The 66,201-nt window shown below is 54.4% G+C and overlaps 5 protein-coding genes across 14 annotated transcripts in view; 4 read left to right on the top strand and 1 right to left on the bottom strand.

The window, feature by feature from the left end:
* FES (FES proto-oncogene, tyrosine kinase) overlaps positions 1–11,201 on the top strand; it is an 11,495-nt gene extending 294 nt beyond the window's left edge. For both annotated transcript variants that reach the window (XM_043922238.1, XM_043922237.1), the window contains exons 2-19: positions 407–628; positions 811–984; positions 2,534–2,630; positions 2,760–2,943; positions 4,909–5,046; positions 5,121–5,240; positions 5,385–5,507; positions 5,635–5,821; positions 5,946–6,029; positions 6,506–6,715; positions 7,080–7,202; positions 7,828–7,881; positions 8,667–8,785; positions 9,105–9,199; positions 9,293–9,416; positions 9,644–9,801; positions 9,917–10,039; positions 10,836–11,201. In XM_043922238.1, the coding sequence (XP_043778173.1) occupies positions 416–628; positions 811–984; positions 2,534–2,630; positions 2,760–2,943; positions 4,909–5,046; positions 5,121–5,240; positions 5,385–5,507; positions 5,635–5,821; positions 5,946–6,029; positions 6,506–6,715; positions 7,080–7,202; positions 7,828–7,881; positions 8,667–8,785; positions 9,105–9,199; positions 9,293–9,416; positions 9,644–9,801; positions 9,917–10,039; positions 10,836–10,978 (2,469 nt within the window). In that variant the 5' untranslated portion in view covers positions 407–415 and the 3' untranslated portion in view covers positions 10,979–11,201. The remainder of the gene's footprint in view (positions 1–406; positions 629–810; positions 985–2,533; positions 2,631–2,759; positions 2,944–4,908; positions 5,047–5,120; positions 5,241–5,384; positions 5,508–5,634; positions 5,822–5,945; positions 6,030–6,505; positions 6,716–7,079; positions 7,203–7,827; positions 7,882–8,666; positions 8,786–9,104; positions 9,200–9,292; positions 9,417–9,643; positions 9,802–9,916; positions 10,040–10,835) is intronic.
* A 7,012-nt stretch (positions 11,202–18,213) lies between these two features.
* Positions 18,214–37,656, top strand: MAN2A2 (mannosidase alpha class 2A member 2). Of its 8 annotated transcripts, XM_043921399.1 has the most exons (25): positions 18,450–18,817; positions 19,103–19,307; positions 20,508–20,661; positions 21,201–21,458; positions 21,533–21,677; positions 23,677–23,848; positions 24,286–24,413; positions 24,628–24,801; positions 25,146–25,332; positions 27,546–27,723; positions 28,024–28,226; positions 28,417–28,599; positions 28,772–28,886; positions 29,116–29,183; positions 29,334–29,499; positions 29,992–30,228; positions 30,456–30,578; positions 30,872–30,986; positions 31,229–31,362; positions 31,534–31,675; positions 33,187–33,320; positions 33,627–33,701; positions 35,159–35,353; positions 35,585–35,695; positions 36,425–37,656. In XM_043921399.1, the coding sequence occupies exons 3-25, from the start codon at positions 20,530–20,532 to the stop codon at positions 36,575–36,577; spliced, it is 3,528 nt and encodes a 1,175-aa protein (XP_043777334.1). In that variant the 5' UTR covers positions 18,450–18,817; positions 19,103–19,307; positions 20,508–20,529; the 3' UTR covers positions 36,578–37,656. The 8 variants fall into 8 exon arrangements, with proteins under 8 accessions (XP_043777329.1, XP_043777334.1, XP_043777333.1 ...); XM_043921394.1 differs by lacking the exons at positions 18,450–18,817; positions 33,627–33,701 and adding an exon at positions 18,214–18,324; XM_043921396.1 differs by lacking the exon at positions 33,627–33,701 and having other exon boundaries at positions 18,452–18,817; positions 36,520–37,656.
* A 7,950-nt stretch (positions 37,657–45,606) lies between these two features.
* Positions 45,607–47,241, bottom strand: HDDC3 (HD domain containing 3). Its single transcript, XM_043921403.1, has 4 exons — positions 47,086–47,241; positions 46,717–46,772; positions 46,369–46,609; positions 45,607–46,067 (listed from the first exon to the last, which is right to left on the bottom strand). The coding sequence occupies exons 1-4, from the start codon at positions 47,195–47,197 to the stop codon at positions 45,937–45,939; spliced, it is 540 nt and encodes a 179-aa protein (XP_043777338.1). The 5' UTR covers positions 47,198–47,241; the 3' UTR covers positions 45,607–45,936.
* Positions 47,242–48,702: 1,461 nt separating this feature from the next.
* On the top strand, positions 48,703–50,163 carry LOC122706386 (protein shisa-like-1a). The gene is made up of 3 exons (XM_043921551.1): positions 48,703–48,805; positions 49,005–49,215; positions 49,968–50,163. The coding sequence occupies exons 1-3, from the start codon at positions 48,703–48,705 to the stop codon at positions 50,161–50,163; spliced, it is 510 nt and encodes a 169-aa protein (XP_043777486.1).
* Positions 50,164–50,238: 75 nt separating this feature from the next.
* On the top strand, positions 50,239–65,934 carry UNC45A (unc-45 myosin chaperone A). Of its 2 annotated transcripts, none has more exons than XM_043921402.1 (20): positions 50,239–50,372; positions 50,607–50,768; positions 50,955–50,991; positions 51,271–51,446; positions 54,383–54,475; positions 54,973–55,140; positions 56,285–56,453; positions 56,720–56,890; positions 57,964–58,135; positions 59,118–59,418; positions 60,621–60,715; positions 61,133–61,274; positions 61,632–61,772; positions 62,267–62,394; positions 62,568–62,634; positions 63,039–63,152; positions 63,356–63,471; positions 64,784–64,901; positions 65,008–65,163; positions 65,319–65,934. In XM_043921402.1, the coding sequence occupies exons 1-20, from the start codon at positions 50,367–50,369 to the stop codon at positions 65,574–65,576; spliced, it is 2,790 nt and encodes a 929-aa protein (XP_043777337.1). In that variant the 5' UTR covers positions 50,239–50,366; the 3' UTR covers positions 65,577–65,934. The 2 variants fall into 2 exon arrangements, with proteins under 2 accessions (XP_043777337.1, XP_043777335.1); XM_043921400.1 differs by having other exon boundaries at positions 50,301–50,417.
* Positions 65,935–66,201: the final 267 nt, after the last annotated feature.

Below are 66,201 nucleotides of genomic sequence, written 5' to 3'. Positions count from 1 at the left end.
ACAGGGTGGAGCAGGGGCGGCGGGAGGGTAGGGACTGGGGGTGGGGGTGGGGGGGTGGCTGCCTGGGGTGCCTGCAAGGGCAGCCTTGGCCCTGTTGAGGGCCCAGTGCACATCTTGCACCTGCAGCGGGAGCTGGGTGGAAGGATCCGGGGAGGGAGACTGGGAGGTTTCTGTTCCAGGCCTGGGGAGGAGACTGCCGGCATCAGGCCTCCACCTGGGACACGGGGAAGCACCGACGGCTCTCCCAGGCCAGGCGGTGTTTCGTACCCATCGCTGCGTTCCAGGGGGACAGGCGTCCACCTTCTGCCTATCTGTGGCTCTTCAGCCCCTCACCTCCCTGTCCCGCCCCTCCATCCATCTCCAGCTACTCGCCCCCAGTGGTGGCCTCTCCTCTCTCCATCCCCAGGACGACACTATGGGCTTCTCTTCGGAGCTGTGCAGCCCCCAGGGCCACGGGGCCGTGCAGCAGATGCAGGAGGCCGAGCTCCGGCTGCTGGAGGGCATGAGGAAGTGGATGGCCCAGCGGGTCAAGAGCGACAGGGAATATGCCGGGCTGCTTCACCACATGTCCCTGCAGGACAGCGGGGGCCAGAGCCGGGGCATCGGCGCCCACAGCCCCATCAGCCAGGTGGGACTCTAGACTCCCCCTACTCCCTGCCCTCCACCAGCAAATTCCCGTGGGTGCTTGGGTAGGTCCGCCTGCCCCTTCCATTTTCCGGAGCCCCCCCCGGGGAGGGCTGGAGATTTGGCAAACCCACCTCAGAAGCGAGGTTCCCCACTCCCTGCCTTGCCTGCCCCTCCCCACTGCAGTCCTGGACAGAGCTCACCAGCCAGACGGAGGGCCTCAGCCGGGTGCTGAGGCAGCACGCGGAGGACCTGAACTCAGGGCCCCTGAGCAAGCTGAGCCTGCTGATCCGGGAGCGCCAGCAACTGCGCAAAACCTACAACGAGCAGTGGCAGCAACTGCAGCAGGAGCTCACCAAGGTGGGTGGGCTTCTGTCCTCTCTGCCTACATTTTGAGCCTCAGAAAGCTGGTTTTGCAAGGAACCCCTGGATTCCCTGAAGAAGTGGAAGTGTCTGACCACAGGCTGGCCCCCAGAGCCGGCTCCAGCCTCTTTCCCTCCTTCCCGCCGCAGCTAGGACTGGCCTTTGGTGGGGGGCCCCTCTGTGCTTTTTTCTGTCACCCCACTGTGTGCCTGTGTGTGCCCATCTCCTGCACTGCACCAGCTGGCCCTTGAGAGAGAGGGAGAGAGGGATGGCGCATGGCCCAAGGCTCACTCCTCCCTGGGACCCAGAGACTCCACGAGGCAGCAGCGTGGTCCCCTGACTCTGAGGTTAAGGACTGGGGCTGTGAAGTGAGCCTGCCCACATTTGAATCCTGTCCAGCTCCTCGGTCTAGAGGCTGTTGGATAGGAGCTATTTACGTGGAGGCTTTAGCCTTCAATGTGCTGGGCAACCTTCTGTACCACACCCCTTCTCCCAGCGCAAACCTCAGCCTTGCAGCGGCCCCACAGCGGCCCCTGGTGGCCAGTCTTCACCCACTCGTCCCTCTCTCCGGGAGATCACCTAATTCAGGTGTCAGCCTGCTTTTGTAGGCAGTGTAAGCAGAACACAGACTTGCCCATATGTTTGTCATACTATGGCTACTGAAGAACTAGGGCTTCCCTGGTGGTTCAGTGGTAGAGAATCTGCCTGCCAATGCAGGAGACGCGGATGGGATCTCTGGGTGGGGAAGATCCCCTGGAGAAGGGAATGGCAACCCCCTCCAGTATTCTTGCCTGGAGAATCCCATGGACAGAAGGAGCCTGGCAGGTTACAGTCCATGGGAGTCACAGAAGAGTCGGACATGACTTAGCGACTAAACAACAACACTGAAGAGCTAAAATGGCAGAGCAGAGCAATTTTAACAGAGACTGCATGGCCTATAAGCCTAAAATGTTCCCGCTCTGGCCCTGAAGGAAAAGGCTGATCTAGTCTGTGCACTTCGCTCTGTGGCAGATGAGGAAGCTGAGGTTCAGAGGAGAGGGGAGGAGTTTGTTCTGAGTATCCCAGCGCATCAGCAGGGAACTGGGGTCTTCATCCAGTCTTGACCATCTGTTGTTCCTGCCACCAGGAACATAATTGGGGACCCAGTACAAAAGGAAAACACGGGGCTCCTTGTCAACAAATTATTAAGAATTTCAAGATGGCATCAATGGCGTTCAGCCAAGCACAGGTCCTTCTAAGTGTGGAGCTCTGCACAGCCCACACACACGCCTGCCACCTGATACCACCCACTCTAGGCCAAGGAGGGACAGTTGTCACCTGCCCAGTCCAGCTCTCTGCCACCCCCAGAGCTTCCCTGTCCTTAGCCCGGCTCCTCTGACCTTAACCTCAGCAACAACGGCTAAGTCCCAGGGGCCTCCAGGTCCTTCCGGAAGGATGGGCTTGGAGCACTTGCCCACCTGGACCACAGGCCCCGTCCAGGGCTACACCTTGAGTAGGAATCCTCCAGGGACCTGCTGAACCACACCGGTCCCTCCTCTCTCCTCAGAGTCACAGCCAGGACATTGAGAAGCTGAAGAGCCAGTACCGAGCCCTGGCACGGGACAGCGCCCAGGCCCGGCGCAAGTACCAGGAGGCCGGCAAAGGTCCGAGGCTTCCCTCCCTGACAAGCGTGGGGATTCCGCCCAGGCCCGTCCACAGGCATCACGGGGGTGGCGGGCGCCACCTAGGCCTCTGCTCTGGGTAACCCTCACCTCCTTCCCCCACTCTGGCAGACAAGGACCGTGACAAGGCCAAGGACAAGTATGTGCGCAGCCTGTGGAAGCTCTTTGCTCACCACAACCGCTATGTGCTGGGCGTGCGGGCGGCACAGCTGCATCACCAGCACCACCACCAGCTCATGCTGCCCAGCCTGCTTCAGTCCCTGCAAGACCTGCACCAGGAGATGGCCTGCATCCTGTGAGCCCACAGCCCCGCCCACCCCTGCTGCCACCGAGCCCGCCACAGCCCTAACGCCCAGAGGCGGGGCCCGGAACACCCCACCCTGTGAAACTGACCATCCTGTAGTCACGTGCGAATGAGCCCTGGGCAGGTCAATTGACATCCAAATTATATTATTCGGGGCTCTTATTGCAGGCTTCTCTTATGTGTATTGGCTCTTCCCTGGTGGCTCAGATGGTAAAGAATCTAACTGCGATGCGGGAGACCTGGGTTTAATCCCTGGGTCAGGAAGATTTCCCTGGAGAAGGGAATGGCAACCCACTCCAGTATTCGTGCCTGGAGAATTCCATGGACAGGCCCCTCTGTCCATGGGGTCGCAGAAGAGTCGGACACAACTCTTCTGAGTGATTAAGACTTTCACTTTCATTATATATATTGAACACCATTCTAGGCTCTCTTGGGTAATCCAGCAGAGAACAGAGACCAAAATTCTGTCCTCTAGGATCATTCATTTGTGGAAAAAGAAAAAGAAATCAGCAAGTAAAGTTGAAAGCCTGTTAGAGGTGATAAATGCTATGGAGAAAAATAAGAAAATGGGGATGCAGGGGGGCAAGGTAGGAGGTTATTGTTTTTTGGGTTTTTTTTAAATAAGATCGTTCTTTATGTGTATTTATTTTTTATTTTTACTTATTTATTTTTGGCTGCACTGGGTTTTCATTGTTGTGTAAAGGGCTTTCTCTAGTTGCAGCGATCAGGGGCTACTCTCTAGTTGTGCTGTGAGGGCTTTTCTCTTGTGGAGCATGGGCTCCAGAGCGTGAACTTTAGTAGTTGTAGCACACAGGAGTAGTCGCCCTGAGGCATGTGGGGTCTTTCCAGAGCAGGGATCGACCTGTGTCCCCTGCATTGGCAGACCTGCCCTGGACCACCAGGGAAGTCCAGGAGCTTACTGTTTTAAGGGGAATGGTCTGGGAAAGCCTCAGAAGTGCAAGGATGAGCCAGGCAGATGTTTGGAGAAGGGCCACACTAGAGAGAGGGAACTGCAGGCTCGAGGTGGGAGAATGCCTGAAATCAGGGAACAGCTAGGAAGCCAGCGTAGCCTGTGCAGAGCGTGGGAAGGACAGAGTCAGACAAGGGACTGCAGGAGGATAATAGAAGGTCCGGCAGACCATTGTGAGCACTCTGGCTCCGAGTGGACCAGAAGAGTGGCTGGATCTGAGCCGTCTTAATAAAGTCAGTCTGGCTGCTGAGTTAAGAACAGACTTCATCGGGCAAGACAGGATTAGACCAGACAGGAGCCACTGCAGTGAGCTGGACCACAGACTACGGCCACTAGACCCAGGCAGTAGCAATGGAGGGAGAAGTGGTCAGGTCTCGGAAGTACTTTGAAAGTGAAGCCAGTGGAATTTCCTCATGGACTGGAAGCAGGGTGTGGATAGAACAGTCAAGGAGGCTCCAGGGGCTTGGCCCGGAGCCCCTGGGAGGCAGAGGCCACATGGAGAAGGCAAGGGGAAACGCAGGTTCAGGGGACAGCCAGAGGAGTTCATTTTTCAGTTGGTGGAGTCTGAGTGTCTAAGGGATGTCCACCGGGACGTGTTGAGTAGGTGGATGGTTACATGGGACCACTGGAGCTCTGGGAGGTGTTGGGACGCAGGTATCAATATGGGGTCAGCACAGTGATGGCTTCGGGGGTTATCAGAGCCCCCAGAGCCCCACTGTGGGGCTGACTGCCCAGAGCAGACACATTTGTAGCTCACATTTCCCGAGCACTTCCTCACACCACACTCCACTCATACGCTGTCCCTGGGGCCTTGTTATGACTTCCGGGAGATGCTAAGTGACTTGCCTGTGGTCGTTTGACTGGTCAATGATGGGTGAGGGGGGAGTCTAACCCTACAGTGGGCCCAAATCCAGTGCCATGGGCCCCAAGCTTCTAGCCTTGTCCAGCCTGAGGCCTCCCTGACCCAGGGTCTGGTTTGGGGGCAGGAAGGAGACCCTACAGGAGTACCTGGAGATTAGCAGCCTGGTGCAAGACGAGGTGGTGACCATTCACCGGGAGATGGCCGCAGCGGTGGCCCGCATCCAGCCGGAGGCCGAGTACCAAGGCTTCCTGCAGCAGTACGGGTAAGCCCCTCCTCACGGGGGCCGGGCGCCCGGGCGGCTGGCCTGTCGGGCACTGACGGGCACTGTTGCCACAGGTCCGCCCCTGACATCCCACCCTGTGTCACCTTTGACGAGTCACTGCTGGAGGAGACTGAGCTACTGGAGCCTGGGGAACTGCAGCTGAACGAACTGACAGTGGAGAGCGTGCAGCACACGTGTGTGGGGGCTCGGCCGGGGGCTGGGGGCCGGGGGACAGACCCTGCCCATGCAGCGCTGCGGCCAAGCCGCTGGGCTTCCTCGGCTCGGCAGGGAGGCAGCCGAGGGGCGCGGCTCTCACTCTGCCCTTCCTCCGGACGCAGGCTGACCTCGGTGACAGATGACCTGGCCACGGCCACCCAGACCGTGCTCAGTCGGCAGGAGGCGGTCACTCAGCTGCAGCGAGAGCTCCGGAATGAGGAGCAGACCACCCACCCCCGGGAGCGGTGAGTGGGGCCCGCCGACAGCTGCCTCCTGGTCCTCCATGCCCTCCATCCGGCCTGCCTGGCTCACCCCTGGCCTTCAGCCGAGCCCCCCTCTCTCCCCTCCATCACTGCCTGCCCCTGCCTGCAGGGTGCAGCTGCTGGGCAAGAAGCAGGCGCTGCAGGAGGCGCTGCAGGGGCTGCAGGTCGCGCTGTGCGGGCAGGCCAAGCTGCAGGCCCAGCAGGAGCTGCTGCAGGCCAAGCTGGATCGGCTGGGCCCCGGCGAGCCCCCGCCCGTCTTGCTCCTGCAAGATGACCGCCACTCCACCTCGTCCTCGGTGAGCTGCCCCCGCGCCGCCAGCCCTGCCCGCCCCCAGGCCCCCGGGGGCTGCGCGCCTCATTTTCACCCTCCCCCTCCCTCCCCAAGCCCGGCCACCCGCTGACGTCTGTCCCTGGCCTCAGGAGCAGGAGCGAGAAGGGGGAAGGACGCCCACCCTGGAGATCCTCAAGAGCCACATCTCCGGAATCTTCCGTCCCAAGTTCTCGGTGAGTGGATTCACACCTCCACCCTTCCCTCAGGGGTGGGCTAGGCCAGGGCTCTCAGGGACATCTCCCTAGGCCACTCCTACTACCGGTCCTCGAGTTGAGTTACTTACTGGAGGCTTCTCCCAGGCCACTTTTACGGGGATGCCCCTCTCTTCCCTGGGACTCCAGATCCTGTCACCCCTGCCCACCCCTTTCTCTCCATCACCCACGTTGTGTGGCACGGTCACCCCAGGGCTCTCCCTGCTCCAGGAGTGGTCGCGGGCTGCGGCCTGGTGGACAAGGCAAAGCTTGGTTTGAGATCAGCCAGCCTGGGCAAGTTTATTGCTGGCTCCGAGGGTTGCAGGCGGCTCTGTGGCACTTCGGGGGCTTGTGAGGACAGAAGGCTTGTGAGAGGCAGACAGACAGAGACGCCTCCCCCCGCCACCAACCTGGCTGGCCTAGCGACCCCTCCTTGCTCCTCCTCCATGCCTTTCCAGCTCCCCCCGCCGCTGCAGCTCGTTCCAGAGGTGCAGAAACCCCTGCATGAGCAGGTGTGGTACCACGGGGCCATCCCGCGGGCAGAGGTGGCTGAGCTCTTGACACATTCGGGGGACTTCCTCGTCCGGGAGAGCCAGGGCAAGCAGGAGTACGTGCTGTCAGTGCTATGGGACGGCCAGCCCCGACACTTCATTATCCAGTCCGCTGATGTGAGTGGACCCCAGCCTCCCCTTCCCTTCCCTCTCCTCCCCTCCCCTCCCCTTCCCTTCAGCAGGAAATGACCTTGAGGCTGTAGAAAGGAGCTGCTATGTCTTAGACGCCTCCCCGGCAGAGCTGAAAGGGGCCGCAGAGACCACCCAATCCCTGCAAAAACCAACAGAGGTTAAGCCTTCAGCATGCATCCCCCCATAAGATGGGGGAGCAGGCTTGTCATGCACCCTCAGGTCTCTGCCTCTTGCCCCAGGCAGGCCCTTTCTCCCCACTGCTCTTCCTTCCTCTCCTCTCCCACGGCTCAGTGACCCCCCCACCCCCAGCAATGGAGGCCGTTGACCCCAGGTCCCCCCGCCCCTGCAGAACCTGTACCGACTGGAAGGAGATGGTTTTCCCAGCATCCCCCTGCTCGTCGACCACCTGCTGCGCTCCCAGCAGCCCCTCACCAAGAAGAGCGGCATCGTCCTGAACAGGGCTGTGCCCAAGGTGAGCCTGCGGCAGGGGCTGGGGCTGCGGGTTTAGGCCCACAGAGGATCCTAACATCGAGGGCTTTTCAGGTCCCCAGAAATACATATACATATGTGGGCTTGCCAGGTGGCGCTAGCTGGGAAGAACCCACCTGCCAGTTCAGGAGATGTGAGCATTGCAGGTTCAATCCCTGGATTGGGAAGATTTCCTGGTGAAGGAAACGGCAACCCACCCAGTATTCCTGCCTGGAAAATTCCATGCACAGAGGAGCCCAGTGTGGCTACCGTCCACAGAGTCGCAAAGAGTCAGACACAACTGTAAGCGACCTTAGCACACACATACAGGATACATATTAACACATACAGGGAGCCCAGCCAGCCTCCTGCTAGGCTTGAAACATCAAGATCACTCCCGTTTCCTGGGCCTCATACACCAGGCTGGTGCTCACCCACTTAGTGCCCCTGCCTGGTCCCCGAGTCATCTAGGTGTGATCTTGGGTCCAAACCCCGTTTTACAGACCAACATACCAAGATGCCAAGAAATGAAAGACACAGCGTTAGTGGGGGGTGTCCAGTCTGTCATAGGGCCCAGCATGTGCGCCTGCCACTGACTTCTGACCCCTCCAACCTCCTCCCTTCCTCAGGACAAGTGGGCACTCAGCCACGAGGACCTGGTGCTGGGCGAGCAGATTGGGCGGGTGAGTTGAGTGTGCTCTGCCAGCTCCTGGCCGCCTACCTTTCCGTCCCCCAGCATCGCTTCCGTCCATCCGAGTCACACCAGCACCCCCACCTCCAGAGCTCTTTGGCCTCCGTGCCTCAATCTGATTCCCAACTTGGACCCCTGCCCACTGTCCATCCACTGCCATATACCGTCCTGCCAGAAACCAAGGGGAAAGTGCCTGCCCTGACAACTCCCCAGAGACGCTTCTGCTGCCAGCTCCGCACCCTACTCCCCTCACATGCACGCACATCACGCCCACCCCCCCACCTCAAGGAGGCGAGACACACTCTATTCACGTGACCTGTAAAATACCAGCTTGTGGCCTGGCAGGCCAGTGGTGAAGACTCCATGCTCCCAAAGCAGGGGGCACGAGTTTGATTCCTATCGGGGAACTAAGATCCTGCCTGCTGTATGGCATGGCCAAAAATAAATAGATAAACAAATATAAATGAATATAAATACATGTAATAGGTTCTTAGGAAAGAAGGCACTGTCCTAAAACTCAGAATGCTTTTCCAGCCCAAGCAAAAGTGATTTTTGAACCCTCCATGTCACGTCTCAGTGACTGCAGTCAATCAGAGGTGACTTTCTCAGCCTGTCCCCCACGTCTGCTTGGCCCCCTGAACTGAGAGCCAGAATGAGCAGGACTGAGTGCGGGGGGCACTGAGTCAAGGGCGGGTCGGGATAGGGTGGGCTGTGCTCCTGGGTGCAGGAGAGGCCCACAGTCCAGGGAAGACAGTTGGGAACCCCAGACTGTTTCAGGGGAACTTTGGAGAAGTGTTCAGTGGACGCCTACGAGCAGACAATACCCTGGTGGCGGTGAAATCCTGTCGCGAGACCCTCCCCCCTGACCTCAAGGCCAAGTTTCTGCAGGAAGCGAGGTGGGTGATACAACACTCATCACTGTAGCTCCCCCGGACGACAGGTTCCCCGGCACGTGGCAGGACATTTGACCTCTGAAGGGCTTGACTTCTGTCGTATTGTTTAATCCTCTTGGCCCCCTGTAGCTTGGCGGGGTCCAGGCTCGGGGACCCACCTGAAGTCACACGGCCTGGTCAGCTGCTCTTGTCCCCTGCTGCCTGTCTCCTGTTCTCCCTTGGGCCACCTGGCCTTCTCTGGGGCTCCTGGGGCTGGGGAGGCGAATGTGTAAGACCCCTCCCACCCTTGCCCGAGGCCTAAGCAGCACCCCCAACCCCTCAGGATCCTGAAGCAGTACAGCCACCCCAACATCGTTCGTCTCATTGGCGTCTGCACCCAAAAACAGCCCATCTACATCGTCATGGAGCTTGTGCAGGGTGAGCAGAGGGGGCTGACCTCTGGGGGTGAGGCACTCAGCCGGGCTAGGTCTCTCCCATCTCGAACCTCCCACCAACACCGCCCACTCCCAGGGGGCGACTTCCTGACCTTCCTTCGGACGGAGGGAGCACGCCTGCGGGTGAAAACACTGCTGCAGATGGTAGGGGACGCGGCCGCGGGCATGGAGTACCTGGAGAGCAAGTGCTGCATTCACCGGTGAGGGGGTGACGGATGGGCGTAGCAGGCCATCCCAACACCCCTTCCCCACCCCTGCCCCTTCACCAGCAGGCACCAGCTCCAGAGGTGGGGTGTGCCTCAAAGGGACCAGGCATCATCTCAGGGGCAGCTCTGGCCCGTGGCTGTGTTGAGCGCGCCCTGGCCAGGCAGCTGGCAGGTGCCACACGGACGTTAGCCACATGAGCCCTGTGTCCTGCTTCGCCCAGGGACCTGGCTGCTCGGAACTGCCTGGTGACAGAGAAGAATGTCCTGAAGATCAGCGACTTCGGGATGTCCCGGGAGGAAGCCGATGGGATCTATGCGGCCTCAGGGGGTCTCAGACAAGTCCCCGTGAAGTGGACCGCACCGGAGGCCCTTAACTACGGTACCTGGGCCTGATCCACGCTGGCCGCAAGGCCCGAGGCCGGGCACGGGTGCCGCCACCGGCCCCTCTCTGGCCGGTGGGCGAGGCCCACTCACGCTGCCTCACCTCCTCGCAGGCCGCTACTCCTCCGAGAGTGATGTGTGGAGCTTTGGCATCTTGCTCTGGGAGACCTTCAGCCTGGGGGCCTCCCCCTACCCCAACCTCAGCAATCAGCAGACCCGGGAGTTCGTGGAAAAGGGTAAGGGAACCTGGTGGCCTGACAGCAGTCCCAGAGCCAGGCCCTCTTCCTGGCACTCCAGCTGGACTCTTCCAGGTCTCCTGTCTATCCTCCCCACTGGGGCACAGTAAGGACAATCCTTGAGGTACCATCCAGAGAACCCCTGTTATGTGCCAGGCTATACCTTTATTTCATTTACTCTTTTTAAAAAATTTTTATTTATTTAATTATTTTCAGCTGCTCTGGGTCTTCGCAGCTGTGTGGACTTTTCTCTAGTTGCAGCGAGCGGGAGCTACTCTGTAGTTGCAGTGCTGGGGCTTCTCATTGTGGTGGTTTCTCTTGTTGTGGAGCACAGGCTCTAGGCACGCAGGCTTCAGTAGCTACAGCTCCCAGGCTCTAGAGCACAGGCTCAGTAGTTGTGGCACATAGGCTTAGTTGCTCTTCAGCACGTGGGATCTTCCCAGACCAGGGATTGAACCCGTGTCTCCTGCATTGGCAGGTGGATTCTTTACCACTGAGCCACCAGGGAAGCCCTTCATTTACTCTTCATAACATGTGAGGTCAGGATTAAAAGATCCTTTTTACAGAAGGAAATTGAGATCTCACAGGAGTCACACCGCTAGCACACGGTGACTTGAGATTAGAATCTCTGTGTTTCTGGGAAAGAATAGGGGGCTCCTTAAAAATGCTGCAAAAAAAAAAAAAAGGAGAACTTTGCAGCTTAAGCAGCTCCCATTGCTCCTGGCATGTCCCCAGGGGCTGCCAGGGGCCCTCAGACCCCCTCCTTAAACCTGGTGCACTGTGCTTGTCCTCACAGGGGGCCGCCTGCCCTGCCCTGAGCTGTGCCCCGACGCTGTGTTCAGACTCATGGAGCACTGCTGGGCCTACGAGCCAGGGCAGCGGCCCACCTTCAGCATCATCTACCAGGAATTACAGAGCATCCGAAAGCGGCATCGGTGAGGCTGGGCCCCACTGCTCAAGCCAGCGGCCCCTGTGGGCAAGATCATACCTCCTCAACAGGGCTCCAGCTCACCCCGCTGGACAGCTCTTCATTGTCCTGGACTCCAGCCTCCGGATTCTATGCTGCCGTGCAGGGCTGCAGCTCCCGGCCTGCCCTGCATCCCTGCTCCTTCCAGGGCTTCCTCTTCCAGGCAGAAATAATAAACCCATTTATTTGTGCTCATCAGGTGCTCTCAGCATGTGCAGTCCTCTGGAGGGCAGGTCTCAGGAGGACCAGAGGGCCTGTACCGTGGCCATGGGGAAGGAGGAGGATGGGCAGCGTTCGCAGGGCGGAACTGATGCGGTGTGGTTGGTAGCTGTTGGATGTGAGACTTGGGGAAGAGGGAGAAAGACCAGGGCGATGTGCAGGCTTCAGACCAGATGGAGGTGTTATTTCTGAATTAGAAGCCTAGGCAGAGGATCAGAGCCGTGGGAAGGATGGCGAGTTAGGAGGAGCATTTGAGGGGCCTGTGGGGATCTAAGTGTGACATGTAAGTCTGGAAGCTCAGAGGGAAGTAAAGGCTGGCAGCTGAGGTTTGAAAGTGAAAGTGGAAGTTGCTCAGTCATGTCCGACTCTTTGCGAACCCATGGACTATGTAGTCCGTGGAATTCTCCAGGCCAGAATACTGGAGTGGGTAGCCTTTCCCTTCTCCAGGGGATCTTCCCAACCCAGGGATTGAACCCAAGTCTCCCACATTGCATGTGGATTCTTTACCAGCTGAGCCACAAGGGAAATCGTTAGCTTATAAATGTTTACAGACCCTGAGTCTGTGCCCCACAGTCACATGAGATACAGGAGGGAAGAGGAGAGTGTCGGGAAAGTTGGAGTTCCACCCAGAGCAGATGGAGTGGCCGGAGAGAAAGAAAATGCTTCGCATCTCTCAAGACAAGTTTACTGAGCAATGAGGGGCCCTCACTTCCTCTCTTAAGTCCCCCTGAAACCTAAAAGCTTATCTGAAACTTTTCTAGCAGCAACAGTGAAGGTCAAAAGGACAAAGAGGGACTTTCCTGGTGGTCCAGCAGTTAAGACTCTGTGCTTCTACTGAAGTGGGTTCAATCCCTGGTTGAGGAACTAAGATCCTGCATGTTGTGCGGTGCAACCAAAAAAAAGAGAAGAAGTATAAACAAGCTGAAAAACAGAAACTAGGAAGACTTTTAGCTCCAAAGGACAAAGCAGTAATAATTTTGAGGTAAAAATGGCCGTCTTTCAAGAAAGTTCAAGAAGCCGTTGATAGCTACTTTCAAAGAGATGAAAGGTGAAAGGCCTAATACTTGTTTAAACAAGAGGAAATCGAGTTAGAGTGTGACTAAGTGAAAATTCAAACTGTGTCTCCATTAGAAGTGGTGAAAAGTGGAACTGAAGAACTTCTGCTTCAGGGTAGGATGTGGTAGGTCCCCACAGCCCCCACACCCATTGCAACAATGAAGAGGAAACAGTCAGATGAAGGTAATAGTTTTTAAAGTCAATGGCAAGTAGTGTTAGGAAATAAAGAGCATATGAATTAAAATTTCAGGGAGGAGAAAGCCCCTCCAAGGTTAACTGATCATGCACAAGTATTCTCTTCCCTGAGATGTCCCTGAGATTTGGGACATCTCTGATGATCAGCATTAAGAGGTGCTGTTGGGGAGCAGGGGAAGAAATGGTGCTTACAGGGACTGTGCTATGGATTGGCACCTAGAGGAACCCCAAATGCAACGCCAGTTTCCCCCATGGAACATTCACTGAATTCTGGAGCAGTGTGGGCAACCAGGCAGGGGCTGGGCTGGAAAGGCAGAGGTTTAGAGGGAGGGGCGCTGAAACAAACAAACTGGTCTCTCCCTCAAGATACTGGCCAGGTTTTGAAACTCTGGGAGGCTAAAGAGCCAACTTTAAAATCTCTTTAGAGCAGAATTTGAAAGATTTGGAGAGACAGAGACTGGCCAGGCTTTCCCAGATCTGAGGTTTATCAGAACTATAACTCTGCCCCAACTCAGCTCAATGCTTGATCACATCAAGGTAACTAACTCCTCTGGGAACCCTTGGGGAGAAGTTGGGGAAAGGAATAACATAATATTTTACCCTTCTTTTATACCCAAAATGCAACATATGATAAACATTATAAAACATGAAAAAAGAAAGAAAAATGGCACCAATATACAAGAAAAAAAAATAAATAATAGAAGCAGACCCACAAATGATTCAGATATTGGAGCTGGCAGGTAAGGATTTCAAAATAACTATGCCTAATATGTTAAACAGAGAAAAAAGTGGACAAAATAGATGCAAATACAAAGAATTTCAACAGGGTTGGAATTTATTTTAAAAGAATCAAAGGAGCAGGTAGAACTGAAAAATGTCATCTCTGAAATTACAAATTCTAAAAATTCATAGAACTAAAGGATAAAGTCACATACAGACTAAACACACAGTCCCAGGATTTGTTCCCTAACCAAAAGACAGTTAGTGAGTGAAGTTAAAGTCAGATTTATAGCATCTAAACTAAAAAAGGGCTTCCCTGGTGGCTCAGACGGTAAAGAATCTGTCTGTAATGCAGGAGATGTGGGTTTGATCCCTGGGTCGGGAAGATTCCCTGGAGAAGGGAATGGCAACCCACTCTAGTATTCTTGCCTGGAGAATCCCATGGAGAGAGGAGCCTGGCGGGCTACAGTCCATGGGGTTGCCAAGAGTCAGACACGACTTAGCAACTAAACCACCACCACCAGTATTCGTACCTGGAAAATCCCATGGACAGAGAAGCCTGGAGTGCTACAGTCCGTGGGGTTGCAAAGAGTCCAACATAACTGAGCAACTAATAGTTTCACTTTTAAACTAAGACAGAGGGAAGAAGAAATAGAACAGAGCCTAAGAAACATGTGAGACTCCAAGGTAACTGAAGTTCCAGAAGGAGAGAGAGGAGCTAGAACCAGAGTAAACTGGAAATCACCCAAATGTCTATATAGCAATAAAAAAGAACAAACCATAAGTATATGCTCCAAACACTGATGAATCTCAAAGACAGGTTGAGTAAAGAAACTGTGTGAAGCAGAGCTTGTAATTCCATTTTAGGAAGTTCTAGCACAGGCAAAACCAAGCTATAGAGAAATGAAAACAGTGGTTGTCTGAGGGGCACCAACAGAAGTGGTCAGTGCATAGGGAAACAGCACTGCCTTGGTGTCCTTATAACCTTGCATCTCTACATTGACCACGTGGGCAAGGTTTGTGCATGGCGACTGGAGTCTTGACAGAATATACCACTATTATTCCCGGAGCAAGAGGACACAGCCTGGAGAGGAGCCTTCCTATATTGTGGGAGACCACTTTTCATCTATCTCTGTAGTTTCATTTGAGTGCAGGCTTCCCATCTGGCCCCCTCCCCTTGTGAAGTAAGGCCCGAGGCCCTACAACTGCTTGGCCATAGTTTAGAGTTGGCTCCGTAGCTGCAGAGTGGCCCACCACCATGCCTCCTGTCATCTGTCCCTTCAGTTCAGTGTCAGCCTACAGCACTAGGAGCACTAGACAGGACTTGACACCATGCTGGTCATGCTTTTGCTCTTGGTGTGAGTAATGAGCTGTCTCGATCCTTGCGCCAGAGTTCTAGCCCACACTTGACCTGACAGCCCACGGAGCCCTGTCTTTGCTCCAGAAAAGGGATGTGACCTTTTCGGCTCCACCCTGAGTGCCAACATGGCCAAGTAGTCATTTCCTTTTAGTCCGCTGTGACCTCAGTCTGGTTTCATTATGGAGACATGCATACCCAGATGATGAAATGTGTGTTCTTAGGTGCTCAATTGTGTCCAACTCTCAGTGACTCTTCGGACTGTAGACCACCAGGCTCCTCTGTCCATGGGGTTTTTCAGGCAAGAATATTGGAGTGGGTTGCCATGCCCTCCTCCAGGGGATCTTCCTGACTCAGGGATTGAACCTTAGTCTCCTGTGTCTCCTGCATTGCAGGCAGATTCTTTACCTGCTGATTCATCAGGAAAGCCCTAATCTTTTAGTACTACACATATTTTTGAAAGCTGTCTCAAATCTTTCAGGGAGTGAAGTTGTATACTCCTAAATACGTTATTTGGTTCCACAGAAACTCTTTTTGTATGGCAGATTTTCCTATCCATTAATGAAAAAAAACTGTGGTAAAATGTAGATGATGAAATTGCTACCCCAAATTCAGATTGAACGTTTGCTCAACCCTAGCAGCCCAAGGCTGAAACCAAATCTTCTCTTGCTCTTGGGGATGTCTCTGGGAAACTCTTCAGCTATGGTGCAATCATTTTCCCAGAATGGAAACCTCGGCAAAGGTCAAGATAACAGACTACAGGCCAGGGTAGGGAGAGAAACCTGCCATAAGGCCGTGTGTGTTTGGCTATTACACAAGGGATCCCCAAAGAGGAAAGTGGTAGTCTTTCCATGAAGACAAACTCTTTTGTTTTTTTGTTTTTGTTTTTGAATATTTAGTTATTCATTTGGCTGCAGCATGAGGGGTCTTAGTCTCTCCACAGCACAGCAAGGCAGATTCTCAACCCCTGGACCACCAGGACCTCCAAAAACTCTCTCTCGTTATTGGGCTCTGAGAGGACAGACCTGGCTAAATTCTTTTTAAACATTCCATTATACCCAAAGAATGAAAATCAGCTTGTCTTTATTGGCTTGGGTTACAATACACCTTTTCAGTGCTGTCACAGGTCTACCTGAATTCCCCTGTGATTTGCCACCAGTGGATACACCAAAATATGGAGTAGCCTGGAATCCCATTAGAAGCACCTTGGTATTATTCTATCGATGACATCCTAATTAGAAAAACTAACTAGTTCATACTGCCCTCGACAGGACGGCCCAATAGCTACCCCAAGGCAGGAAAATGTGGTGGCTTCTCCAGCTGCAGAACACGGGCTCTGGGATGTGCAGGCTACAGCAGTTGTGGGGCACAGGCTTAGTTGCCCTGCGGCATGTGGAATCTTCCCGGATCAGGGATGCAATGAGTGCCCCTGCACTGGCAGGCAGACTCTTAACCACTGGACCACCAGGGAAGTCCTAACTCTCTCTCCTGACTCACAAACAGGGAGGGTCTAAGGTTGATCCCCAGTAGCATCTGGGATACTGTGGTTTGGCTACAGATAAGGAGACTGGCTGTGGTCTAATCTGCAAGTGGGTCTGATCATCCTGCTGGGACACATAGCTGTGGTCACTCTCAACTTATGTTGCCTAAGATAGATAGGCAGCAAGTTCCTATTGGTGCAAGCTCCCACCAGTGCAATGAATCGGACTACCTCTTGGGGTGACTGATGCTCCTGAAAAGAATTCTTTGCTGGATACATGAAGGGTCAGGGTGGTGGAAGGTAGACTGTTTAGAAACGGCTCTGATACATTGCCCTGACGACTTGGCCATGGGAGGCAAGGCTTGATCACTGTCCAATTTGAGTCTTGTCAGAATACACTATGATTCCTCCTGAACAGGGGGAGAGAAGCAGCCTGGTGAAGAGCCACTTTCTTCTGGGAGATTCCACAAAGCCATTTCTCATCCTTTTGCCTAGTTTCAGTGAAGGGTAGGCCTCTCCACCTTGCCCCACCCTTCTCCCCCAACTTAGAGTGTAGCGGCAGGTCATAAAGTTGTCTGATAGCAGCTGAGTTATTAATAGTTGGCTTCTCAGCTGCAGAGAGACCTACCATCAAGCTCCCTGTCATCTGGTCCCTCCGGTTCAGTGTCATCCTATGGCTGGGGAAAGCTGGCACCAGGCTGGCCATGCTTTTGCTGTCTGTGTGGGTAATAGCAGTCTGGATCCATTGGGGCTTATCATCTCCTTACTAGCTGGATCTCATGGAAGTATGGTAGACATATCTTGCTAGGTGTATGCAGAGATTTGTGCACAATGATTTGTGGCCCTGTTAGCTACCATGCTGCTCTTAGGGAATGTTTGACCTTTTAAAAAAATTATTTATTTTTGGCTGCTCTGGGTCTTGGTTGCTGCACTTGGGATTTCTCTAGCTGCGGCAAGCAGGGCTTACTCTCTTGTTGCCAAACACAGGCTCTAGGTCCTTTGGGCTTCATTAGTTGCAGCTTATGGGTTCAGTAGTTGTGGCACACAGGCTTAGTTGCCCTGCAACATGTGCTCTGCGGAATCCTCTAGAACCGGGGACCGAATCCATGTCCCCTGCATTGGCAGGCAGCTTTTTTTTTTTTTTTTTTTGGCAGGCAGCTTTTTAATCACTGGACCTCCAGGGAAGTCCTTGACCTCTTGATAGAAGGGAACCTTTGGGAGCGATGAGAAAGTTCTGTGTTTTGATCTGAGTGATGATTAAACCTGTATATTCATTTATACCTGAGTTTTAAACTCATCAAACAGTATACTTAAGACTTGTGCCACATACTTAGTTGTGTCTCAGTTAAAAGAAAAAAAAAAAAAAGACTTACCAGAGAACCAGAAAGAGCTCTTGAAACTAAGCTTATGATTGCCAAAATGAAAAATTCAGTAGACAGGTTGGAAGATAAATTTCCCAGACCACAAGGACAAAGCACAGAAACACAGGATAAACACAGATTAGAAGTCTGGATGATGAACCCAGACTACCTCTAACACTTTAGTAACAGGCATGTTAGTTAGCAAATAAACCTAGAGAAATGTTTCTGATGGTAATAAATGAAATGGGAGTTAAAACAATGAAGTGGGTTTGAAAATCTGGCTAATCAACAAAAAAGTTGCTTAAGCAATTTTCAAGTTTGTAATTGATGGTGGAAGCTGGCACAACTCTTTTGGGGAGCAATAAAATGCCAAGTATCATCAGTCTTATCAGTCCTAATCTTTTGAGCAGGTAACCTCACAGCTGCAAATTTGTCCTAAGGTAATAATTCTAATTTTTAAAAATATTTATTTAGTTTTGGCTGCACTAGGTCTTAGTTGTGGTTCGTGGGCTCAGTAGTTGCCCTGTGGCATGTGGAATCTTATTTTCCCAACGAGGGATAGAATCTGAGTCCTCTGCACTGCAGGGAAGATTTTTAACCCCTGGACCACCAGGCACGTCCCAAGGTAATAATTTTAAAAGAAGACAAGTAGAGATGTTCACTGGTGTGGTTTAGTATGCTGCAAAATTATAAACCCTGATGTCCAGTAAAAGGGCAAGTGAGAAATGCATGTGTCTTATTCCTTAATTGCAAACTCAGGGAATTGTGATTAACGCACGGTACCACCAGGAGGCAGCACTCCTTTGTCCGAGGAGCGTAATTGCATCAAGGGAAGGATACCTACACCAGAGCTGAGAGGGGGCCGGAAAACGCACTCCACCCTTCGATTGGTGAAATGGAGGAGGACTGTTTCTGCTACTGGTAGTTCAGGTGCTGACATTTAGGAAGAGTCAGAGAACATCAAGTCACGCGCCCGTCCTCGCGGCTCCGCGGCGCGCCGAGGCCGGGGTCCGGGCTGCGGCTGCGCACTGCGGACCCTCTGCCGGCGCCGGGGGTCACGGCGTAGACCGCACCGGAAGCGTCCGGGCCGGCCGGCGGGAGCCGAGCGAGGACCGCGCGTGGCCCGACTGGCCCGGCTCGGCGGGGCGCACCACAGGCGGCGGCGGGGCTGGGGCGCGCAGGCGGGGCCGGGGCGGCGCGGGGGCTCGGCAAGGCTGTCCCCGCCCCGCACGCCGCTCGGCCCGGCGGCCGTGAGAGGGGAAGCCCGGGGCCCGGGCAGTCGGGCCCCTCTGGGAACGACCGGAGGGCAGACGCCCGCCTTCGCCTGCGTCGCTGCTTCCGCGCGGGCCGCTGGCCCCGGGGGTGTGAGGGCGCGCAGCGCGGCCGGCGGGGCCCAGGGCGGCGCGGAGGCCCACCGCGGACGGTAACGCGCTGGGCGGGCGCGGACGGGGCTCCGGCGGCGGCCCCGGCCGAGGTCGGCCGTGGGCGTCAGGAGTGCATACGGTGATGGTGCTTCGGTGTCGGAGGTGTCTCCGGCCTCCTCACCGGACAGTGGCCCTTGCGGTCCTGCGCCCGGCCGAGCCTCGGAGCGCCGTGGGCTGGGAGCGCCGGGAGGGGGCTGCGGGCGGCAGGCGGGCGGGCCGGCCAGTGGCCGAAGACCCGGCGGCAGGTGCCGGTCCCCCTCGGTGATCCCACTTTCTCTCCCCAGCTCTCCACCTCCTGTGGCCTGGACCCAGCCTACCAGGGCTAAAAATATTGCCCGGAGGCTCCTGAGCGGAATCAGATCGTGCTAAGTAGGGCACAACGCTGCCGAGGCGACAGAGCGTCTCAGCCCCAGGGTTGGAGGAAGGCTCTGGAGCGGCCGCTCCCGCCCCCGCTCGCCTGGCGGCTAGAGGTCTCTCTCAGCCCCGCAGGCAAGTGCGGGCCGCGGGCGGTGGTGGAGGGCGCTGATGCTCTCAAGTTGCCCCACAGCCCCGCAGCTGTGCCTAGCTTCTCCCCACCCAGGGGATCTTCGACATCCATCACCCCGGGCTTCCGAGGGGGTCCCCTCAATGCTCTGTAAGCAGAGGCTGAAAGTTGCCCACTGTCGCAATTAGAACAGGGAGAGGACTTTCTGTTAGAAACATAAGCCGTGGCTGCTGCTGCTTCTTTGTTTGGCTTTTTTTTTTTTTTTAATTCATTCTGTATTCCTGAATAAGAGAGGAGCTGTGCCAGGCAGTGTTTTTGGTGAGTACCAGTCTGATCCAAGCAGGCAGGGAGAAAGGCTTTCTTGTTAGTCTCTTGGAGCTTTGACTGTATCCTTTAAATCAAAATAGATACCAGTTTATTCCTCTGAAATTAGAGACTCATGGCCAGGGCGCCTGGACACCCGCCTCCTTTCACTGGCTGTGTCTTTCTTGTAGGAAAGCTCTGTGGGCGGCTGGTTATAACAAGAAGTTGTATGGCTAGCTCAGGAGTCACAGCTGGAAAGTTTTGTGATCCGGTTGCTTTTTAATGGCATCCACGTGGGAGAGAGTGTCACATCCACCCTGGGGACAGAGCTGCTACCATGACCAGGCAGGACTGGCCTCAAATGTGCTTAGTCTTACTAGTGCTTTCTGTATCAGCCCGGAGAATACAATCCAGGTTGGGTCCATAGCCAGTGTTAGGAGTCTGTGCTTAGAAGCTTTCTTTTCTCTTTTTAATGTATATCTCCCATATTTTAAAAAATTTTTAATTGAAGGATAATTGCTTTACAGTCTTGTTGATTTCTGCCATCACAGGAATTGTTCAGTCTCTAAGTTGTGTCCGACTCTTTGTGACCCTGTGGACTGCAGGATGGCAGGCTTCCCTGTCCTTCACTATTTCCAGGAGTTTGCTCAAACTCATGTCCATTGAGTCAGTGAGTCAACAGGAGTTAGCCATAAGTATACACATGTCACCTCCCTCTTGAACCTCCCTTCCAGCTACCTCCCCCTTCCGCCCTGCCAGGTTATCACAGAGCTCTAGAAGCTTTTGTGTCTTTGGAGTCAGGCAGATTGGTATTCCTCAGGAGCAGGAACTCATTGGGACATTTGGTGGAAAGACCACCAAGGGATTTTTGCTTGCCAGAGCTACATCTGATGTCCCTCCAGCCAGGTGTGTGTGGAAGCCAGTATGAAGCTGAAAAAGCAGGTGACTGTGTGTGGGGCTGCTATCTTCTGCGTGGCTGTCTTCTCGCTCTACCTCATGTTGGACCGAGTACAACATGATCCTGCTCGACACCAGAACGGTGGGAACTTCCCCCGGGTGAGTCAGTCCTGGCTGCTAATCTCTGCATGCGTAAATTATCCAGGATCAGGTTATTGCCCCAGCTGGAGAGTCATGGCAGCCCAGGTCAACAGGCAGATTTTTCTAGAAAGCTGTAGGCAATGATGGCAAAAAAGAAAGGAGAGAGGAAAAATGGCACTGGGTACTGCTGCTCTGTCCGCCTGAATTCTTGGCAGACATTGCTCGTGGGTTGCAGCTTTCCCTCCCACTAAGCCCCGGTGCAGTCCTTGTCAGCACGGTGCTCCAGGTAGGCAACACGATTGTCGAGAATAGGCATGGGAGGTGAAATCCTTGCCATCCATGAGCTAGAGTGAGGATACTCCCAGCCCAAGTGGGCTGCAGTCCTCAGTAGTGATTCGAACCACACCCATCACCTTCTGGCCCTTTAGGCTCCTGGTCCTGCCTTTGATTAGGGAAGGAAGGATCATAGTTAGGCCTCAGGCGGTGAGCCGCATGCAGTGATCTTCCTTGTAACATAGGGAGCCGGGGGTGACTGCTTTCTGCTTTTTTGGGGGCAGAGTCAGATATCTGTGCTGCAGAACCGCATTGAACAGCTGGAGCAGCTGTTGGAGGAGAACCATGAGATCATCAGCCACATCAAGGACTCTGTGCTAGAGCTGACAGCCAACGTGGAGGGCCCACCCGCCCTGGTGCCCTACTATGTGGCCAACGGCTCCTGGGTGGTGCCGCCAGAGCCCCGGCCCAGCTTCTTCTCCATCTCCCCTCAAGACTGCCAGTTTGCCTTGGGGGGCCGCGGCCAGAAGCCAGAGCTGCAGGTAAGAGTCAGAGCCGGCAGGGACCCCCAGTGGCTGTGGCCGGGGCCCTGAGCTGCTGTCCTCCTGCCTGGCAGATGCTGACTGTGTCAGAGGAGTTACCGTTTGACAACGTGGATGGCGGCGTGTGGAAGCAAGGCTTCGACATCTCTTACAGCCCCCGCGACTGGGACACCGAAAGCCTGCAGGTGTTCGTGGTCCCCCACTCTCACAATGACCCGGGTACGTGAGTGCCCGGCAGACCCCGGGACCAAGCAGAGAGCTTTTTCTTTTTTGTTAAATTTGTTTGTGTGGCTGCGCTGGGTCTTTGTTGCCAGGTGAGCTTTTCTCTAGGTGTGGCAAGCGTGGGCTACTGTCTAGTTGTGATGTGAGGGCTTCTCATTGTGGTGACTTCTCTTGTTGCAAAGCACAGGAGGCTCTAGAGCATCCGGGCTCAGTAGTTGCTGCTCCCACGCTCTAGGGCACAGGCTCAGGAGCTGTGGTACGTGGGCTTAGTTGTCCCGAGGCATGTGGGATCATCCTGGACCAGAGATTGAACCCATCTCTCCTGCATTGGCAGGCAGATTCTTTACCGCTGAGACACCAGAGAAGCCCTGTTTATTTTATTTTTTTAATTGGAATATAGTTGATTTACAATGTTCTGTTAGTTTCAGGTGTACCGCAAAGTGAACCATTTATACATATGTATACTCTTTCATAGATTCTTTTCTTTTATAGGTCATTTCAGAGTATTGAGTTCCCTATGCTATACAGTAGGTCCTTATTAGCTATCTATTTTATATATATAGTAGTGTGTTTATGTCAATTTATTCCTCTCCCCTCTTTCTCCTGGTAACCATAAGTTTGTTTTATATGCGTGTGGGTCTGTTTTCTGTTTTCTAAATAAATTCATTTGTACCATTTTTTTAGATTCCATATGTAAGCAGTATCATATGATATTTGTTTTTCTCAGTCTGACTTAACTTCACTCAGTATGACAGTCTTTAGGTCCATCCAAGTTGCTGCAAATGGTATTTCTTTCATTCTTTTTTATGACTAATATTCCACTGTATGTATACACCACATCCTTTTTATGCACTCCTCTGTCGACGGACATTTAGGTTGCTTCCATGTCTTGGTTAATGTAAATCGTGCTGCAGTGAACATTGGGGTGTGTGTGTCTTTTTGAATTCTGGTTTTCTCCAAGCATATGCCCAGGAGTGGGATTGCTGAATCATACAATAGTTCTATATTTAGTTTTTTTTAAGGAACTTCCGTGCTGCTCTCCATAATGGTTGTATGAGTTTATATTCCCACCAACAGTGTAGAAGGGCTCCCTTTCTCCACACCCTATCTAGCATTTGTAGACTTTTTGTTGATGGGAATTCTGACTGGTGTGAAGTGATAACTTCATTGTAGTTTTTATTTGCATTTCTTTACTAGTTAACAGTGTTGAGTACTTTTTCACATGCTTTTTGGCTGCTGTCTGTATATCTTTGGAGAAATGTCTATTGAGGTTTTCTGCCCCTTTTTTTTAATCAGGTTGTTTATTTTTTTGACATTGAGCTGCATGAGTTGTTTATTTTGGAGATTAATCCCTTGTTGGTTGATTCATTTGCAAATATTTTCTTCTGTTGGTTGTCTTTTTGTTTTGTGTATAGTTTCCTTTACTGTGCAAAAGCCTTTAAGTTTAATTAGGCCCCATTTGCTTATTTTTGTTTTTAGTTTCATTACTCTAAGAGGTGGATCAAAAAAGATGTGATTTATGTCAGAGAGTTCTGCCTACATTTTCCTCTAAGAGCTGTATATAGTATCTGGTCTTAGGTTTAGGTCTTTAATCCATTTTGAGTTTATTTTGTGTATGGTGTTAGCTAATGTTCTGATTTCATTCTTTTACATGTAGCTGTCCACTTTTCCCAGCACCACTTACTGAAGAGACTGTCTAGTCTCCATTGTATATTCTTACCCCGTTTGTCATAGGTTAGGTGACCATAGGTGTGTGGGTTTATCTGTGGGCTTTCTATCCTACTCTATTGATTTCTGGTTTTGTGCTCATACCATACTGTTTTGATTACTGTAGCTTTGTAGTGTAGTCTGACGTCAGGGAACCTGATTGCTCCAGTCCCATTTTTCTTTCTCAAGATTGCTTTGGCTTGGGTGGACTTTCTGGTGGCAAAGGTAAGGGAGGGACAGTTGGAGAAGATGGTGGCATCCTCAGGGGACCCTTTGTTGGCTCCCCCAGGCTGGCTCAAGACCTTTGACAAGTACTACACAGAACAGACCCAACACATCCTCAACAACATGGTGTCCAAGCTGCAGGAGGACCCCCGGCGGCGCTTCATCTGGGCAGAAGTCTCCTTCTTCGCCAAGTGGTGGGACAACATCAGTGCCCAAAAGAGAGCAGCAGTCCGAAGGCCAGTGCCCACTGGGGAGGCGGGAAGGCCCTCTGGGTCCTCAGATGGGTGTGAAGTCCTTTCCTGGAGCTGTGGGTGCCAGGGAGAGGCAGGAGGAGACAGAGCAGAGATGAGGTGTGATGGTAGCGGGACCAGGGACGAGGAGGCAGGAACGGATTCGAGGGTCACTAGTATTAGGAAAAATCGCAGTAGTGTGAGCCCAGGGAAGAGAAACTGTAGGGCCTGGCCCTGGAAGTGCAGACCGAGTCCAGGCAGGAACAGAGCCAGTACAGCTGGAGGTTGGCTGGGGGGAGGAGGGCGCGTGTCTATTCCCGTGGTTGGTCCTGGGTTCAGGTCAACTGGCTCAGTGAGGCCAGTGCATACAGGTCCCCTCCTCTGGTTGGCAGGACTGGGCAGAGGGTCTCTACCCCATGCTGAGTGTGCGCCCTTAACTGCAGGCTGGTGGGAAACGGGCAGCTGGAGATTGCAACAGGAGGCTGGGTGATGCCGGACGAGGCCAACTCCCACTATTTTGCATTGATTGACCAGCTCATCGAGGGCCACCAGTGGCTGGAGAAGAACCTGGGTGAGTCCGGGCTCAGGAGCCGGAGTCTGCCCCTGTCACTGGGCCAGAGGACAGCAGTGGGGCTATAAGGCCCGGGGTGGGCAGGGGATGCTTCCTTTCAAGGCTGATTGCACCAGCATGGTTGCAGGGTGATGGCAGGAGGGGCTGTGGGGCCAAGGACCCGGTGGCCAGGCCCTGGGGCATTCAGGCCTCTGACTTCTGTGCCCCTGCCCAGGTGCAACCCCGCGCTCAGGCTGGGCGGTGGACCCCTTTGGGTACAGCCCCACCATGCCTTACCTGCTGCGCCGTGCCAACCTGACCAGCATGCTGATTCAGAGGGTGCACTATGCCATCAAGAAGCACTTCGCCGCCAGCCACAGCCTGGAGTTCATGTGGAGGCAGACCTGGGGTAAGGCCAGGTAGGGTGGAGGGGGTCGCAGTGGTAGTTCTCCCGGGGGAAGGGCAGGGGTTTCAGAAATAAGATCCACCAGTCCTTCAGAGCATTGGGGTAGACCATCAGAAGTGCTAGCCTTTAGGTTAGGTGGGGGATCGCATTGATATCCCTGGCCGCTGCGGAGCCTGTCTGTCCCCTAGAGGAGCCATGGGCTCCCCTGCCCTCCCTGATCCTGACCCTGGCCAGCATGTTCTCGTAGCCTTGAGTGTAGTTCCCGCCTTTAGCTGGAGTAGTTACCTCCCCCGCCGGCTTCCCTGAGCCCAGCTCCAGGACCTGACTCTTTGGCGTGTCTTCTGTAGACTCGGACGCCAGCACAGACATCTTCTGCCACATGATGCCTTTCTACAGCTACGATGTCCCGCATACGTGTGGCCCGGATCCCAAAATCTGCTGCCAGTTTGATTTCAAGCGCTTGCCTGGTGGGCGTATCAGCTGCCCTTGGAAGGTGCCACCCCGGGCTATCACGGAGGCCAATGTGGCCGAGAGGTACTTGCTGCCAGCCCTGGACTGGGTGTGGTGGTGCCGTTCCCCCTCTGCAGACACGTCTGGGCTGTGCTGCAAGGCGGGGCTTCAGGTTCCACGTTCATCAAATGGGGGCAGGGTTGGCTGGTGAGTTCAGGCCCACAGCCCTTTCAGTGACAAATCTTTTAGTGCATTTTCCTGAAAAACCAGAGTGGCTGTAAGGAACCACCTTCTCCAGAAGGGCTTTATTTTCCCAAATGAGTGTGTTTTCCAGTGTCCTTATAAACTAATGTTGGAGCCAGTGGACTGCCTCAGAGGCAAATGATTCTCAAGTTAGTGCAGCGCCTTCCAGCCTTCAGCCTGCTGTGCCTTCATTAATCTCAGGCCTCCTGCCTTGGCTTGAAGTCCGCCAGGATCCTCAGGCTCCGTGCACCTGTAATCTCATTCAGATGCACATTCTGTCCTGCCCCACAGAAAACAAACCCATTCCCTTTGAGAAAATCCTTGGGGACCCCTAAAGGTATTGCTGAAATGGCTCCCCCAGGAAAAGGTGGGTTAAGAGAGACCTAAACAATGATTCAGCCAGAACTGGACTGGCCTTAAGAATGTAACAAGTTGAACTGGTTTTTGTGTTGCAATACTCCAGTTTCCTTGACGTCCAAGAGGTGAAACATGTGACCAAAAGCAAAAGAAAGTAGTCTTTTGTTTCTAGAATCCAAAAATCTAAATGCTGCTTTCAAGTAAAAACCTTGGGCTTTTAAGGCACACTTTTTCTTGGAGCCGCAGCTGTGATTTAAGGCCAGGCAAGGTTTACAGAGCAAGTCATGGGAGATAGTCTCATTTTCTCCTTTAAAAGCCTTACAGGGCTGATAAATTAGGGGAAGGTAGCATTTGAGGAGTCCTTAGATGGTAAAGCATCTGCCTGCAGTGTGGGAGACCCGGGTTTGATCCCTGGGTTAGGAAGATCCCCTGAAGAAGGAAATGGTAACCCACTCCAGTACTCTTGCCTGGAAAATTCCATGGATAGAGGAGCCTGGGCTACAGTCCATGGGGTCGCAAAGAGTCGGACATGACTGAGCAACTTCACTTCACTTCCTTGAGAACAAGATGGCAAAGAACAAACTGGACCAAGCACATTAGTGGCTGGTTGAACTGTGACACACACAACATGCCACTTACCAGACTTGTCTAAGAAGAGAGGCTTTAATGCGACAGGGCTCTGTTTTTCAATTGACTATATTAGTGATTGGGATGAAAAAGAAAATAACATGTTTGTATATAGTTACTACTATGTGCCAGGCACTATTTTAAGTGTTTAACAAATCTCACAATACTGTGATAGTGGGTACTGATGTCATCCTCATTTGATAGAAACTGAGGCCCAGAGAGGTTCAGTAAGTTGCCCAAGCTAGTGCATGCACAGCCGGCGTTGGTGTCACCCAGCCCGAGCCGGGGCTCTTCACTCCAGGGCCGTGCCGCATCACTGGCTGGTGCCAGAGTAAAGCTGGAGTGTCAGAGTCAGGATCCCAGAAGATCTCAAGAGGTTGAAATGTGGGCTGAATCCAACCAGATAAGATTTTTATTCGTATTAGATATAACTGTAAGGTTCAACCCTTAGCGTCCGTAAACAGGATAGGAAAGTTCAGGATGAGAAAAGGTCTGCTGGGCCGCATGCACAGAAAACATGATCCCTAACCTCAGCACCGTGGGGTGAGAGTAGGGGCTGCCCAACAGGCCTTTGTGAACACACGGCCACTCTGGCCATGCCGGGAGTGTGGCCTGCCTTCCCCTGGGCTTGCATGGTCAGTGCTGGGCCCTGCACTCTGGGATGTGGCTGATGGGCTCATCAGAGATCTGCCGGTGAGTGGGTTCCCAGCTGCTCTGTAGGAACCAGAGAGACGGAAGAGTGGGGATGGAAGAGCGGGGATTGCAGAGCCTGATGAGGAAGCCCAGGGGCACACTTGCACATCTTGATTGTCTGAGGGACCGACATGGGCATGGAGGACTTACTTGTTCTGTGCGGCGTGCAGGGTAGAACTGGGGCCAGGGAACTGAAGCCGTGCCTCGGGGAGAACTCACTAGTTGCCCAGAGAGCCCCAGGCTCCCTGGAGCTGGGTTTCCTACCCACCAGCCGAGTGAGTCCGTGACGGGTGTATGAGGGGGCGCCTCTCAGGCTGGCCCCCCTCAGGATCCGGTGATAAGGCTCCGTGTGATCCGGTTCCCCTGCCCACCCGCAGGGCAGGCCTGCTCCTGGACCAGTACAGAAAGAAGTCCCGGCTCTTCCGGAGCAACGTGCTCCTGGTGCCGCTGGGCGATGATTTCCGCTATGACAAGCCCCAGGAGTGGGACGCCCAGTTCTTCAACTACCAGCGGCTCTTCGACTTCCTCAACAGCAAGCCTGACCTCCACGTGCAGGTGTGAGGGGACACTGAGCTGGGAGGGGGCCTCGGCGGGGCTGCAGCCCAGCCGCTCCTGTGAGGTCTGCTGCTCCCCCATACCACTCCAGAGCAGGGGTGCATTCACAGTTCTTGGGTGTGTTTTTCCTTCTTTGTCACAATTCTTTCCCAGGCTCCCCAGCTTCTGTGAGGTCCAGGCTACACAGGGACTACCCTCTGCATAGACCAGATTGCTCCCCCTCACCCCCAGCTGTGGCGGGGAGCCAGAATTCCCAGAAGACTCTGGAGCTGATGGAAGGGGGTTTTGGGGTCCCCACAGGCCCAGTTTGGCACCCTCTCCGACTATTTTGACGCTCTCTACAAGAGGACAGGGGTGGAGCCGGGGGCTCGGCCTCCAGGTTTCCCCGTGCTGAGCGGGGATTTCTTCTCCTACGCTGACCGGGAGGACCACTACTGGACAGGCTATTACACCTCACGGCCTTTCTACAAGAACCTGGACCGCGTCCTGGAAGCGCATCTGCGGTGAGATGGCCCTGCTGCCAGGCTGGAGGGAGACGGGTTCAAGGAGGGGCTGGACTGGCTGAGCGGGGACACGAAGGGCATGGTGACCACGACACAGAGAAGGGGAGGAAGGGAGAGGCGTGGGGCTTGCAGAGCGAGGGTGGGCCCAGCGGAGCTGTGTGGCAGGAGGCCGACTTGTCTATCTGGGCAGGGGCGCAGAGATTCTGTACAGCCTGGCTGTGGCTCACGCCCGCCGCACTGGACTGGCCAGCCAGTTCCCGCTCTCGAACTTCGCCCTTCTGACGGATGCACGGCGCACGCTGGGGCTCTTCCAGCACCACGACGCCATCACGGGCACCGCCAAGGAGGCCGTTGTGGTGGACTATGGGGTCAGGTGGGAGCCCTCTCCTCTTCCCCATCTGCTCTATGCTGCTGCCCACCGTCCCCAATATGAGGATGCACCGAGTGGTCGGTGGGCTGGCCGGCTGGGGGCTCGCCCTGCAGGTGGGTGGACAGTCTCTCGGTGGTCACCTCTCCCCTGTTCACTCTCCTGCCTGCCCTCCCAGGCTTCTGCGCTCCCTTGTCAGCCTGAAGCAGGTCATCATTAACGCAGCTCACTACCTGGTGCTAGGGGACAAGAAGACCTACCACTTTGACCCAGAGGTGCCCTTCCTGCAGATGGTGAGCCCCGCTCCTGTGTCTGCCCGAGGGGACCTCTGGTGTGCGGGCCTGGGCCGAGAGCTGTGGTGCAAGGGCCTTGCTCTTCTTTTCCCTCCCTGTCCTGGGGTGAAAGATCCCTGCCCAGCACAGCTGCTGGTCCCCATCAGGACAGGTTAGGGTCTGGGGAGGCAAGTCTCTGAGTCAGGCTGAGCCATACAATGGTTCTTCCCTCCCCCTGACTTAATTCCAGGATGACACCCGCTTAAATCACGATGCCCTTCCAGAGCGCACAGTGATCCAGCTGGAATCCTCACCCAGGTGAGCCGGGCACAGAGGCAAAGCCCCTCCCTGGCTCTCCACCCCTCCCAGCTGCCACCACACCTCTGAGAGACTGCTGGCCTGGCCATGTTCCTGCTCCCGTTCCCCCAGAGCAGGGGCCTCCTGGGTGAGCCTGCCTTCCGCTCACAGGTACGTGGTGCTGTTCAACCCGCTGGAACAGGAGCGGCTCAGCATGGTGTCCCTGCTGGTGAGCTCACCCCGGGTGCGCGTGCTTTCAGAGGAGGGTCAGCCCCTGGCCGTGCAGGTCAGCGCGCACTGGAGCTCTGCCACCGACATGGTCCCTGACGTCTATCAGGTGAGGGGGGCTCGGCAAGTGTGGCCCCGCCACAGTCCTCTGTGCTGATCCTTGGCCTCTCCCTGGGGCCTCAGGCTGTCTCTCGACACTGGCTTCCCAACCTCCTGCTTGTAGCCTTCTTACTTCCCGTGTTGGGAACTGGCGTCTTGAGGAGAGGGGTTGCCCGGAGTTTGGTCACTCCTGGGGTTTGAGTATGTCCTTGAAAGGAAGGTGAAGTTTGCTGTAGTGTGACAGTAGGAAGGATGGCAGCTACATCGTTCCATTATTCATTAATTCAGCAGATTTTTCTTGAAATCTTATGTGTGGTTACCTTTTCATGGTTTTTCGAGTATCATTGGAGACTCATGAAAGTCTTGATGAGGGGCAGGTTGCCTCACCTGCCCTTTCAGAGGTGACAGGCGCCCCCCCGCCAGTGGGTGCAGGCTTTGCTCGGGCTCTTGGGCCAGAACCCCGGGCCCGTGTCCAAGGCCCGCACCCCTCCCGTGCCTGCAGGTGTCTCTGCCTGTCCGCCTGCCAGCACTGGGTCTTGGCGTCCTGCAGCTGCAGCAGGGCCTGGATGGGCCCCGCACGCTGCCCTCCTCCGTGCGCGTCTACCTACACGGGCGGCCGCTGTCCGTCAGCAGGAATGAGGCATTCCCTCTCCGGGTCATTGACTCGGGCACCAGTGACTTCGCCCTCAGCAACCGCTACATGCAGGTCTGGTTCTCAGGCCTTACCGGGCTCCTCAAGGTAAAGGGCCAGGGGCTGGGAGCCGGAGCGGGTCACGCGAGCTGCCTCCGGCCCGTGAGCGCTGCCACCTGACTGGCAGTGGACCTGGGAGTGGGCCGTGTCGGCCCCGAGCCGACAGCACAGGGAAGCAGGGCTGGGCTCCTTGGGGAAGTTCGTCCATGCCCTCCCAGGGGGCAGGCCTGATGTGCTGGTGTGGGGCCAGGGGTCAGGGCTGTGTTTCTTGGCAGAGTGTCCGAAGGGTGGATGAGGAGCAGGAACAGCGGGTGGACATGGAGTTCCTCGTCTATGGCACCCGCTCATCCAAAGACAAGAGCGGCGCCTACCTCTTCCTGCCCGACGGCGAGGCCAAGGTACCCTGAGGACACCCCACAAACCCCAGGGGGCCCTGGGAGGGTTCACGAGCGGCGGGCAGGAGGAGGGGCGCAGGCCTTTCTCCAGGGCATCCCCTGCCTGCCAGGGCGCCTCACCCACTGCCCCCGTCGGGGGTGGGGGTTCAAGGAGCTCCACCTGGGGCCTGGGCCCGGCTTGGCCGGGGTCTCAGCCCAGAGTCTGCTGGCAGCAAGTCCTGCTGCTTGACGGCGGCTGGCTCCTCCCTGTTTTGCTCACGTGCCGTGGATTCAGCTGCCCCCTGCTCTTTCCCCAGCCCTATGTTCCCAGGGACCCACCTGTGCTGCGTGTCACTGAAGGCCCTTTCTTCTCAGAGGTGGTTGCCTGCTACGAGCACGTTCACCAGGTGGTCCGGCTGTATAACCTGCCAGGTGAGCGCTGCAGATGGGGAGCACGGGGAGGAGGGTGTGGGCTCCGTGGGCTGTGGCACTCTCTTGCTCCTGCCTGCTGTCTGTGTCTGTTCACACATCTGTCCCCAGAAAGCATGTTGTTTGAGCAGGCATGTTGGTTAGCCTTTGTGGAGTTGAGCTTGGCCGGAAGTGCTGGGACTCACCTGGGGCACCCTCTCTGGCTGTGGCTCCCTCCACTCAGCCTCTCTCTGTCCTGCACCCAGGGGTGGAGGGGCTGTCCCTGGATGTGTCGTCCTTGGTGGACATCCGGGACTACGTCAATAAGGAGCTGGCCCTGCGCATTCGCACGGACATCGACAGCCAGGGCGCCTTCTTCACAGACCTCAATGGCTTTCAGGTGACGCCTCAGGCCCGGGGCCCAGAGACCCCGTGGAGCACAGGGCTTGACAGTTTACTGCCTGTATCACAGGCCTGGCGGTGATCTGCTCTGATAGAGGAGGAGGAATCGGAGACTGATGGGGGCCCAGAGGGGGCCGGGACGCCCCTGATCGGCCAGCCTTGCCCACAGGTGCAGCCCCGACGGTATCTGAAGAAGCTGCCCCTGCAGGCCAACTTCTACCCCATGCCCGTCATGGCCTACCTCCAGGACGCTCAGAACCGCCTCACGCTGCACACGGCCCAGGCCCTGGGCGTCTCCAGCCTGCACGATGGTGAGTGGGGAGCAGGCGCTGTGTGTGTGTGGTGGGGGAGGTGTAGAGGGCAAGCTTGAGAAGCCCATCCCTGCCCCCGAGGCCTGTCCCCTCGTGGGCCTCTCCCTCTCTGTCGGCCCCAGGCCCAGTGGGAGATGACAGGAAGGCTGCCGCCCGCTGTCGCCCCCTCTCCTTGGTGCCGGCAGCTGTGGGGGTGCCGGCAGCTGTGGGGGTGACGGGAGGGGGTGGCTTGTTGGATCCCCTCCAGAAACAGCGGGCATTGAGGGGGATCGGCAGCTGAGGTGGGTGTGCGCCTTCTCCTGGGAGGGACAGGGTAGGGACAGGCGGAACAGTGTCTTCAGGGTTAGGATGAATTATCCAGCAAAAGAGAAAAATACGTCCTGCCTTCCGTCATTAAAAGACAATGACCAAAAGAACAGAGAAGGACGGTCTTGAGAATCAAAAGGAGGGCCTGAGAGGACTGACCTGGAGCCGCCACACGGGGCCAGCCCACGTGGCTCCTATGTCCTCGGGGTGCAGTGAACAGTTGGCACTTGCTGCCTTCTGAGGCCGTCAGGCTGTCCGTCTTTGGGCGGGAACGCTTGTGCAGGGGCTGAGCCAAGGGTGCCCGATCCAGGCTCCGTGGGGCCAGCAGCGAGCACAGTGGGGACCTGACCACCCTGCTGGAAGGCCGGTGCCTCTGCTGCCTCTTTGCCCACGGTCACCCCGGCTGTAAGGCTCCTCACTCACCCGACTGTCCCACCTCGGTCCCGCTGCCCTTTCGGAAAACAGTGCGTTCATGGTGGCAGTTTACATGCAAGGGATCCGTTTTAGGATTGGGGGTGTCTTTCTGTGGTTGCTCAGGGTAAAAACCAAGGAGGTACAGAAATCAGGGTCTGGGCAAGGGATACGGGAGGGTGGGTAGAGCTCTCTGTATGGGCTCCCTTCGAGAGAGTCTTGAAAAAAAAGGTGCTGGAAAAAAATCCTCGTTCCAACATATGTACGCTTTGAGCCCCTCCCCCAGGCATATTTTTAAAGGAAAGGAGAGGTGATCACCTGCTGTTTGACTGTCCTCTCGCTCCCTCCTTTTGACGGATGTGGTGGGCAGAGTTGGCGTCTGTCCTGCATAGAACCACGGCAGGAGGCATGTGTTCTACTCACAGCAAAGTCTGCCCAATCTGACAAAGCCTGGCCTGGGTCAGGGCCTCTGCAGCAGCTTCCCATGGCGGTTGACAGGGTTTTGTGGTTGCTGCTTACTTTGTTGCATGTAGGCAGCCCAGAGACGGGTCCCTGCCTGGGCACCCAGACTTGCCCTGCTCCTGAGCCTTGGAACACACATGGGCAGTGAGCCTCCAGGTCACAGCCCTTCCCTCGGCCCCTTCCAGCGCCCAGTTTCTTGGCTGCTTTGTTCCCTGAGTGACTCGCCTTCCAGCTGGGCTTTCCCCTCGGGCCTTGGGTGGGCTGCTTCCAGAGGCTAGCATCTGTTTGGGGCCGAGGGAGGCAGGCTGGGGGCTCACAGTGAACTCCCCCAGGCCAGCTAGAGGTGATCTTGGACCGGAGACTGATGCAGGACGACAACCGGGGCCTCGGCCAGGGGCTCAAGGACAACAAGAGAACCTGCAACCACTTCCGCCTCCTGTTGGAACGGCGAACCCTGGGCAGGGAGGTGAGTTCTGGGCCTCCCCCCCGGGAGCCAGGTCAGGCTAGGCCCGCGGGTGGCCCTGGGTCCCAGCCCCAGCCTGGGAGCCTCCTCGCGGCGGGCAGGTGTAGCCAGAGTAGGGCCTGATCCCGGGGTGGTGGGAAGTGAGTCTGACGCTCTGCTGCTCCATCTCACGCAGCCCGGTGCCTCCCTCTCCACAGCTCGCTGTTGTCTGCCTTCTCATGCTCATCCCTTACTCCCCACCCGCCCTGTGTCCTCTTCCCCTCTCTGCTGCTGCCCCAGTCATCTCACGGCTTTCTTTGCCCCCACCAGCCTGGCTTTTTCTCCAAACTGGCAGCCATGTTTAGGGGCTTGATCTTTCACAGCAGCAGGAACAGGAACCGAGAGGTAAGGGCCAGTGACGGGTGTCAAACTAGCTTTAGTGATGTGTAGCTGGAGTTGGAGTCCCTGGTGGCAGAGCCTGCTGCCCGATCCCCCGTCTGGGGCTTGGTCACTCACTCGTCAAATAGCTGCTGGGTTCTCACTGTGCTGTGAGGGCTGAGAGGGCGGCAGATGCATACGATGCTGACTCTGCGCTCTAGGAATTGACTCGTGAGTAGGGGTGGGGGATGAGCTGTGTGTGCAAATTAAAAGTAGAAAATGGGTATGTCCACGGGTCCTGAGGAATGAGAGAACATAGTGGAATCTAGGACAGCTTTCTGGAGGAGGTGTCATCCATGAGCGTCTTTGATGAGCGGGGGTCTGCCCTACACATTTGAACCAAGGCACGGGGTGGGAGGCAAGAAAGAATGTGAAGGGTAAGAGCCGTGAATTCACTCAGTTGGACCAGAGCCACCTTTCCGGTGTGACAGCCACTAGCCATGTGTGACCATTTAGATGTATTTAAAACTAAATATAATAACAGGTTCAGTTCTTCTTTCAAACTAGTCATATTCCAAGTGGCTCAGTGGCCACAGATAGTTGGTAGCTGCTGTCCTAGTGCAGATGTAGTGTATTTCCACAATTTCAGAAAGTTCTAGTGGCCAGTGTGGGCTGCCAGGGAGGGTGGTTGGGGGCAGACAAAATGGGCCTGGAGTGCCTGGCGAAGACTTTGGACTTCCTCCTGGAGGCCAGTGAGGCACCTGAGCTGAAGGAATGCTGTTAGGACTCTGCTGTAGGCATATCACTCCCACAGAGGGGACCCGGTGGGTCTTCAGGGGTGACTGCTTCAAGGATGTTCAAGCAGGAAGCAGTGTTGGTGGCTTGAACTGAGCCCTGGGAGGGAGAAACTGGAGGTGGACATGGGGACCCTGCCAAGGGGAATGGAGATTGTCTCTGAGGGAAGGATGAGATTTGGACAACAGGGAGAAGATGCTAAGAACGTAAATCTAGAACGTGGAGGAGTAGCTGCCACGGAGGAAAGCTGAGCTCAGGCCTGTGAGTGTGACATCCCTGTCAGCTGACCAAGGGGTGCAGACTGCTGGGCTCAAGCATCAGGGCACGTCGAGCTTGAAACGGGTTGCCCCAGAGGCTTTCTCTGTCAGAGGCCCAGCCTCCGTGGTGAAGCGTCCATCTGTCTGTCTTCCCTTCTCCCTACTCTGAGAGTCTACATGGTAGGAGACATTGCTGACAGAAGCACGAGGAAGCAAAAAGCCCCCAGAGTTAGAGGTGCGGTGGCCTAGTGAGGTCACCTGTCCTAAGCTGTGTGAGGCAGGAAGTGACTGCACTTGAAGGGTTCTGGAGTCAGGCACCCCGTGTACCCGGACACGTCAGGGATGCTCTCTGCACAGGAGCCGACAGGCTGAGCTTCATCCTCCCGCTCCCCTGGTGCCACATCCTCAGCCAGACCTCGGCCCGTCTTGCAGGTCCGCGAAGGCCCCTCTACAAGCTACCCGTCCCTCCTCAGCCACCTGACGTCCATGTACCTGAACACCCCTGTGCTCGCCCTGCCCATGGCCAGGAGGCAGGCCCCTGGCCCCGCTTTGCGCTCTTTTCACCCTCTGGCCTCCTCACTGCCCTGTGACTTCCACCTGCTCAACCTGCGGACGCTCCAGGCCGAGGTGAGTGTCCGGTTCAGCGCTGGATCTCCTGAGCGGACCTTGCCTCTCCTCACCCAGACTCCTCTCCATCCAACCCTGCCTTCCTGGCAGTGATGCTGCCACACCTGTGAGCCCCGCAGAGCCCCATCCCCGCCCCCACACCCACACGTGCACACCCACACACGCGCACACACACACACGCGCGCGCGCACACACACACACACATGTGCTACCCTGTGTGTTTGTCTCCAGGAGGATGGCTTGCCCTCGGCAGAAACCGCGCTCCTCTTACACCGCAAGGGTTTTGACTGTGGCCTTGAGGCCAAGAACTTGGGTTTCAACTGCACCACAAGCCAAGGCAAGGTGAGTGGGGCCAGTGTGGGAGGGGAGCAGAGGGCAGGGAAACAGAGCACCAGGAATAGCGGGCAGAGAGCTTGGTGAGGCGGGCAGCCAGTGGGGAGGTGGGCAGGGTTACTCTAGGACTTCATGGAGAGAAGGGGAAGAAGCTGGTGATGTGTTTTCAAAGCCTCTGAGGCCTGGCAGGGGCCGGTTCCAGACGAGGTGTCCAGGTAGAGAACTTTGGTTCCACGTGTATGAGCCTGCGTTAAGCAAACAGAAAGACCAGGAGTTAAAAACCAAAAGCCATCATACTCTAGTCATTGTTTAAGCCAGCAAAGACTAGCACTGATCAATGTGTCTGTGTGCTGGTGCCAGTGACTCAGACGTAAATCAAGACATGGTCCCTGCTGGCAGTCCCCTGGCAGTCCAGTGGTTAGGTCTCAGCATTTTCCCTCTTGTGGGCCAGGTTCAACCCCTGGTTGGGAAACTAAGATCCTGCAAAGCCTCGCACGGTGTGGAAAGAAAAAGAAAAGATGGTCCCCGTTGTCAGAAACCTCCCGGCTCAGTGCAGCGGTTCCTGCCCTGAGTCCATAGAGGGGTTCCAGCGCTCCGCAGACGGACTGCGCGTGTAGGCGCTTGCTGTGTGTGGGGGCCCGTGCTGACGTGAGGTTCACCCAGGTCACGTAGAGGAGGAGCAGCAGCACATGGCGGGTCAGCACCCCGCACTGCCCTGTGCCTTCTCCCTCCGCACAGGTGGCCCTGGGGAGCCTCTTCCATGGCCTGGACGTGGTTTTCCTGCAGCCAACCTCCTTGACCCTGCTGTACCCTCTGGCCTCGCCCTCCAATAGCACTGACGTCTACGTGGAGCCCATGGAGATCGCCACCTTCCGCCTCCGCTTGGGCTAGATCTCCTTGTGGCCTGAAAGGAAGATTCATCCACGGAGACTGGCCTCTTCACACGAGATCGGGTTGGACAAGCCACACCCGGTATCCTGTCCCGATCTACCTCTCAGAACCATGACAGACTGGGCTCTGCCCTCATTTTCCCTTTATCGTTGCGTCTGTGCAGGGGGGCAGCCCACAGGCCCAGTGTTGGGTGGATAGGTAGGGCAGCGCCGTTGAGATGCAGCAGCGAAGGCCCTTGCTAAGAGGGGGCAGTGCTAGCCTCTGCTTTGGGGTGTGCGTGTCCACTTCATGGGGCACCGGCTCAGGCATCCACCCTGTTCCGCGAATGGGATGGAGGAGAAGCAGGGGAGGCTGAGTGGGCCACAGCCCGGCGTAGGGCTCACAGTGGGCGACAGCTGACTCTAGGGGAGTCCCGTAGTTGTGTAAGGACACATGTCCTGATGTGACAAGCAGGAGCAGAGCAACACCAGGAGGAGGGGGCTGGGTACCGAGGGTTAGCCGTGGGGTGGAGGAGTAGAAGGAATGGCTGTTTGTGTGACAGCTCCTTTCGGAAGTGCTCCCTGACCCGCATGCCCTGGCCAGGGGCTGCCGTGTGGCAGGAAGGACTCATGACTGCCGTGGCCGCAGGGCATAGGACACTTCAGGTACCAAAACCCCCGTCTCAGACTGGGCACTGGGTCTGCGTGTTGATTTGTGGGGTGAGGGAGGGCACCCTGCTTGACTCCTCTGGTTCCTGCACGCTGTCCACCACTCTCCCCAGGAGCCGCTTCCTATCACAGGGGCGTTTGATCCGGCACATTTCCTTTCCCTGGAAAGAAAGTGAAGCTTCCAACTTGAGAAGGCTTCCAACATCATCCTTGCAGGCCTGAAGCTTCTCCTTGCACATCCTTCTACAGAAGTCTTTGTGGGGAACTAGGGAGACATAGACTAAATTAGGAGGCACTGTGGCTGCTCGTCAGCCTTCATTGCAGCTTCGATTATTAGAGAAAAATTTATCATAGTCTCTATAGACGCTGAAACAACATTTGGTAAAATTTAAAATCTATTCCTTATTAAACAATATTTGGTAAAATTTAAAATCCATCCCTTGTTAAACTCTTAGTGAGTTAAAGATTAGGAAGAAACATCCTAACCTAGATAAAGGTGTCTCCATCTGAAACCCGTAGTCAGTGGCATTCTAAAGAGCCAACCACGACAGACATTCCCAGTAAAGTCAGAGATTCACCAAGGCCATACAGTTATTTAGCTGTGTTCTGGCACTACTAACCCCTGCAGTGTGGCAGATGAGACGGGTGAGCAAAAGTTTCAAAACATCCATCCAATACAATCCAAGAGGATCAACTCAAGATCTATTAAGAGCATTCTGTATGTCGACTCAAACGATGCATGTTACAGTTCTGTAAAGATTCTCGTTCTCTGCAAATCGTCCTATAAATTCAGTGTATTCCAGTGAGATTGGATATTTTTTGGAATTTGACAGGTTCCAAAATTGTCAACATCTGTTGGATCATAGAAAAAGCAAGAGAATTCAAAAAAAAATATGCTTCATTGACTACGCTAAAACCTTTGTGTGAATCACAAACTGTGGAAAATTCTTAAAGAGATAGGAATGCCAGGCCACCTTACCTGCCTCCTAAGAAACCTGTATGTAGGTCAAGAAACAACAGTTAGAACCAGACATAGAACAATGGACTGGTTCAAAAATGGGTATATATTGTTACCCTGCTTATTTAACTTATATGCAGAGTACATCATGCAAAATGCTGGGCTGAAGGGAGCACAAGCTGGAATCAAGATTACCGGGAGAAATGTCAGTAACCTCAGATATGCAGATGACACCACCCTTATGGCAGAAAGGGAAGAGGAACTAAAGAGCCTGTTGACAAAGGTGAAAGAGGAGAGCCAGAAAAAGCTGGCTTAAAATTCAGCATTCAGAAAACTAATCATGGCATCCAGCCCCATTGCGTCATGGCAAATAGATGGGGAAACAATGGAAACAGTGACAGACTTTATTTTCTTGGGCTCCAAAATCACTGTGGATGATGACTGCAGCCATAAAATTAAAAGATGCTTGCTTCTTGGAAGAAAAGCTATGACAAACCTAGACAGCGTTTTAAAAAGCAGAAACATTACTTTGCTGACAAAGGTCCGTGTAGTCAAAGCTATGGTTTTTCCAGCAGTCATTTATGAATTGTGAGAGTTGGATCATAAAGAAGGCTAAGCGCTGAAGAATTGATGCTTTTGAACTGTGATGTTGGAGAAAACTCTTGAGAGTTCCTTGGACAGCAGGGAGATCAAACCAGTCAATCCTAAAGGAAATCAACCCTGAATATTCTTTGGAAGGACTGATGCTGAAGCTCCAATACTTTGGCCACCTGATGTGAAGAGCTGATTCATTGGAAAAGACCCTGATGCTGGGAAAGATTGAAGGCAGGAGGAGAAGGGGATGACAGGTTGAGATGGTTGAATGGTATCACTGATTCAGTGGACATGAGTTTGAGCAAGCTCTGGAAGATGGCAAAGGACAGGGAAGCCTGGTATCCTGCAGTCCATGGGGTCACAAAGAGTCAGATATGACTTAGCGACTGAATGACAACAGCGTTCATTTGGAAGAGTAAATGTGTGAGACTACTAAGAAAATTCTGAATGAGCAGAGGGTGGGTGGGGCAGTCGTGCTGGGTAAAAGGCACTAGATTTCCCAGGGCGCTTTGGGGTGGGATCAGACTGCTGGAATCAAAGGGAGAGCCCAGCATCAGACCCAGGTGTGAGGGACTCAGTACAGGACACAGGAGTATTTTAAGTGGGAAAAAGATGGATTATTTAATAAAGACTACGATAACTGCCTATCTATTAAAACAAGAGCTCTCTACCTCACAGATTCCACAAAAAGTAGCTCCAGAGGGAAAAAACAAAAAATTGAACTCCAGAATTACTGAGGAAAATATAGGATATTTTTGTATTCCAGTGTGGAAAGGTCTTTTCTGAACAGGACAGAAAACTTAAAAGCTATAGTAAGGGAGAAGATAAATAGATTTTACTGCCAAAAATATGTGTAAAGTTTGTTTATGATGGAAACCACCAAGATTAAAACACAAATTTCTGGGAGAAAATATTTGCAGCACATTGGTGTGTATGATCACGTCAGGAGAATAACTTGCTTTGGGCTCCTTAGAGCAAGTCATGGGGCCTACTGAGCAGTGGCCAGCTGAATTTTTCTGGGTCACCCAGGGTCATTGCTGCCAGGCCAGGACATGCGGCATCCTGTCTGTGTCACGGGGAAAGAATGAAGGTTATCAGAGAATGTGACACATTCTCTGTCACACAAAGAATGAAGTGCTGAGCACAGTGCCTGGTACATTTAATATAAGAGCTCAGTAAATATGAGCTACAATCATGTTCAGTAAGGATGCTAAGCAATTACATTATAGCTGGTGTTATTTACTAGTATAACTTGTAATCCAGTTTTAAGGGAGAACCTGTGAACCCCCTAGGAAATTAGTAAAATAAAGGCTGTTCTCTTTGGAGGTATTAGATGTGCAAAGAGGTTATTCATCTGCCAGGAACTGAAGTGTTCATTCCTACATACTGGCCTCTTAGAACCGCATAAGGCAGCATTGCTCAAGGTGTGGTCCACAATCACCAGAATTACTCATTGAAAGTCTAGCTGCCCGGCCTGTGCTGGCCGGGGCTGCTCCTTCGGCCGGCACACTGGAGGGGCGTCTGTGCAGCAGAGCCATGGGTCCCCAAGACTGACTGGTGATGAGAACAAGAAATAAAACCCTCCCCCAGCGCACAGGAGGAGAAACAGATTCCTTGGCACAGCCTGTTGAACCAATCTCTGGGAGGAGGGAGCCAAGAATCCACACTTAAAACAAGCTCCCAGGTGAGTCTGCTGCACTTATAATTTGAAAAAGGGCCTACTATTTTAAGGCTAGCAGTAACCCTTTCCCATGGAGCTCTGGCCCTCAGGCCTCACAATTCTGAGGGTTACATCAAAACCAGAACCAGATCCCTAATGTATACTTGAGGAAGTGTTTGCAGTTCAGGAAGGTGGATTACTTGTGCTTGATTGAAATTTTTTTAATATACTTTTCAGCTTCTATTTCTTAAAGGCTACTAAATTTTACACATACTTTGATCCCATTTGTTTAAAGTATTACTGCTGTATGGACTCATAACTGTACCAACTTCGTTCTGACAGATTTCCCTTTATGGTATGTGGTAGAAAAAAATGATGCCTCTTTTGCCCTTTGTAGAAGAATGCACATTTCCAGTTCAGAAATACTCAAAATATGTATGTAAGTAATCCAGTTTATAAAATGTGATGTTGAGAATACAACAGCCTTGTTAGAAACCATGGGATTAAGAGTTGGTCTCTTTCCTAGGTTAGATCAATACCTGGACTTTCCTCATGGTCCAGTGGTTAAAACTTGTGCCTCCACTGCAGGGGGTGCAGGTTTGATCCCTGGTCAGGGAGCTAAGATCCCGTGTGCCATGTAGCATGATGCGGGGAAAAAAAGATCAATGCCTGGAATTAAGAATGTAAGTGCATTAACCTATAAATCATACTCTGGAATTGGAAAGGACTTAGAGATCATTGTGTCAATATAATTTGATAACCTAATGTTTAACTTCTAATTAATATTTCTCAGTGTTTAATTTTTTAAAAAAAATCAACCAGGGGCCTTAGGAGTAAGGGAGAATTTGAGAGGAAAGAGAGCCCTGGGGGCAGATACCGTTTGCCCATGAGCGAGTGCCTGCAGGATCCTCTGTTAAGGAACATGGAATTTCTCTTCAATTACAAACACATATGGTGTCCCAGAAAGGCATGTAGAGCTCATTTAGTCCAACCCTCTCATTTTACAAATAAGCTGAGACCCACAGAGGTTACATGAACTCCCCCATGTCAGTGGCACAGCCAGTTTAGCGTTCTTTCCACTATACAATATCGATACCAGGCTATTGCACAAATCCGTTTTCAGTGAAATAAAACACATTAAAAAAAAAACACACACACAGAACCAGGACATGAGAGAAACAACGTCAACCACTGGCAATGGATAGGATTCTGTTCCTCTCTGCAACTCTCTACCCATGGAGAGCCATTTTGTGTCCAGGAAGAACGGAGGGCTATGTGGCCAGCTGGAACCATGAAGAGAACAACTGACTTACTGGGCCCCCCCTGTGCAGGGTGGGCAGGCCACACTGTACTCTGATTCAGTTTGCCTAGGGGATGAGTATAACCTGTGTGGAGAGACTGACATCCTTACCCTGAAATTGACCTGTGTACCACACTGTCACCATGTTTAACTAATGATGTTCATGCACTCAGAGGAAGGAAATCATAGTGTGAGTGGTAGGAATGAGGCTTCCCATCCAAAAGAGAGATTTTTGAACTAAATTTTTGCTTTTCCCTAACAAAAAAATGTGTACAAAGAACAAATACTTCAAGGAGCAATTCTTACAGGAAAAAAAAAAAAAAAAAAAAAACATGATAGAGGACAGACTAGATCCTTCACATCAAACCTCAGTTTTACTTAGGGTCAGAGGGAAATTGATCGTTAACAGTTGCCAGGACCAAGTGATTCTGCCAAGAGTGTCCATCCATTTTTGGCTCCTGACTTAGACATTGCTCAGTTCAGTTCAGTCTACTCAAAGTCATGTCCATCGAGTTGGTGATGCCATCCAGCCATCTCATCCTCTGTCATCCCCTTCTCCTCCTGGCCCCAATCCCTCCCAACATCAGGGTCTTTTCCAATGAGTCAACTCTTCGCATCAGGTGGCCCAAGTATTGGAGTTTCAGCTTCAGCATCAGTCCTTTCAATGAACACCCAGGACTGATCTCCTTCAGGATGGACTGGTTGGATCTCCTTGCAGTCCAAGGGACTCTCAAGAGTCTTCTCCAACACCACAGTTCAAAAGCATCAATTTTTTGGCACTCAGCTTTCTTCACAATCCAACTCTCACATCCATACATGACCACTGGAAAACCATAGCCTTGACTAGACGGACCTTTGTTGGCAAAGTAATGTCTCTGCTTTTTAATATGCTATCTAGGTTGGCCATAACCTTCCTTCCAAGGAGCAAGCATCTTTTAATTTCATGACTGCAATCACCATCTGCTAGACATTGCTAGTTGAGAACAAACCTGAACTGAAAGAACTCTGAAATTAGGAGTAGGCACGGGAAACAGTGAGAGGCTTTATTTTTTGGGGCTCCAAAATCACTGCAGATTCTGACTGCAGCCATGAAATTAAAAGACGCTTGCTCCTTGGAAGGAAAGTTATGACCAACCTAGACTGCATATTAAAAAGCAGAGACATTACTTGGCCAACAAAGGTTCATATAGTCAAAGCTATGGTTTTTCCAGTAGTCCTGTATAAATGTGAGAGACCATAAAGAAGGCTGAGCGCCCAAGAATTGATGCTTTCCAACAGTGTTGTTGGAGAAGACTCGAGAGTCCCTTGGACTGCAAGGAGATCAAACCAGTCAATCCTAAAGGAAATCAATCCTGAATATTCATTGGAAGGACCGATGTTGAAGGTGAAGCTCCAATACTTTGGCCACCTGATGCAAAGAGCTGACTCATTGAAAAAGACCCTGATGCTAGGAAAGATTGAAGGGAGGAGGAGAAGGGGATGACAGAGGATGAGATGGTTGGATGGCATCATCAACTCAACGAACATGAGTTTGAGCAAGCTCTGGGAGATGGTGAAGGACAGGGAAGCCTGGCATGCTGCAGTCCATGGGGTTGCAAAGGCATCTGAGGCTAAGCGACTGAACAACAATGAGGCACAGGAAGCCTGTGTGGGGGTGGGAATGAGGCTTCCTTGGCATTTGGAACACGACAGGGTTGAAGATGGAAGACACAGCATTCAGCATGGAGGCCTGCAAAGCTCACTGATGGAGGAAAGACAGGTTTCCTTTGTCAGAATGCCTGGGGAAGTGCATTCAAACTGAATGAGTAGACACTTGTCCTGTTGCCCCCTCAACTAGTGCCTCAGAATGCTACATAAAATATTAAAAATGTAAAAGCATAGTCATACTCAAGAGGAAATCTCCTTTGACTACGAAAGGAGAGAACAACTACCGCCATGAGCAGAAGATGAGGCCGTGCAGATCCGGAGAAAAGGACAGATCCTCGGAGGGGCCAGAAATCTCTGTTGACCTAATTCTAGGCCAGAAGCAAAATCGTTTTTTGTTTTGGCCATGCTGCAAGGCTTATGGGATTTTTAGTTCCGCAACCAGGGATTCAACCCAGGCCCTTGGCAGTGAGAGCACAGTCTTAACCACTGGACTGCTTGGAAAGTCCCCAGACATATTCCCAGCCCAGCAAAAGCCAACGTAAGCATACAAGTAAATTGTGAAGCCCTCTATCTCAGAGATTTAAGGTAGTAATGTATTAATTTCCTGATGTCAATGGTTGTACTTTGGTTTATATAGACTGTTTTTGCTTGCATTGGGTGTTTGTTGCTGCTCGAAGGCTTTCTCTAGTTGTGGCAAGCAGGGGCTACTGTTTGTTATAGTGTGCAGGCTTCTCATTGTGGTGGTGGCTTCGCTTATGGAGCACAGGCTCTAGGCATGCGCAGGCTTCAGTAGATGCAGTGTGTGGGCCCTAGGGCATGGAGATAGTCATCGCTCCACACGGGCTTAGTTGCTGCACGCCTTGTGGAATCTTCCCGGACCATGGATCAAACCCCTGTACCCTGCCTTGACAGGCAGACTTTACCACTGAGCCACCAGGGAAGTCCTAGCGTGGCTGGAGTTAACCTCAATTGTGGTCAATCTTGTTTGGTTAAAAAGGCTCAGAGTGGCAAAAAGAGGGATTCTGGTCTGGACTTTGGCACTACTCTGTTTAGTCATTAACAGGTCTTCTCACCTCTCTGAGCTTCATATTTCATCTTTGTAAAGTGAGAACAATAACCCCTACCCTGCCTATCTCATCCAGTTATAAAGAACAATTAGGAAACACATGTGAAAAGAAAACATCAATCATCTTGTGACCAGGAAGTGGCCTTTGACCTAACAACCCTCCTCACCCCCGCAAGTGTACCTGTTTGGAGTGGGCTAATAACCCTCATCCAACCAGTCCATCCTAAAGGAGATCAGTCCTGGGTGTTCATTGGAAGGACTGATGCTGAAGCTGAAACTCCAATACTTTGGCCATCTCATACGAAGAGTTGACTCATTGGAAAAGACCCTGATGCTGGGAGGGATTGGGGGCAGGAGGAGAAGGGGACGACAGAGGATGAGATGGCTGGATGGCATCACCGACTCGATGGGCATGAGTTTGAGTAAACTCTGGGAGTTGGTGATGAACAGGGAGGCCTGGCGTGCTGTGATTCATGGGGTTGCAGAGACGACTGAGCAACTGAACTGAACTGAACTGAATAACCCTCAGCTGCTCAGCAGTGATCAACAACACTTCACTTGATCCCTTCAGGTGGACGCCTCGAAAAGCTCTCCCCCTTCTCCCAGACCCTGATGGGTTCCAAGGGTTGGTCAGTTCCCAGGCCACTTCCTGGGGCACCTGGAAGTTCCTGTCGCTTAGCAACAAAAGGAATCAGAGATGGGATGCTGGTGAGACAGGGTGGGGTGCCAATCACAGCAGGTTTCCGTGGCAACCTGGGGTATGAGGGACCCTCCCCCCCTCACAGGCCCTATCATGTTGCCGCTGGGGACTCTGCTGAGCAGACCTGCCAGTAAGCAGGGTGGCACTTCTTTCCAATACATATGTCAACTTCTTTCCCACCCGACTTCCTCAGTGAGGAAGCCTACCAATTTCTGAGCATCTATGTGTCAGGCATGTCACCTAGCTCAACCCTGATAGTTACACAACCTATCCCACTGATAAGGAAACCAAGCTCTGAGGGGGTTCAGGCCCTCAACCTGAGGGACCTATCCCAGAGGGTACACAGTTGGAATCCTGCCCTACTGAAGGGCAGATATCTCCTCCCGACACACACACACACACACACACATCAGTTCCCCACTGGGGAGGCTGGAGGAGGAGCAGCAGCAACTCAAAGCTTTATCCAAATGTTTTATTTTGCATAATGACTTTCAGACCAGCATTTATAGATAAGCCTAAGTCCCTGAGGGGCCAGAGATCCCACCTTGCAAAACAACAAAGAGACCCAAGGCCTGGAGAGGGGCAGTGAATGCATTAGAAATGGATGGGGCGCATCATCCCACAACCTGGGGCTCAGCTTTGTTGGTAGATCTTCAGAGTCAGAAAAGACACGTGTATTTGGTCTCTAATATCTGTGCTGAGCGAACCAGGGAGAGAGCTTGGGAGGCATGGAAAGGCTGGAGTATGCATCTTCTCTGGCCTGGGCAAGGATGGCTCCAAGCACCGCTCAGAGTGTCAGCCCCCGCTCCTTAAACAGCTGCCTTAGGGCCTCTTCCAGCTGTCGGTTTGTTCCCTGGAGCCCCTTCACCACCTGTGCCGCCCACTCGAAGTATTCCTGGACTCGGTGTTCAGACCATCCTGCGTAAAAGTGGACAGAAAACCGCTCCTGTTGATGTCCAGGAGTGCCCTGGATTTTGCCCACTTCCTGAGGGGCTTGGCGCGGGGCCATGAGTTCCTGATGGAAGGATTTGTGCTGAAAACTTACCGTTGGCCCAGCTTCTGTATTTCTACCGTATGAAAGATCAGAAGGGTCTGGTAAGATTAGTCTAGGGAATTAACAAGAACACTTGGGCTTTTATTCCAGGGGAACTGACCAACCTGTGCTTTCAAGATGGATACCCCTCCTTTTTCCCTCAGAGCAGGCGCGGGGAGAGCATACCCTCTGGGGTGCAGCGATTCAGGTCCCTCAGATTGTACAGCTTATCTGCCAGCTTCACCAGTTTAGCTCCGGGGCTGCTCTGGGGTGCCTGCTCCACCTGCAGCCGCTTTCTCTCCAGCTTGGGCAGAGTCTTGTCATCTGTCACCTCCTCCACCAGGCGCCGCACTTGGTCTCCAAAGTGCAGCTCCACCTCATCCAGGGTGGTGTCTGTGTCCTCCACTGTGTCATGGAGCAGGGCTGCCTGCGGACAGGCTCCCACTCAGTCCTGGGACGCCTGCCAAGGGGTGCCCGAAGCTGAATGGGGCCCCTGATCCCCAGCCCAGCCTCCTAGCAGAGGAGGAAAGTTACCTGTAACACCACAATGTCAGTGATCCCCGCCTCGTGGGTCAGGATCCGAGCCACACCTGACGGGGCAAAGCAGGAAGTCAGGAGGGGTTCAGGGCGGCGTCATGTGGGTTCTGCAGAGCCAGAGGAGGCCGCCCCTCACTAGCGGGGTGACCGTGGGCAAGTCCTTTACTTTTTTTTTTGGATGTCCACTGTACACTGGGAACAGCCATGCCGACCGCCCCAGGTCGCTGTGAGTCTTAAACACGAACTGTGTCTGGCACAAAGCTTGGTACCGACTAGGTGCCCGAGGAGTTGCGCGCCTTCCGCGTTCCCTTCCCGGTCCCCAACCCCAGGAGGCTATAGCCGTGGCTCCCCCGGCGGCGCGCCCACCGATAGGGTGGTTGATGTAGGGGGTCCCTTCGGGGTCCTTCCGCCGCTGCCGTTGGTGCTTGCGGGCCGCGAAGTCAGCAGCCTCCAGCAGCTGGGCCACCTCGGAGCCCATCGCGTAGGTGGGGCGGGTACCTTAGGTCCCAGGCGCCCGGGGAGCGTGGACCCAGCGCCCACAGCGCCCCCTGGCGCCGCGGAGGCCCGGGAGATGGTGGAGTCTGGTCTGGATGCGTTTTTCCGGGTCTGATGGGTGGGCCTTGGGTGTGGGAAGCAGCTGCCCACAGCATCGCAGCTGCTAGTTAACTGTGCTTTGCCGAGGGTGCAAGAAGAATATGGCCTGGCTCTCTGGGAGCCCGCAGCCTGGGGGAAGGAGGAAAACAGACAAGAAGACAGTGGCCTCACTGTGTCCGGAGCAGGAAAGCGCAGAGGACTGTGGTAACTTGGAGGGAGAGCAAGTCACCTAGCCTCTGGGCCAGAGACAACTTCTCTGGGGAGGACCCTCTCCCGCCATGAAAAGACAGTTTTCAAACTGCCAATGCTCTGAACATTCTCAAAGTTCTCTAAAAATAGTTCTCCCTGCAAGAATGGCTTGGTTGCTATGGGCAAAGAGGCCTCACACTAGTGTCCAGAAGACCCCTGGGATCTGACCTTCTGGAAATTGCAGCTTACAGTGGGAGCCCTCGGTGATGGTTTCAGACGTAGGCTCCCAGGCCGCAGTGCTGTTTCTGCAGGAACTGTTTTCTTTGCTCTCAGGTGCCACGAGCAAAATCTGCATGTCTTTCTTGTGCCATGAGGGTTCCCACTTCAGTCCCCAGGCACTGCTGTGGGGCCCTGGGGCTTATGATCATTGTCACTGTTGTTCTGAGAGCATGACGTTGTCAGACCTCAGTAGACACTACAACAACACAACACTGTGGGCTGGTGGCCTCTGGTCTTTTGGAGAAATCCCCTGTCTCAGCAGACAGTATCTATGAAGTATGAAGTTTGCTGAGACCAGGAGACCCTGGAAGAGCTGTCCCTGTGAAGTGGGGTTGGCTGATTGCTAAGTTTACTCCAGTTGATTAGCAGCTTTTGTACTCTGGCTGGTAGCTGGGGCCGATGAGGACTCAGGGGACAAGTTAACGAGAGCACTCGCTCTTGCTTTTCAGCTAGTCTTGGTGGTTGCCACGATGCAGAAGTTAGAGAGGGAAGCCCCAAACACTGAATACAAGGTCTCTGGGGCCTGAAATGGAACAAGCTGAATTCCCATGGCTTCCACGGCAGCCTGAAAGTTAAGAGTGGGTGGAGAGAAACATACCTGGTTCTAAATGCGTGTCTGTTCTTCAGGCTAGTGGCTCGACTCTTGGCTCATTCCTCATTCAGCCCTCCAGCCTTCTGAGCCTTTCCCCCTTCAGCTCAGAGAACCTTAGGCAGCGTGGAGCCACAATCCCCACATTTTTCAACAGAAGATAGAAACTCAGTCACTTCCATCTCTCGCTAGAGGTCTGTGACAGAGAAGCTTCAGGTTTGTGTTAACGGTGCTTTGATTTTTATTTCCTTACAGTCTGCATCTGTGGCTTAGAAATAGAGCTGTTGGGGTTTCTAGGACCAGGGCCGAGGTGGAAGTGTAGGTGACCTCTCATGGGCTTCCAGAGGCGGTCAGGCCCTCTGCTGACAGGCCTGTCGGTGGGGCTACTGCTGTTCTTCAGCTGGATGATGCGTGCTCAGCCGGCCTCCCTCTCAGGTACAGCACTCTCCTCTGCCCACCACCCCTTCCAGTACTTACTCTTTTAGCAGGTATAGGCTACTCTGGGGAGCTGGTGAGGAGAGAGAAAGCCTGCCCTTTTGATAATAGCTGACCCCTTTTACTCTCCAAAAGGGGTGAGTGGGATGTGGGTAGATCACTCCTGCCTGTCTCCAGCCCCCCTCACCCTTCCCTTCAGCTTTGGCCCACCACCCCCACCTGTGCCAGACCACCTGGGATGCTGATGGGCGTCACTACCCGGGTTTCTTCTGCCCTCGTCTCTCTGACACCCCGGAGGAAGCCTACTGCTGCCACCTGCAGGCTGCAGGGGGCTTCTGCTGCACTCAGGCTGAATTTGAGGCATTGAACCAGGTCAATCTGTCTGCCCTCCGGCCTCCTCCCATCTTCAGGTGAGAACTCCAACTCCAGAGCCACTGGTACGCTGACAGGGTGTTCCAGTATCTTGGACTCTGTTCCTAATTTCTGTAGTGGGAGGCTTGTAGTTTACAGACAGATCTCAAACATAAAATCACCCAAATACATGATTACAAAACAATCTGTGAAGGAAAAGTTCAGGGGGCTGTGAGAACGGGCAACAGGGAGTCACTGTAGGTGTTGTGTGGCAGGTGAGGTTGGACGGATGTCAATACTGAAAGGATCTTGCAATCTGGAGTACATGTATCTGGAGTTCAGTTCAGTCGCTCAGTCATGTCCGACTCTTTGCGACCCCATGGACTGCAGCACGCCAGGCGAGCTTGCTCAAACTCATGTCCATCGATGCCTTCCAACCATCTCATCCTCTATTGTCCCCTTCTGCTCCTGCCTTCAATCCTTCCCAGCATCAGGGTCCTTTCCAGTAAGTCAGTTCTTCGCATCAGGTGGCCAAAGTATTGGGAGTTTCAGCTTCAGCATTAGTCCGTCCAGTGAATATTCAGGACTGATTTCCTTTAGGATTGACTGGTTGGATCTCCTTGCAGTCGGGGTTTTCAATCCTAATCTGTCCGTGGATGACTTCAGGGTACCTGTGAGCTCCCTGAGTTTGTATTTACACATTCTGCACTTTTCTGGGTAGCTTTCTCCAGACTCTCGGGGGCTCTGTAACACACACGAAGCGGCGAGAACGGCCGGGGCCTGCATCCTGATACCCTCCCCTCTCTCACAGGGGTCCGGGCCCGCTCCTAGCGCTGAGCCTTTACAGCCTGCTGCTCGTGGCCCTGATGACGGCAGACCTTGTGCATTTCTGCCGCGTTCGGGGTCGGGGCCGGGACCGATGCAGAGACCTGGGCTCCAGCAGCCACCGGCGTCCCTCTAGGTCCTCCACCGCGCGCCCCCTGCAGGTCTCGGCGGGAACAGACTAAGCGCGCCCGGGGCCTCTTTGCGCCTGCGGACCGGGGCCCAGCACCGCCCCGCGCCTGGCGCGCTCTCGCCTTCGCCCCGCCCGTTCCCCCGCCCCCGCCTCTGACGCAAGACGGGGGCGGGGCAGCCGGCGGCGGATTCCCGAGTCTCGACCCACCCTGCTTCGGAGACTGCGCCTGCGCCCGCCCGGGACGTCTGTGGAACGATGACTGTGAGTGGTCCAGGGACCCCCGAGCCCCAGTCTGCCGACCCCGGAGTGCGTACCCATCTACCCATTCCTCTGGGCCATCTCCACTTCTCACCTGCTCGGGCGATTGCCGGGCCGCCTCCTCCCTCTCAGTTTGGCCCTCCATGGGACTCGCCCGCGACCCCCAGCGTCCTCTCCCAGTAGCTCCCCGTCTCACCCTGAGCCTACCTGCGACGTTTCCACGCGTTCCCTCCACAGGCCAGCTCAGTGGAACAGCTGCGGAAGGATGGCAACGAGCTGTTCAAATGCGGGGACTACGAAGGTGCCTTGACGGCCTACACGCAAGCCCTGGGTTTGGGCGCAACGCCCCAGGACCAGGCCATTCTGCATCGGAACCGGGCCGCCTGCCACCTCAAGCTGGTGAGGGAGCCGGCTGCTCTTCTCCTCGCCTGCCCGGCCCTCTTTTTCCCACCCCGCCGCTGCTCGGGCCCCCACACTTGTCACATGGCCTTTGGGCCTTTAGGTGATTCGAGAACAACCCTGTTGCCCAGTTTTGCCCGAAAAAGGAGATGACCAGCATCTCAAGCCCTGTTCTTTCTGTTCTAGGAAGATTACGAGAAAGCAGAAACGGAGGCAACCAAAGGTAGGGGAATGAGGGCCCTTGGGTGGAGCTGTGGGGCTTCTGGGGTGGGCAGCCCTCACTTTTTCCTTCTCTTTTCAGCCCTAAAACACATCTGCCTTCTCCCCACCACCCCCACTGGGCATCTCCTTTTCTGCAGCTACCCTCACCTTTTCTGAGGCTGAAATACTGAGCCCCACATCCGTCCCCCCACCTTCCTCTAGCCCTCGAGATCTTTCCCTACTGCTCTTGCCTGGAGATGGTGGCCTCTCGGGTGCTGACAGAGCTCCTGTTTGTGCTCAGCCATTGAAAAGGACGGCGGGGACGTCAAAGCACTCTACCGGCGAAGCCAAGCCCTAGAGAAACTGGGCCGCCTCGATCAGGCGGTCCTTGATCTGCAGAGATGTGTGAGCCTGGAGCCCAAGAACAAAGTTTTCCAGGAGGCCCTGCGGAACATCGCGGGCCAGATTCAGGAGAAGGTATGTGAGTAACTGGGAGAGCGAGGCCTTGACCAGTGGTAGAAGGGCACTGGAAAATGTATCTGGAGCGAAGGTATAATCACAGATCTCTGAAGAGGGGATACTGATGGCAAATGACCTTATAGAAGGATGCGCAACTTTGTCAGTGGTCACGAAAAAGCACATTGAAAGAACAGCAAGGTGCTATTCTTTTCAGTGGTCTGTTTGGCAAACATTTTTAACATCTAAAAAAAAATTATGTTTATTTTTGGCTGCTTTGGGTCTTAGTTGCTGCATGCAGGGTCTTTGATGCATTGTATGGGCTTCTCTCTAGTGATGCGTGGGCTCCAAAACAGGCGGACTTTGTAGTTGTGGTACGTGGGCTTAATTGCCACTCTGCATGTGAGATCATAGTGCCCTGACTAGGGATCAAATCCATGTCCCCTGAATTGGAAGGCAGATTGTTAACCACTCGCCACCGGGGAAGCCCTGTTTGGCAGACATGTAAAGTTTGTACACATTCCTAGAACGAGGAAGACAGACACTTATAGGGTGAGGTTGGGGGGATTGCGGGCTTGTTCACAACTGCTTTGGGGGGTGTAAATTGGTGCAGCTCCTTTGTAAGTCTTTTAGCACATCTCTTAAATTTGAGCATATCCTGTGATTCAGTATGTTTACTTCTTGCTATCTTCCCTAGAGAAGCCTCGTCCATGTATGCAAGCAGGTGTGTGTATGTTTGTTTCAGTCTTGTTCGTAGTAATGAAAAATTGGAACTTGTCAAAATGCCAAGCAATAGGGGAATGGCTAAACAGATTGAGTCACAAACTTATTACAGACACCTATACAGGTCAGGGAGCAACAGTTAGAACTGCACATGGAACAACAGACTCATTCCAAATAGGAAAAGGAGTGCATCAAGGCTGTATATTGTCACCCTGCTGTTTAACTTGCATGCAGAGTACATCATGAGAAATGCTGGGCTGGAAGAAGCACAAGCTGGAATCAAGATTGCCGGGAGAAATATCAATAACCTCAGATATGCAAACGACATCAACCTTATGGCAGAAAATGAAGAGGAACTAAAAAGCCTCTTGATGAAAGTGAAAGAGGAGAGTGAAAAAGTTGGCTTAAAGCTCAACATTCAGAAAACTAAGATCATGGCATCTGGTCCCATCACTTCATGGGAAACAGATGGGGAAACAGTGGTAACAGTGTCAGACTTTAATTTTTTGGGCTCCAAAATCACTGCAGATGGTGATTGCAGCCATGAAATTGAAAGACGCTTACTCCTTAGAAGAAAAGTAATGACCAACCTAGATAGCATATTAAAAAGCAGAGACATTACTTTGCCAACAAAGGTCCGTCTAGTGAAGGCTATGGTTTTTCCAGTGGTCATGTATGGATGTGAGAGTTGGACTGTGAAGAATGCTGAGTGCTGAAGAATTGATGCTTTTGTACTGTGGTGTTGGAGGAGACTCTTGGGAGTCCCTTGGACTGCAAGGAGATCCAACCAGTCCATCCTAAAGGGGATCAGTCCTAGGTGTTCATTGGAAGGACTGATGCTGAACCTAAAACTCCGATACTTTGGCCACTTCATGCGAAGACTTGACTCATTGGAAAAGACCCTGATGCCCAAGGGGTTGAGGCCAGGAGGAGAAGGGGACGACAGAGGATGAGATGGCTGGATGGCATCACCGACTCGATGGACATGAGTCTGAGTAGACTTCAGGAGTTGGTGATGGACAGGGAGGCCTGGCATGCTGCGGTTCATGGGGTCGCAAAGAGTTGGACACGACTGAGCAACTGAACTGAACTGAACTGATGTGTAGTTATTGAGAATAGGCAGATCGTCATGTATGGAGGTGGAAAGCTGACAGTGTGATATCATTTACGTTAAAACAATCCCCCATATATGCACCCAAAATAATACCACGTTTTTTTCCATAGGTTCAGTTGGGTATGTCATTACAAGGGAAAATTTTTTAAAAGAGAGACATCACAATGATAACAGTGTGACTGCTAGGGAAAGGAATGGGCTCGCAGGGGCTTTTCAAAAGAGATTTTGCTTCATCTGTTCATTGTTTAAAATAAAGAGACAATGTTTGTATGATTCACATATTTAAAAATTAAGGAGAAGAGAATCTAAAGAGCATCATTAACTATTTTCAAGTTGGAATTAGCCTGACAATTGGGTGTTAATGTGCTAACCCAGTAGAAGCAAGTAATATGATGGCAGACACCTTATCAAAAGATTGAGACCTGGGAAAGCAAATTATTTTCCTCTCAGCTTCAGCTCTGATCTGCGGGGGCTGCCTCGACCTCTGTGTTGAGAAGGATTAGGAGTCAGGTCACATGGGCCTCGGAGGGTATGGATCAGTGGTGTCTACCATGGATGCAGGAGGGGCAGTGGGGACACACATGTTAGGCATGTACGCTATCCACGCCCAGAACCCTGGGGAAGGAAAAGGCCTAGGATGAGGTTGGTCATCAGATTATTTTAAAAATCCATCAAAAAGAGAATCCTTGACCTAAACAGAGTATCAGCAACTTCATCATGACCTGCTGGCTCCCTTGCAGGAGGTATAAATGCCAATTCAGCGCCATGGGCGGTGCACCCAGACCACCACACAATACATGGCCCCCTGGGAGTGGGTTTTCTTGTGGCTAACAGGACGCCACCCTTCTGAATGGCACTGCCTTCAGCGTTGGCAACACCCCCTGCTGCCCAAGGAGGAAATAGCTCAGAGGAGAAAATAGCCCAGGGAAGTTTGGGAGAAGCTACCAGGCGAGTCTCTTCCTGCCCAAGGAAGCTGGGTGTGAGACCTGGGCCCAGACATCTGTGCTGTGCCCTCTGGAGTCAGGAGCCAGGCCTGGGGAGGAGCTGGAGAGAACAAAGAGGAAATGTGTTGTCTGGGGCCAAGCGGCAATTCCTCCCATGCTTTGCTGGTTTGTTGTAGGTGAGATACATGTCCTCAACGGATGCCAAAGTGGAGCAGATGTTTCAGATACTATTGGACCCACAAGAAAAAGGCACCGAGAAAAAGCAAAAGGTATGGACCTGGGCGAGTGGGGGCGGAGCTCCCCTAGTGCTCCCCACGCCTGCCTGTGTGTGTATGATGTTGGCCTAGGAGCTCCTGCTGGCCTGGTCTGCTGGCACATCACCCCTTAGGTGGTGCCGCTGGGCTCACAGAGCCTGAGTGTGGGCTCAGAGGGCCTGGGGCCTCAGTGTGGGCCACGGGGAGGGAGCCAGTGCTCCTGGAGCGCCTACTGGTGCTCAGGTCTCATGCCAGGAGCCAGGTGCCCAGAGGTGGCTGAGTCACAGACTTGGCCCTTCAGACTTTGCCAGGCACTTAAGACTCCATTTATGCCAACCATCAACTCCCAGAGCGAGCTCTTCCCTCTGCTCATAGAGGCGGAAGCTGGTGCTCAGAGTGGTGAAGTTCATGGCCACGGTCCCCGAGCGCAGTGGAAGCAGTGAGGTTCAGGCTGTCCTCTGTCTCCATGCCGTGTGCCGTGTTCACGTCACGATGCACTTCCTTTGACGCAGGCGTCTCAGAACCTGGTGGTGCTGGCCCGGGAGGATGCCGGGGCCGAGAAGATCTTCCGGAGCAACGGGGTTCAGCTCTTACAGCGCCTGCTGGACACGGGAGAGCCCGACCTGATGCTGGCAGCCCTGCGTACCCTAGTCGGCATTTGCTCTGAGCACCAGTCACGGGTGGGTGTGGTGGAGGGTCTAGCTACTGCCTCGGTCAGTCTGTCTGTCCATCCACTCATGTGGGATCTTAGTTCCCTGACCAGGGATTGAAGCCATGCCCCCTACATTGGGACCACAGAGTCTTAATCACTGGACCCCCAGGGAAGTCCCATAGCTCTCAACTTACAGGGCAAAGTATAAGGAGATACATAACAACGTAACAAGAGAGGCAACGTTAAAATGACAAAAAGACCAACGTGATTTGGGACAAAGTGAGGCCAGGAAAGAGTGTAAGCAGCCCGGGGACACCTTCTGAGCACGTGCGTCAGAAGGCTCACAAGTGTTGCCCTTGGCTCTCCTCAGAGATGCCTGGTCACTGATGCCCTCCTTGTCCGTGGTAAAAGCATGCTGCTTGCAAAGAATGGGGCACCTGTCCTTCCCTCGCCACCAGGCTGGCATTTTGCTTGGACAGAGGTCCTCACAGTGTGTGACATGGTGGGTCACCTGACCCACAGCATCTTCACCATCGAGTCAGTGACCGGATATGCAGGGCAGGACCCTGGGATGATTCTCCATGGAGACGGTGGGTGTCCCGCACAAACGGTTCAGCCAGCACACCCTGTCCCAGGCCGGTGTCACCAAGTCCCTGCTCCAGCTCTTGCCTGCGCCAGCTGGACTCCAGGAACAAGGACTTGCCCCTCAGTAGCTTTTAGAGGAGCCCACAGTTCCTAGATCAGGGGTGGAAATGTGAAACATCCTGTGAAAACTAGTCAGGCCAAGATTGGACTCTGTTTCTGGGTCTCCCAGAACTAAAACTGGTAAAATCACGTGAATTCTGCCCACCTCCTGCAGCCTTCCTGGGACCCTGTGGGATCTTAGTTCCCCGACCAGGGATTGAACCAATACCCCTTGTAGTGGAAACTCAGAGTCTTAACCACTGGACCGCCAGGGAAGTCCCTGGACTGTTTTCTTTAGGAAGCCCTTCCAACAGAGAATCTGGGTATCACCCAGGTCTTGCCCTTAGGCAGACCCACTTTGCTTTCCCAGGGAGCTGCTCTGTCCACTCACTTGTTCTCCCTTCTGGCCACCCTCTCCGACCCCGTTAGGGATCTCTGAAGCTGCCCTTTGCCAACCGGAGCTCTGTCCACCTCTCTCCCCCCACCAGACAGTGGCCACCCTGAGCGTGCTGGGAACCCGGCGGGTGGTCTCCATGCTGGGCGTGCAGAACCAGGCTGTGTCCCTGGCTGCCTGCCACCTGCTGCAGGTTATGTTCGATGCCCTCAAGGAAGGCGTCAAGAAGGGCTTCCGCGGCAAAGAAGGTGCCATCATTGTGGGTGAGTCAGTGGAAGCTGGCCTATGTCCTATGGGTGTTGCTGTCCTGGTGGGGAAGGGCTGAACTAGCCAGGTTGGCTACACCTGCAGGGTGTTCAGGAAAAGGCTTGTTGACAGTATCACACTCTAGGTTCTAAGGACCTGGGGTGCCTCTGGGGTAGGCTAGAAACCAGCGCCCAGGCTGCAGGTCCCCTCGCCCTACCAGGGAAGTTCAGGGTCAGACGGGGCTGGACCACTGTAGAGCTGGTGAATGTCTTCCTGTTGCCAGATCCTGCCCGGGAGCTGAAGGTCCTCATCAGTAACCTCCTGGAGCTCCTGACAGAGGTGGGGGTCTCGGGCCAAGGCCGAGACAATGCCCTGACCCTCCTGATTAAAGTGGTGCCCCGGAAGTCTCCCAAGGACCCCAACAACAGCCTCACCCTCTGGGTTATCGACCAAGGTAGGTGACAGAGTTTGAAAAAGAGAAAGGTACTTCCCTGGCAGTCCTGTGGTTAGGACTGTGCTTCCACTGCCGAGGACCTGGGTTTAATCTGTGGTTGGGGAACGAAGATCCCACATGCCAAGTGGCACAGCATATAAATAAGGAAATAAATAGAAACACAGGTAGATAGGGCTTCCCTGGTGGCTCAGATGGTAAAGAATCCTCTTGTCAATGCAGGAGGCGTGGTTCAGTCTCTGGGTTGGAACGATCCCCTGGAGAAGGGAATGGCAACCCACTCCAGTATTCTTGCCTAGAAAATCCCGTGCACAGAGGAGCCTGGTGGGCTACAGTCGTTGGGTCCCTAAGAGTTGGACGTAACTGAGCGACTAACAGTTATTGGCCATACACTGGAAGGTAGGTGAATAAATAGACCAAGCACATGTGTGGCATGTTGCTCAGATGGCTGGGCCTGCGTGGCCGCAGGAGCGGTTGCCCCCAGCACGTGTGTCTGCGCTGAAGTGCGTGTGCCCTGCTGTACCCTTCGGCGACATCGGCTCCTTCAGCCGTGTACGTGTGCGCTCGCCCACACGTCGAGCAGGCCCACGAGCAGGTTAACAGGGAGGCTGGGTCAGCCTTCTGTGTCAAGTTGTTTTCATTGTGTGTTACTTCTGTACACGGGGGGAAAATTCTTACAGTTAAAATAGAAGTTCACACTTCTCCTTTCCCCTAAAAAAATATAAGGAAATGTCGGCAGAGTCCCAGCGTGAGCACGCCTGTTGGGAACTCATCTTTTCTTGTTATCCCAATGATCCTATGAGGCATGAGGTTATTTTCCCTGCAGTTTTGCAGCCGTGAGGAACCTCCAAGCCCCAGAGCATTTGGCTCCACAGGCAGGACCAGCCCACAGGCCTAAGCTCTGAGGTCCTTCGCTGACCCCACACCTGCCCACCCACCCCTGTAGACAGCGGGTCTGCCAGCCCGATTCTGTGAGCCTGCCTGTACTCTGTGAGCTTGTGCCAGTGGAGACCTCTTCCCTTTGCCCATCAGGGTTGGAACTCGTGTTCTGCTGTCTGAATAGGGTGTCTTTTCAGGTCTGAAGAAGATCCTGGAGGTGGGGGGCTCTGTGCAGGACCCTCCTGGGGAGCTCACAGTGACAGCAAACAGCCGCATGAGCGCCTCCATTCTGCTCAGCAAGCTCTTCGATGACCTGAAGTGTGATGCCGAGAGGGAGAATTTCCACCGACTCTGTGAAAACTACATCAAGTAAGGGGGCCCTCCTATAGCCAGGGCTCCCTCGAGAGTGCTGACTCTTTGGGGAGAGACAGCAGTGAGAGGTTTCCCATCAGAGAAGCAGCCGTGGGGAGGACTTGTGAGAGTCAGAGCGGTCCCAAGGGCCACTTGTTGTTTCAGAGTCCCTCTGCGGGGACGTTCTTTCTTATTTATTTTTTTTCCCACACTGCTCAAAGTATCAGATCTGTCCCCTGACCAGGGCTCACACCCATTCCCCCTGCTGTGGAAGCACTGCCTTAATTACCGGACCGCCAGGGAGGTCCCCAAGGATATTCTTTCTTACGTCAGTTCTGCTCCAGTGCAGGCGGCTCATTGCTGCAGAATCTGCCTGCCAGTGCAAGAGATGAAAGAGACACGGGTTCAGTTCCTGGGTCGGGCAGATCTCCTGGAATAGGGAATGGCAACCCACTCTAGTATTCTTGCCTGGAGAATCCCACGCACAGAGGAGCCTGGCGGGCTACAGTCCACGGGGTCACAAAAAGTTGGACACAACTGAACATGCACAAGCGCTCAAGCCATCCAGTGCAGCCAGTGTCCTCTAGCACGTAGGGTTCACTGAGCACACGCTGTGTGTCCGTCCCGACACACCAGTGCTGCGTCAGTCCTCACCTTAAGGGCTCACAGCTAGGAGCAGACTGATGGACGACAAGCCATGGAGTAAGTGGCCCAAGTTCGGACCTCAGTGACTACAGGGAAGGAGACAGCGTGTGTGAGCGACAGCGACCTGCATTGACGGCAGGTCATCGGGGGTGGGGGTGGGACGTGAATGAAAGCCTGGATGCAGAGCCTCGGTGGCTGCCGTCCAGAGGGGTGGTGTCCTGGTCTTCCTGCTGGCAGCTTTTCTTGCTGTTGTTGCCCACATCCTGCAGATGCCTGGCCAGTGGAGGAGGCGGGAGGGAAGGGCAGTCTCTCTCTGCTGGCTGTGATGTGACAGCTGCCACCCTGTGCCCCGCAGGAGCTGGTTTGAGGGCCACGGGCTGGCCGGGAAGCTGCGGGCCATCCAGACAGTGTCCTGCCTCCTGCAGGGCCCATGCGACGCCGGCAACCGGGCCCTGGAGCTGAATGGCGTCATGGAGAGCGTGATTGCCCTGTGTGCCGCGGAAAAGGAGGAGGAGCAGCTGGTGGCCGTGGAGGCCCTGATCCACGCGGCCGGCAAGGCCAAGCGGGCCTCGTTCATCACGGCCAACGGCGTCTCGCTGCTAAAAGACCTGTACAAGCGCAGCGAGAAGGACAGCATCCGCATCCGGGCGCTGGTGGTGAGACGGGCAGGCCTGGGCTGAACCAGCAGGCGGCCAGGCCAGGGGCCCTGGCTGGCCAGTGTCTCAGGGTGCAGCCTCAGCACACGCTTGGTGAAAACAGGGGATGTGCAGGGCCTTGTTGAAGGGCCTCCCTGATCGCTCAAGACAGTAAAAAATACGCCTGCAGTGTGGGAGATCTGGGTTCCATCCCTGGGTTGAGAAGGTCCCATGGAGAAGGGAATGGCAATCCACTCCAGTATTCTTGCCTGGAGAATCCCATGGACAGAGGAGCCTGGCAGGCTACAGTCCATGGAGTCGCAAAGAGTTGGACACGACTGAGCCATTTTCACTTTGAGGGCCTTGTCAGGGCCAGAGCAGGGCCCTGGCTCCTCCTGGGGAGGAGGAGGAGGTGAACCTTGAACAGAGAGGACGCCTAAGAACGCAGGGCAGCCCGGGCTGCCCGCTGTGGGCAGTGGGAGCGTCTCTGGGAGGAGTCTGGAGGACACACTAGGCCAGGCAGGTCCGTGGCTGTGTGAACAGGCTGGGCTGCCAAGCAGCCCCCAGAGCCAGTGATCTAGGGAACACCTGACCCCTGTGAGCCTGTTGCAGCCCTGCCCCTGAAGGAGGCCTCCTCTTTGGGGGAGGAGGACCTTGTCCTGGGTTTCTCCCTCCCATGGGGGTCCTGGCCTCGGCTGAGGCACCTGTCTTCTCTCCACACATATCTTAGCTTTGCCCGTCAAGAGCTTCCTTGATGTGAGGTGGGAGGGAACAGAGCAAGTCCCGGTGCACATCAGGAGGGGGGCCCGGGCCAGCACAGTGGTCAGCATGTCAGTCTCTCCCAGATTCTATCACATGGCCACCCTAGCAGCTGGTTTTGTGGGCTTCCCAGGGGGCACTAGTGGTAAAGAATCTGCCTGCCAGTGCAGGAGACGTAAGATACGCGGTTTCAGTCCCTGGGTCGGGAAGATTCCCTGGAGGAGGGCGTGGCAACCCACTCCAGTATTCTTGCTTGGAGAATCCCATGGACAGAGGAGCCTGGCGGGCTGCAGTCCATGGGTCGCAAAGGGTTGGACACGACTGAGCGACTTAGCACAGCACAGTCCAGCTGGTGGCCTGGTGGGGGTGCGCCTGGCCCCCAGGGAGCCTGGCAGAGTGCCGGGGGGGAGCTCTGCCCTGCCTCTGTCCCTTGGCTAACAGCTGGTTCTCACCCTCTCTTGCAGGGGCTCTGTAAGCTCGGCTCGGCTGGAGGGACCGACTTTAGCATGAAGCAGTTTGCTGAAGGCTCCACTCTCAAGCTGGCCAAGCAGTGTCGAAAGTGAGTGGTTTATGGAGAAGGAAATGGCAACCCACTCCAGTATTCTTGCCTGGAAAAATCCATGGACAGAGGAGCCTGGCGGGCTGCAGTCCATGGGATTCCATGACTGAGCATGTGTGCACGAGGGTGGAGGGAGATGGGTTGGTAGCAATAAACAGGTAGAACAACAACAACAAAAAAAAGTAAGTGGTTTAGCACGGCCGTGGCTCCCTGCCTGCTGGCCAGACCTCAAGAGGAGAGGGGAATCCTCACTGCCCTGTCCTCCCCAGGCAGACCCTCCACGTGAACCACTTCCGTATGTGGTGGGGTTGCCCCAACCACTGGCTTTTCCCCCCTGGGTCCTGGGGCGCCCCTCCTGCCGCCCCCCGCCGCCCCCCTGCCCGTTCCGGTAGTCACCAGTGCCCTGCACGCCCCCAGGTGGCTGTGCAATGACCAGATGGACGTGGGCACGCGGCGCTGGGCGGTGGAAGGCCTGGCCTACCTCACCTTCGATGCTGACGTGAAGGAAGAGTTTGTGGAGGATGCAGCTGCCCTGAAGGCTCTGTTCCGGCTCAGCAAGGTAGCCCCTGGGTTCCTGCAGTCGTCCAGGGACGCTGACTCGGATTAGAGCCCAGAGGGCTTTCTTGGCAGGTTGTGGCCCACGGCGTTCGTGACACAGGTCGGTAGCCCGAGTGACTGCCCTGTGCAGCCTGGGCCTTCTGACCTGCACCAGCCGTGTCAGAAAGGATGCCCTCTGAGGAGGAGTCGGGGAGGTCTAGTGCATGAGCTCCCAAAGGCCACCCTGGGGCCTGGGAGGTGCCCGGATTCATCCTGGTGCCCAGGATGAGGGTAGAACTGGGAGCCTGGGCAGCGCTGACCCCAGTCCTGCTCTGCCCCGGGGCTGGCCGCTAACAGCCCCTCTGCCCCCTCCCGGCAGTCCGAGGAGAGGTCGGTGCTCTTCGCGGTGGCCTCTGCGCTGGTGAACTGCACCAACAGCTACGACTACGAGGAGCCGGACCCCAAGATGGTGGAGCTGGCCAAGTATGCCAAGCAGCATGTGCCCGAGCAGCACCCCAAGGTGAGGGGACCTCCGTGTCGTGGGGGCCAGTTGACCCAAGCCATCCACAGCAGATGCACCTTCTGTTTAAGCGGGTTTCTTTCTCTTTTAATCTTTTTTTAAACTTAGTTAATTTATGTAATTTATTTTTGGCTGCACTGGGTCTTTGTTGCGGCTCGGGCTTTTCTCTAGTTGCGGTGAGCGGGGGCTGCTCTCGAGTTGCCGTGTGCAGGCTCTCACTGCGGTGGCTTCTCTTGTTGCGGAGCATGGGCTCTAGAGCTCAGGCTCAGTAACTGTGACACACGGGCTTAGTTTCCTGCAGCATGTGGGATCTTCCCAGACCAGGGATGGAACCTGTGTCCCCTGCATCGGCAGGTGGCTTCTTAACCACCGGACCACCTGGGAAGTCCTCTTTCCCTTTGTTGCCATGCCCATCAACATGTGTCGTGAGAAGGGTTCCCCTTTCCCCTGCCTAATCAGCTGAGGTCCCTCTGCTCAGCTGCCTCGTTCCCCAGGACAAGCCGAGTTTCGTGCGGGCTCGGGTGAAGAAGCTGCTGGCGGCTGGTGTGGTGTCGGCCATGACGTGCATGGTGAAGACCGAGAGCCCTGTGCTGACCAGTTCCTGCAGGGAGCTGCTCTCCAGGTGAGCCTGCCCCCTGCCCATCAGCCTCCCTGCTGCTGATGAAACTACAGGGGGAGCCGTTGCTGAGGCAGTGGGCTCCTGGAGCAAGAGGGGCCACCCACCTGGCAGTCTTCCTTTGCTGCACCCGGGCCAGAGCTCTGACCTGCCTGCCCAGCTCGGCACTCTCCCCACAGGGTCTTCCTGGCTTTGGTGGAAGAGGTCGAGGACCGCGGCACTGTGGTTGCCCAGGGAGGGGGCAAGGTAAGCTGGCTCAGGCTCCTTCAGGATGCGCCATAAAACATGACTCAGTGGCTGCCACAGCAGAGGTCGGTGTTGGATGGGGACAGACAAGTGTCATTAGCAGCCAGCAGGAATGTATTCCTGATGCGTGAGTGATGCTGAAGGGCCCTGGACTTTGTGCCTATAGGGGTCTGAGCACTCCTGTGTCATCGGCCTTCCTGGCCCGTGCCCGGCACAGTCCACATCTAGCCCTTAATAAGTGTTTTCCAGAAGTGTCTGGGTAGCTTGCCGGAGGCCTCAGAAGTGAGAGGGTGTGAGTGGGCGTGTGGTCAAGCCCGGGGAGAGAGACGGGACAGGTGAGGGCGGCACAGACAGGGCCTCACGATCCTGGCTGCAGCCTGGGTGCTCATGGGCCTGTCCCACAGGCTCTGCTCCCACTGGCCCTGGAAGGCACCGACGTGGGGCAGACGAAGGCAGCCCAGGCTCTCGCTAAGCTCACCATCACCTCCAACCCAGAGATGACCTTTCCCGGCGAGCGGGTGTGTGTCTTCCTGCCCCAGCCCCGGCCTGTCCTCCACTCCCTGAGTGAAGGGCCCTCCTGGCCTTTCACTCAGGCTGTGGCTCCTCCACGGGGCCGTGGGGTGGGGAGGGTGACCTCTCGGGGGCTGGACTCCCATCTGCAGGGCCGGTGGGGTTGGGAGAACTGGGGTGGGTAGCCCTGATGCATGGGTGTGTATTCCAGATCTACGAGGTGGTCCGGCCCCTCGTCTCCCTGTTGCACCTCAACTGCTCCGGCCTGCAGAACTTCGAGGCGCTCATGGCTCTGACAAACCTGGCGGGGATCAGTGAGAGGCTTCGGTGAGGCCCTCGGGGATGCAGGGCCTGGGCAGGGCACCATGGTTTAGACCATTCCCAGGAAAGCACTTTACAGTTCTTTTTGTTGTTATTGTTAGTCAATTACTGAATTTATTTTTGGCTGTGCTGGGTCTTAGTTGCTCCACGCTGGCTTTCTGTAGGTGCAGTGAGCGGGGGTTACTCTTCATTGGGGTGCACGGGCTTCTGATTGTGTTAGCTTCTTTTGTAGCAGAGCACAGGCTCTAGGCGCCCCAGCACAGGCTTCAGTAGTTGTGGCACGTGGGCTTACAGTTGCTTCTCAGCATGTGGGATCTTCCCGGACCAGGGGTCGAACCCATGTCCCCGGCATGGCAGGCAGATTCTTATCCACTGGACCACCAGGGAAGTCCAACACTTTACAATTTGGAGTGCACTCCTCAGTTACTTATTTGCCAGACAGGCCGAGAGGCATGACTTGTGCAGTGTTCTGCGAGAGGGCAAGAAACTAGGCCGTAAGAGTGCAGGCCCTAGAGTCAGACCACATGGATTCAAATCCTGGCTTTACTGGTTATTAGTGTCTAACCTCACAAGTAACTTAACTCCTCTGTGCCTTAGTTTCCTTTGCTGTGAAATGGAATGGTTATATACCTATCTCATGAAGTAGCAGTGAGGAGGATTAAATGAGAAAATCCAGGTAAAAGCATTTACTACCTAGATGCCTGACTCCTAGCAATGTGTCCAAGCAGCACGTATTAGCTGCTGTCACTAATGATGAGACTACTCAGTCTCAGGCTCCCCTTCTGCAAAGTAGTAGTGAATCACATGTGCACCTTTACCACAGGGCTGTGGTGAAGATTTTTTTAAAAATATTTATTATTTGGCTGCGCCAGGTCATAGTTGCAGCATGCAGGATCTTAAGTTGTGGCACGTGAGATCTATTTCCCTGACCAGGGATGGAGCCGGGACCTCCTGCATTGGGAGCATGGAGTCTTAGCTACTGAACCGCCAGGGAAGTCCCTGTGGTGAGGATTAAGTAAGATAGTCCAAGTGCTGGGTCAGGGTGAGTGCTCAAACGTTAGATGTTAGCATCACCATCATCACCCCCAGGTATCCTAACTCCTAGTTGAGAGCATTTTCCAAGGTCCCTCGTGCTGTCTCCTCGGCCAGGTTAGAAGGCTGGAAACCACTGCCCGGTGGCTTCAGACCTGCGCAGGGCGGTCTCTGCATATTGCCCAGGGAAATCTTTGGCCCAGGGCTTGTTGTATGGGGAAACGGGCTGGGAGTGATGGATGCAAACGCCCTGGTGATGCCGATGCTTCCGCCCCTGGCCCCGCAGGCAGAAGATTCTGAAGGAGAAGGCCGTGCCCATGATCGAGGGCTACATGTTTGAGGAGCACGAGATGCTCCGCCGGGCGGCCACGGAATGCATGTGTAACTTGGCCATGAGCAAGGAGGTGAGGGCTGGTCCAGGCGGTCACGCCAGGCAGGCACGCAGGAGGACCCGGCCCTGGCTGGGCTTCTGCCCCATCTGACTTGGTCCTGCCCTACTTGTGGCCACAGGTGCAGGACCTCTTTGAAGCCACGGGCAACGACCGGCTGAAGCTGCTGGTGCTGTACAGTGGCGAGGACGACGAGCTGCTGCGGCGGGCGGCCGCCGGGGGCCTGGCTATGCTCACCTCCGTGCGGCCCTCGCTCTGCAGCCGCATCCCCCAAGTGGTCAGTGCCTCTTCTTGGTGGAGACAGGGGCGGTGGGCCAGGAAGCCCCAGCCTGCTGGCAGTCGGCTGGTGGAAGGCAGCCCCAGGGTGTGCGGGTGGTGTTCGCTGCCAGGGTTCCCTGCTGCTCTGTGGTCACACTGCCCTGTCTCCGGCAGACCACACACTGGCTGGAGATCCTGCAGGCCCTGCTGCTGAGCCCCAGCCAGGAGTTGCAGCACCGGGGCGCTGTGGTGGTGCTGAACATGGTGGAGGCCTCGAGGGAGATCGCCAGCACCCTGATGGAGAGCGAGGTGCTGGAGATCCTGTCGGTGCTGGCCAAGGACAAGGAGAGCCCGGTCACCAGGGCGGCCACAGCTTGTCTGGGGAAAGCGGTGGAATATGGCCTTATCAAGCCCAGCCAGGACGGAAAATGAGGGCCTGCCTCTCACACACGCTACCCATCACAGCACAAGGAGCAAGGACAGACTGGCTGGTGGGGGCTGGGATGCAAACATCTGGTCTCTCCTCCCCAGCTGCCCTTTGATGTCCTCTGTTCTGAGTCAGGGAACACGTTCACAGCCCTGCTCTCCCAGCACAGCCTCTGGCCTCACATGGCAGGGCACTTTTTCCTGTACTACTAAGACAGTTGGGAATGGGGATGGCGTGTCCTAATTCAGCCTGTGGGTTCCTGGCATTGGGAAGGACACAGCAAGCAGCCTCACCAGCTATGAGCATCACCCAAGCCTGCTAGCAGGACCACCTCTGATCTTCTAATAAAAGCTTGTGGAGGAATTTCATTGTGGTCCAGTGGTTAAGACTCTGTGTTTGCAAGGCAGGGGCTGCAGGTTCAGTTCCTGGTCGGAGAACTAAGGTCCCATGTGCCAACGTGGACAAAAAAAGAAAGTGCGTGGAACTCAAGTATGTGTTCTGTCATCGGCAGGGAGGGCTGGCAGTGGACCAGACTATGGAGCAGGAGCTAGGCATGATTGAGTAGTGTGGGCAGCTTTACAGCAGCACAGCCACCTCTAGGGAAGGAATCAAATGGAATCCTACCCCAGG

The sequence above is a fragment of the Cervus elaphus genome, chromosome 13, assembly GCF_910594005.1.
Source record: "Cervus elaphus chromosome 13, mCerEla1.1, whole genome shotgun sequence".
Lineage (NCBI taxonomy): Eukaryota > Metazoa > Chordata > Mammalia > Artiodactyla > Cervidae > Cervus > Cervus elaphus.
Note: the sequence above shows the minus strand (reverse complement) of the source record. Positions and strands in the feature narration are given on the sequence as shown.

Coding starts and splice junctions, on each gene's coding strand:
- HDDC3 (XM_043921403.1), bottom strand. CDS start 47,197: ATGGGCTCCGAGGTGGCCCAGCTGCTGGAGGCTGCTGACTTCGCGGCC. Junction 46,773..47,085: donor CTACATCAACCACCCTATCG/GTGGGCGCGCCG, acceptor TTGCCCCGTCAG/GTGTGGCTCGGATCCTGACC. Junction 46,610..46,716: donor CTGACATTGTGGTGTTACAG/GTAACTTTCCTC, acceptor GCCTGTCCGCAG/GCAGCCCTGCTCCATGACAC.
- LOC122706386 (XM_043921551.1), top strand. CDS start 48,703: ATGGGCTTCCAGAGGCGGTCAGGCCCTCTGCTGACAGGCCTGTCGGTG. Junction 48,806..49,004: donor TCAGCCGGCCTCCCTCTCAG/GTACAGCACTCT, acceptor CCTTCCCTTCAG/CTTTGGCCCACCACCCCCAC. Junction 49,216..49,967: donor CGGCCTCCTCCCATCTTCAG/GTGAGAACTCCA, acceptor CCTCTCTCACAG/GGGTCCGGGCCCGCTCCTAG.
- MAN2A2 (XM_043921399.1), top strand. CDS start 20,530: ATGAAGCTGAAAAAGCAGGTGACTGTGTGTGGGGCTGCTATCTTCTGC. Junction 21,678..23,676: donor CCACTCTCACAATGACCCGG/GTACGTGAGTGC, acceptor TGGCTCCCCCAG/GCTGGCTCAAGACCTTTGAC. Junction 35,696..36,424: donor GCACCACAAGCCAAGGCAAG/GTGAGTGGGGCC, acceptor CCCTCCGCACAG/GTGGCCCTGGGGAGCCTCTT.
- UNC45A (XM_043921400.1), top strand. CDS start 50,367: ATGACTGTGAGTGGTCCAGGGACCCCCGAGCCCCAGTCTGCCGACCCC. Junction 54,476..54,972: donor GCACCGAGAAAAAGCAAAAG/GTATGGACCTGG, acceptor CCTTTGACGCAG/GCGTCTCAGAACCTGGTGGT. Junction 55,141..56,284: donor GCTCTGAGCACCAGTCACGG/GTGGGTGTGGTG, acceptor TCCCCCCACCAG/ACAGTGGCCACCCTGAGCGT.